Below are 54749 nucleotides of genomic sequence, written 5' to 3' on the forward strand. Positions count from 1 at the left end.
TTGCCACTCTTCAGTTTCCTTCTGCCTGTTAGGTGGACAACTCCTGGCCAGCGACAAAGTAGCTGATTGAGTCACAGAGACCTGGTTTTATATTTTGCCACCCTTGATCCCACTCAGGATCCCACTTCTGATATATATTCCTCATCTTCTCTGAGCCTCTTTTTTTTCCTACTGGAAAATGGATACCATTGAGGTACCTGCTTAGGACTGGTGGGAGGATTTGGTGGGTGATGGTATGGGAAGTTCCTGGTGCCTGGCAGGTGTGATGGGAACTCTCCTTCCTTGGCTACATTTCTAGTAGATTCCCTGGGGCGGGGGGGGGGGGGGGGGAGGGTAAGGGTAGGTATTTTTAGAAGCCTCAAGTAACGCATGTGCAGGGCCAGGTGGCACGGCTTCCAATTGCTTGCAGTACCTGACACACCTGGCATCGTACCCAGAGAGTGTATTTGTTCACTGGGAAGGGCTGACTGGAACTGTCAGGTAAAACTTCACGGTGGAAAGGAAATGCAGTCTACAGACAGCTGGTGGGAGCCATGGCCTTAGGAACTGGTAAGAGACAGGGTCCAATCCGTGAAGCCAACTGTCTTCTCCACTGAAGTACAGCTATGGGCTCTCAGGAGAAGAGGGCAGAGCATCAGTTTCTGATCAGCCATTGGAGGAGCTTGGTTGGGAAAGGAAAGATCCTGGAGATAGTAGGGAGTGAAGGTGATTTTAAGAAAAGATGGCAGAAGTCAGTGCTCCAGAAATGACCAGTCTTAACTCAGCACATGACATTTTATAAGGGTTGATTTTTTTTTGAGATGGTTTGGGGTTTGTTTGTTTTTTGAAACCATGAAAAATGCAACATACAGAAAGTACACAACCCAAACATGTATGACTAACCAAATACAAGAATGTGAAGCTTCCCCAGTCTAGCCACCACCAAGGACTCAGCTGCCCCACCCCTTGACACGGGACAGTTTATTTTAGAAATATTTAAGTACAGTAAAATTTGGGGGAAAGTTTCCCGTGGTAATACAGTCCTGTGTGCACAGTAAAGCCTGAGTTACGATTACATTGAAACTCTTCTCAAAACACACGCCACTTCTTCCATAAAGATAGTTTCTATAAATAGACTACAGGTTTCATCTTAAGGGCTTGCAGGAGGATCTGGTGTGGTCTTGGTCATAAACATAGTGCAGAGGTCACCTGTCACCTAGGCTATTATATTAACTCTGGTCCTGCTTGTAGGAGCTTTGGGGGGGGGGGAAGGATCCAGGCGTAGCCCTGACCTTACAGATAGCACAGAGATCACCTAGGATATTAGTCAACCCTATTCCCAGTCTTCTGAGTGGAAAACAGGTTGTCCCTATCTCCCGCTGAAGAGACAACTCTGCAGGTCTACCATTCCTGACTTCCCTAGTGGTTATATGTAAGCACAGGGATTTTTGTGTTCCAAACTGTTGAGACCTGCTCCTTTTAACATACTTGCAGCCATTTTGTATTCAGTCTCAGTCTCCATTTTGCTCATAAAGTGCAATGAGTTCAGGGTCTCAGACTTTACTTCATTTAATTATCCATAGCTGATATATATTTACTTCACCCAAGACCAATGGACTTTTAAAGGGTGGCTGACAATACTTGTCTAGTTAGTCAAAAGTATTGTACCACTTCATTGCTTCCCTTTGAACTTTTTTGTTTTGTTTTGTTTTGTTTTTTGTTTTTTTTTTATTTTGGCTTTTTCGAGACAGGGTTTCTCTATATAGCCCTGGCTGTCCTAGAACTCACTCTGTAGACCAGGCCTCAACTCAGAAATCCACCTGCCTCTGCCTCCCAGAGTGCTGGGACTACAGGCATGTGCCACCACCTCCCGGCTCACCCTTCAAACTTTTGAACCTGGGTTTTCATATAAGAAGACTGCCCTGAGGACAGACTGGTGCCACAGTTAGGGTTTTCCTTCTTGTGGACCTGGATGTCCAGTGTTATGGTGTGCCTTCAAGAAACTCTTCTCGCTTGACTGAGATTGGTGTGTGTATGGTTTGTGTGTATGGTGTGTATATGGCTTGTGTGTATGGTGTGTGTATGGTTTGTGTGGCGACTCCTAGGCCACAACACAAACATTTTCTGATGCAAGTAAGGGTGATGCCCTGCTTCCTCCTGCCACTGAAGACTGTGTTCATGTAAGAATTCAATGGAGCAACAGCAAAAAGACCCTTACCGCTGTCCACGGATGCTGATAATTAGGATAAAAAGAAACCCATGAGGATGTTTAAGGAGGAGTTTGCCTGCACTGCTACTGTATTGAGAATCCACAACATGGAGGAGTGATTCCACTACAAGGTGACCAGAGAGAGCATGGGCCTATGCCAGCTCGGACAGAGCTTGGACGGGCCAGGATAATCAGCTGGAAACTCACAGGTTTTAAGTGCTTGTGGCTCTCTGAAGTTTTAGTAAGGATTTCCTGGCAGAGCAGAATTTCCTTCTGTTCTTTGTGACAAGTTTTTAAAAAGTCACAGTTTGTTTAATGGAATTATTTGGGGTTCACTTTTAATTTGGACTAGTGTAATTCCTTCATGCAATAAACTGAAAAGACACCCTTCCCCCACCACCACTGCCGCCAAATACACAAAAGACTGTGTGTTATGTTTCTGTAACTTTGGGTTCTATCAAATGCAGATCAGAAATATTCAAAGTGGAAAATCCTGTGTCTGGCAAAGCCAATCAGAATGAAGGGGTTCCCATGGTCTTTCTGGATCCTTTTCATTTCTGCCTTTTCATAAGCAGTATGGACCGCCTGAGAAATATTTATATAGAAACAGAGCATTAATTAAAGGACACTGTGACAGAAGTTACACGTGCTTGGAGTTCCATCTGCCCAGTTCCCACACTTCCCTAGGTAAAGTTTGTCTCAGTCTTGTATGCACCTTTCCAAAACTACAGAAACATATTTGGGTTGCACAGATGAGTCAGAGGCCTTCTGCAGGGCCTAGGGACCTGAGTTCAATCCCCAGGACCCACATGTCTGGAGGAGAGACACCTCCCCTCCTCCACACCCCTAAGTTGTCTTTTAACCCCCATACACATGCCATGGTTTGCTCCCAGGAAGAAATAACATATTTTTTAAAAGTAAAGTAAAAACACATATCCGTGCAAGTCAGACCTCAGACTATCTCATCTCTCCCCGTGGGTTTGTGTATTTCGTGTGATCTTATATCACAGGTGCTACACCTCAAACTTTCCTTAACTCAGTAGAGAGGGAAGGTGGCTCAATATCTTGCTTTCAATGGACCATGTTCCCTTATCTTCCTATCCTTTCTTTGAGGGGAGTTCCTCCCTTGTGGCTGAGAACACAGAACTATACCCTCGGCCACAGGAGCACCATGTGACTAGTCCTGCTGTCCTATCTCCTTGTACACAGTGGTGTCCAATGTGGCCTAAGGCAAATGGGGCTTGTTACAGGCTGAACTGTTGGCATTCCTGTCTGCAGTGTGCCCTAACTGGAGACAGTTGTTCGCAGAGGTGTCAGTCAGGTTGAAGTAGGTGTCTGGGTGGGCTCTGGCCCCACATGGTAAGTACCCTTATAAAGAAAAGGAATCCAGACAGACATAGGGGTATGGGCAGACGGATGGGGTAAGGATTCAAAGTAAGCATAACCTTCCACGAGCCCAGGAGAAGCCGAGGAAGGAGCCAGCTTGCTGCCCTTTGACCTTGGACCTCTAGTCTCCAGAACTGTAATGAAGGGAGGGAGCATCTGTAACCCAGGATGCCTGACCTATTTGCTGGGTGGCTGACTTTGTAATTTGACACAGAGGTCCTTTTTTGGAGCTGGCGAATGGACACTGCAAAGAGGACTTGTCCTCATGACATATGCACTAAGTTGGGATGATGTGCATCCAGGTGTCGTAAGAGACAGCATGCTCAGAGAGACTGGACAGAGAGAGGTAGGTGAAGACGGTGGAGAGGAGAGGCTTTCTCTGTCTATTCCTGACCTCCCCCTGATTCTTGGGAACCCCAGATCCTCCAAGAACTCTAAGCAGGCTGGAGTTTGGAAAATAGGAAGCATGAGGTACTGTCTCTTACTCATCCATCACCAACTTCATGACTGACACCCGAATTAGAAATGGCGGGCAAACAAGAGAAAAGCTTAATGAACTGACTAACCAAAGGTTTACAGAGCACAAGAGCACTTAGAAATGAAGACAGGAAGATCTGGATAGAGTGGTCCGCTTTTATGTTACATCTGTTGATGGCAGGTGTGGGTCTATCTGGTATCAGGTATCTGAGCTCAGGTCCTCAAAGGAACTTGTAAAGTAAGAATTTTCCAGCAGACTTCTCAGTTGCTAGACAGAGGCAAACAGGTACACAGTTGACCAAAAGGTTTCAGAGAGAGAGAGAGAGAGAGAGAAGAGAGAGAGAGAGAGAGAGAGAGAGAGAGAGAGAGAGAGAGAGAGAATTTATAGAGTTTTAATTCTGAAAGATTACTCCCATTAGAGATTTCATGCTTGGAGAACAACTCAACTTATTTGCTAAATAAATAGCAAATTCTGACAAAGATGCCAAGGAAACTGGATAAGTGCACACACAAATATATTTCATGTTTTTCCAGCAGAGGGCGCCTTAGGCTCTACTAACTGCAGTGGGTGGCAGGCCAGCAGTCTGAAAGCCATTTGATGACCAACTTGTTTTTTTAGACCTTCTCTGCTGTGGGTTAAGCAAAGAGCATATGGAGATGGGATGCCAGAGGGTAGAACTTAGGAAAGAAGCCAGGAGACTCCAGCTCATCACTGGCTCTGCCACTGGCTGACTGTTAAGGAGTCAGTAGTGTTGGTTTTCAATCCAGTACCAGGAAAGAGTTACGCCCCAGCTACTTTATAGCCCACTGGTGCTGACAGCACACATTGCTATAATAGCTGTGTCCCAGCAAATCAGTGGATAAAGCCATGGTTTTTCATGCTGTACCTCCAAGGCCCAGGGAAATTCACCACCTTCTAGAAATAAAAGTGATTGTCATCGTTTACATGGAAACTTCTTTTGCTTAAAAGAAATCAACATGTGCCTCCTGGGTGCCCTGGCACATTGTCATGGTGATAGCTTTAGCTTCTTCTTCCTGAGACTGGCAGCTGTGGAGGTCAGGATGGTTGTGATCAGGGGAGGAGTATTAAAGGTGATACTGTGAGTCCCATTAGACACCCTGAAGACCAGGGCCAGGGAGCTGGCATGCTGAGGACTAGGTTAAAAGGATGAGCAGGGGCTGATGGAAGCTGGGGTGTGGCCTCACAGGGACAACAGGTGATGGACAAGCCTCTCGGACTGGTGGAGCCCGTAGGCCTGGGGGGTCTCCTGCTAGGCAGCTGGCTCTACTCTCCTTTACTGTTTCTTGAGCCTCCAACTCAGAAGCTAAACTTTCTCAGTCCTGTTCTTAGAATTGGCCAGAACAATTATTTACAGGAAGGAGGGGAGATGGCAGAGCAGGCAGGAAAGCCTAGTGCATGGTCTGAGATTTGGAGCCAACACTGTAAGAAGGTGCACACCTTAAATCTCAGCATTCAGAAGGAATGAGAGCGGTCCAGGGTTACAGAGAGAAAGCCTGTCCTGGGAAAGATGGGGGAGGGGTGGGGAGGCTCCCTCCCTGCCTTGGATTTTCTTGTTCCTGTTCCTCAGCCTCCTCTCTTCCACATTCTTTGTCCCTTCCAACCTTTTTTTTTTCTATCTTGTGTTTTCTGGGGCTTCTTTCAGGGGCTGCTCAGTTGAGCTTAGTTCTGAGCCGAAGAGCAGGGACTCAGCCTTTTACTGGGAGAGTGACTGGCAGGCAGACGCCTCCCGGCCTCCCGCTGTGGTCAAATAGAATGTGCCTGGGCCATCTCCCAGAAGGGCAGCAACCTTGGCTCCTGTCCCATCTAGCACAACCAAGGAGCACAGCAGGCACAATCCAGCACCACGTCTGCAGACAAAAGCTGGCCTCCTGCTTGCTTGATTTTGTGTACTTCAGCCAAAAGGTTTGCGGTCCTCCCGACTTATCTATCATATAATGAATCTCTGTACCCCATGTCACACACATTTAAATTTCATGGAAGACGTTAACAACACCAGCAGAAGTTGTGATCTTTTCTTCTCACACCAACCACATTGTCCTGCCGTCTGCTAGAGACTGACTTGGCACATGTCCTTTGGCTAAAGAGTCCTCGTGGCAAAAAAGAGTCCTTGTGACTGATGGAAGAAGATTCTGGGACTGCTCTAGGGCTGAGGGTCCATCCTTAACTACTTGGCTGCTACCGGTCACAGGCTTGGTGACCTTGTACTTCCCTCAGAGGTCGTGTTGGTCCTTAGGACTTGTTCTGGCCCCAATACACCTGAGAAGTGACCCAGCTTACTTCCAGGTGGATAGCTAAAGGGCGTGGAGTGGGAGGGAAGAAGAGAGGCCAGAGAGGAGAAACAGATGGACTACTTTGGTTGATCTGGTGTTCTAGTGTCGTTTGTGTGGCTCTGATGAGCACAGGGAACCCAGAGGAGGAATGGCCCCTCTGTCTTACAGCTCCAGATCCCAGCCTGTCATTTTGTGGGAGTCAAGGCAGGAACCCAAGCAACTGACCACATCATATCACAGTCACAAGCAGAGAGGAGTGAGCACACCTGTGCTGTCTGCTTGCTTTGCTAACTTTCTATTGTCTAGTAGTTCAGGACCCCACACCTCTCACAATGAGCTGGGTCCTCCTACATTAATCAACAAGCAAGACAATCCTCCTACAGATGTGCCAATAGACCAACCTGGGAAAAAAAGTTACTTAATGAGGCTATCAGGTGAGTCAGGTTGAGAGTTAAAGCTAACCATCACAGCTGCTATCACAAGTCCTGCAGAGTGGGTGGCTCAAACAGTAACCCCTATTGTCATGATTCTGAAAACCAGAAGTCTGAGTGTGGGCAGGGCTGGCCCCTCCTGAGGCCTCTCTTCCTGGTTTTCAATGGCCATCTGAGCCTGTGTCCTCACATGGCCTCCCTCTGTGTGTCTGTGTCCTAGTCACAAATAAAGATACCAGCTACGCTTATGACCTCATCTTAACCTGCCTCCCCCACACAGACCTCATTTCCAGATACATCTATTCTGAGGTCCCCGGTGCTTCAGCATCTGAACTTGGGAGAATGAAGTCCAGCCTCTAACGCCTCGAACAGCCATTGTTTCCCAGTGGCCACAGTAGGCCCAGGACAGACATAAGCAATGGCTCCCAAAAAATTCAGCTACCCAGTGGGAGCCTCTCCCCCCAAGCCTGCGAGTTCCACTGGCCAGAGAAGCTTACTCATCACTGTTGTCCCTGTGAGGTAACACCTCAGTGAGAAGAGTTCTAGGAATCACTTCCACTGGCGGCTGGTCTTCCCCGACTTCCCCGCTCAGATCTTCCTGTGGTTCCAGAAGCTCTCAGTCTTCCTTACCCCTCTCCCTTCCTGGAAGTCTCAGAGTAGTTTCCCTTCTCCCAACCTAGTCCTTGATCCATCTAGGTGGGCAAGTGGAGAAGTCTGTGTCCCAGCACTAGCTTCTTGTAATCCTTCCAAGCAGGCTTGAGAGTGTAGGCTTGGCCAGGCATGACTTTGTAAGACTCTCAGGCCCAGCCAGAGTCCACGGAAAGGAGAGCCTACTGCTGGGAGAGGGAACCTGGCTTGGCATTTGTGCTCATGTCCTCTGGAGACTTATCACCTTCTTCAGCAAGTCTTTCTACCTGAGTGCCTCTTCATCCCCGAAGCCGGTGAGAAGCAGGCATTGTGGGACCATTCTGTCTAACAGATGGCTTAGGAACATCTCCAGAAGCCAAGTCTCTGGAGTCTCGCCGCCATCCGTGACTGGTTGAAATCACTGGTGGAAGGACTCCCCTCCTTGTGGCAAGTGGGGCGACCACTTCTAGTGGTTTTATGCTCTTCTGAGGTTTCCCTTCCTCCAGGATCTCCCCTTAGGCTGGGCTCTGTGGCCAATTGTTTTGTGCCTAGGAACGGGGTGTTTAATAATGGCCACATCTGTAGCCTTCTGTTGGATCAGCTCCAGTCAGATAGGGCCTGCGTATCATTTCCCTCAGGGTAGCAGCAGCTCAGCCTTCCCCCAAGCCAACACAATCACAGAGAGCAGGGTTCTGATGCAGACAGTGAATGGGAGGGGAATCCTGTGTGTTCACTGAGAAGCAGGAAAGGCTGTGGAATCAACTCTGGTTCCCAGGCATCCAGATGGGCAGTGAGATTCGGGGTCTGGAATGTGGAAGCTATAGGTTGGGCTGTTGACAAAGTTCCCAGAGCACACTGCGGCAGTTGGCCCAGCATAATGAAGCTGCAGCTGGCCTTCTGAACAAAGGGCTGTGTCACTTCTGAGAGATGACATCCATGTTCCTCAGTCTGGTCTGCACCTAGGAGCATCTCTGTTTCTCCACTTCCCTGTGTAGACATTTCCAGAGATGGGGGCTGGCGGAGGTATTAAACCCCACCCTAAATGTGAGCAACACTTTCTAATAAATGGGCAGAGGAAACAGTGCCTACCTGCCACCCCCCCGCCTTGTCCTGAGCAGCCTGTATACTGCTACCGTGGCCCTCCTTCACTGACATCAGACTCCTTTGACCTTGGAATGTGGATTCAATCCCAGAGGCTCTTCATGGAGTTTCCAGGCCTTCAGCATCTGATAGGACTGCTGAGGCTTCCAGCTTCTCAGACTGAGAAGCTACTGGATTTAAACACACAGATTACTATTACTGGACTTCCTGAGTCTATCTTGTAAGCTGGTGTAACAAGTGCCCATTTACAATAGATACACATTCTATCAATGCTTTCTAGAGAACCCTGCCCAGTACAACATCCAAATGGTTACCTTGTTCCAATGGCTGGCTTGAAGAAGTGGACACACATCCTAGGCTTTGCTGTGAGAGAATCTGTGTGGCCTCTGCGTGGTGGTAGATTTTTCTCTTCTCTCTTCTTTCCTTTCTTCTCTCTCCTCTCTCTCTCTCTCTCTCTCTCTCTCTCTCTCTCTCTCTCTCTCTCTCTCTCTCTCTCTCCCTTTTTTCTTTTGGAGGTAGGGTCTCACTATGTAGCACTAGTGCACTGGCTGCACTGGAATTCACTAAATAGACCGACTGTCTCAAACTCACAAAGATCCACCTGCCCCTGCCTCCTGGGTTCTAGGATTAAGGTGTGAGCCAACAAGCCCAACTTAGGTGGTACCTGCACTCGCTCACCTTGTGTCCACAGGTTACATGCTATGTGCTCTTTGAGAGAGCCTAGTCACACCTGCTTAATCTCAGTGGAGTTGCTGATAGGTGTTCCACAAAATGGAATTTGTGACCCACCTTGAACTCTGACATGGCCTTCCTAGGGTTATGAAGACACAACTATTTCAAGACCCTGCCTCTTATGGTACCCTTGTTCTCTGTAGAAGAGCAAGTCCCAGATCTGCTCTGGAAGTGCACAGCCAGAGTCCATGTCTCCAGGACATCTCCACAGCTCTCTTGTACTGATTTCACATCTAAGAGTGAATGGCTGAAGCATATGTCTCCCCAAATCACAGTGATAGCACCACTTATTAGAATCACTATGGAAAGGCCATTATAGATTGCAAAGGCCATTATAGGCTGGAAAGGGTCATCCCTGCTTTGGCTTTGGTTAAATGCAGGCATAATGGTGGGTACATGAGGTGTGCTCATATGGCCTATGGAATGGGACTCCATGGTAACCACCTCCAAATGACCCTTCTTAGAGAAAGGTGCTGGAGAATCTCCCTTTCTTCCATATCTTCATCTAATTGTCAAATCATCCATCCACCCATTCATGCATCCATATATCCATCCATCCATGCATCCATGCATGCATCCATCCATCCATCCACGCATACATACATTTAGGTAGCATCCACCTATGCATGCATCCATTCATACATCCACCCATACATATATACATACATTTATGCATGCATGCATGCATCCATGCATACATCTATCCATCCATCCATCCATCCATCCATGCATCCATTCATCTATGCATCCATCCATCCATCCATCCATGCATCCATCCATGCATCCATTTAATTATGGTCCTGGTCCTGTGCATGCTATCACAAGTAAAAAGGTAATAAATGTCTCTATTTGTATACCTCCTTTTGAAATATTTTTATTTCACTTTTTCTAACAGTAATATAGAAACAAATAATCATAAAAATAAAACTGTAAATTGTCCATTGATTATGTAATAGCACTTGGTATTGCTACAGGGGTAGATGTTAGATGAGGCCAGGCTACGGCCAGGCCTGGCCAGGCCCTCTAAGCCTCTGTGATTGCTACTGAGACCACGGAGGCATTGGGCATGACCTTATGGCAGCACAGTGGACAGCTCCTGTCTCACCTGGGAGACGGGGTAGAGATGGTGAATGAGGAAAGACCAAACAGGACAGTGAACATACAGTAAGGCAGGAAGCTGGCTGAGGAAGGCAGCTAATGTTGCCACTGACCTACAGACATCTCTGCGGGGATTCTACAACCAGAGTAAACAGTTGATGGTTTGAGCTCACCACGGAAGGCAACGAGCTAACACAGACACTAGACTGCAGGTAAGAAGACAAAACGGCTTTCCCCTCCTTCAATCCCCCCTCCAACCCCACTCCTTATCCCAGAATAAGATTCTCTTGGGGTGAACAGCTTAAGCTGAGACATCTAATCTATTGAAACCCATGCCTAGGACACAGTTTCCTCAGAGAACAAAAGCAGCAAGATGTGCTGGGTGCTTGCCCAGCTGAGCACAGACTGCTCAGTCACGTATGTAGCTGCTGACCACATACAACAAGTCGATCACTCTGCTTTGCTTTAAGCTAAGGGAGTCAGTTACTATAATGACTGGTGACTTTTATAACCATAAAAGTCTCATATAGCCCAGGATGCCTTGGAGAACTTACTATGTATCATAGGCTAGTCTCAAACTTCTGATCTTCCTCCCTCCACCTCCTGAGTGCTGGGATTAAAAGACATGCACTACCATACCTGGCTAATGATTTATTACAATCAGTTTGGCATTGTGTTTAGAATATGGGATGGTCCTTCTCTCATACGTTCTATGTGATGTGGTGACTGTAACCCAGGGGTCGGGGGTTGGGGGGGGGTGATCAGAGGCAGGAGGCGATAGGAAATAAAGGCCTCTTGGGACTTGGCAGTATTTTGTGTAGTCTCAAAGGAAGGGACTAGGGTCAAGGCCCCTGGACTTCAGGGCTCTTAAAACATCTTGACTACCTTGTTTTACCTTTAAAAAAAGAAACACAAACCCTCTGGCTCTTTGAAATCACAAGGAAGAGACCATTCAGTATTATCTTTCCATTCCAGTCTGGGTGTGTTGTGGCGTGTGTGGACACAGCTCATGGGGATTACCAGGAGGAAGAAATGCTATATACAGAGAACAGTCAGTGTAGACTACAGAACTAATACAAGTGGTTTAAATGCTAAAGATCCGCCATCTGGGTGTTATGTTAACCCCAACCCTAATACTAGTGATTGTTAGGCCAGAGAAGAATGAGTAGGGGCTGAGAGGGAGGGAGAGAGAAGCTGGCAACTTGTGGGTTTGGCGGAGCATCAGTACCATCTTTTGGAGTTCAAGTTCACTGGCAGAAGATCTAGGCCTGACTCACAGTAATTTCACACATTAATAGTCTATAGTCACAGAGCGGCCAGGTAACTGGAGGGAAGGCATTCTCTTTCTGGCTTCACTTTGCCCTTCTGCTCATGAGCAGGCCTCACCAGACACACCCAGAGTCTGAGAAACTTGTGTTAACAGGATTGTGGCAAGGTGTGCTGTACCAGGTCTTCCCTGAATTGAAGAGCTTAACCTTTTACTGATCTTAAGCTTGCTGCTAAGGGAAAATTCTCAAAACTAAAGTCCAAACTCTGTTTGGCTTACTCAACTAGTTTTCCATTTGGACAAGACTCAGACAGGTATTAATGAGTTAGCAATGCATTAGTTAACAGTCATGTCCAATTGAAACCCATTGCCAAGATCAGGCACAGTCTTGGGAGAGGCTCAGGATGGACTTTGGGGATCTCTGGGATCTTTGGTGCTGAGGTTAAGGTGATGCAGGTGACAATATCACGTCCCACCAGGAGGCCTCTGTCATGCCCCCTCCTGTAGAATTCACTTGTGGGAAATCTATCTCCTATCTTGCCTGGTTTAGCCACCAGTGACCAGTGGCCTGTTAGGTGTTCTCCTGGGGTTGTGGGTGGCAGTGAGGTAACTGAAGTGGTTGTGATAGAAGACAGCAAGGCGCCTGGGTTTCTCTACCAAAGCTATACAAGGTACGTGTGTCATATGTCATGGAGCAAGCTGGAAATAGCATGGCCTGTGGCATCAAGGCTCAAGTTCAAAGCAGCTGGGCAGAGCTCCTTCCCAGGGATGCTGGCGGCCACCAAAGAGATGCCTGTATTCCCATGTGTCACCCTGTTATTCCTTAAGTTTTCCTGTCCTACCACATCCCTGCACAGGTTGCTGAGTCTCCTACAGAGGGGCAATTAGAGCTAGCACTAAGAGGGTGGTAACAGTCCATGAGAGACGGGCATACTTTACACAATCTGATCTTCTCAGCTTCCCTAAACTAGAGCTTTCTATCAGAACAAGCTTTGGTGGGGGTGTGGGAGGGGTGTCCCCTTTGGGATTCATCATCATAGCACCAGTGATTCTAGGACACAGGAAAGTTGACCACAGAGGGGAAGGCCACAGGGATCCTGCTGAGAGCCCTGTCTTACATAGTGTCTGCAGACTCTTTGGGCCTTGAACATGAAGACCCAAGTATGCAGAGCTGAAGCCCCTGGTATCCTAGCACCAGGTCCTGGTGCCTTTCAATCCCAAGCATGGCCTCAGAGAGACTCACTCTGGGCGACTTGGTCCGAGCCCTCTCTCTCACCCTTGACCCTGGTCCCCCTTCCATCCCAAGGCTCTCAGCAGAGAGAGAACCTTCTGGAGTTGATGTTCATTTTGGTGACGCCAATGAGCTTGAGTGGTGTGGAAAGACTGAAAGAGGATGCCAGGGGGGAGTCGCAAAAGAGGTCGGACAGCTCATCCCGCTCTTCCAGCTCAAAGGCAGCGTCGTTGAGCATCCTCCGGTGCAGGCGGCAGGTCTGCTCGATCTTCAGTTTGTTGATGTCTCCTCGGAGGCGCATGAGCTGCCTGGCCAGCTGCTGGTCCTGGAGCCGCATCTCTGCCTGGAAAGAGAGAGGCCAGACTTGAGTCAGCAGGATGCGCGGTGGTCGCAGCTCTAAAAACTCTGCTGAGGACACTCGTTAATAGGAATCCTAACTGATGTCATGGATCATTGGCAGATCCATCTGGCAGCAGGCACACTTCCTGGCCCCAAGAGGTGAAAAGACTGCAGTGGAATGGGAAGTTTTATTGCCTGATGAAGCTTTGTACCAGGCTAGCAACTATGTCTAAGTCTTTCTCTGTGCCAGTCCTGGCTTAAAGTTGCTTTTCTCCTCAACAGTAATAGAGCTTCTGGAGGAATCAGTATCCCCAACCTCAAGCAGTACTACAGAGCAATTATGTTAAAAACTGCATGGTATTGGTACAGTGACAGGCAAGTAGATCAATGGAATAGAAATTATGGTCACTGGATCTTTGACAAAGGAGCTACAACCATCCAGTGGAAAAAAGATAGCCTTTTCAACAAATGGTGCTGGTTCAACTGGAGGTCAGCATGCAAAAGAATGCAAATTGACCCATTCTTATCTCCTTGTACTAAGCTCAAGTCCAAGTGAATCAAGAACCTCCACATAAAACCAGACACACTAAAACTAATAGAAAAGACACTGGGGAAGACCCTTGAGGACATGGGTACAGGGGAAAATCTCCTCAACAGAACACCAATAGCTTATGCTCTAAGATCAAGAATTAACAAATGGGACCTCATAAAACTACAGTTTCTGTAAGGCAAAGGACATTGTCAAACGGACAAAACGGCAATCAACAAATTGGGAAAAGATCTTTACCAACACTACATCCGACAGAGGGCTTATATCCAAGATATACAAAGAACTCAAGAAGGTAGACTCCAGAGAGCCTAATATCCCCCTTAAAAATGGGGTACAGAGCTAAACAAAGAATTTTCACCTGAGGAATATCAAATGGCTGAGAAGCATCTAAAGAAATGTTCAGCATCCTTAGTCATCAGGGAAATGCAAATCAAAACAACCCTGAGATTTCACCTCACACTAGTCAGAATGGCTAAGATCAAAAACTTAGGAGAGAACAGATGCTGGCGAGGATGTGGAAAAAGAGGAACACTCCTCCACTGCTGGTGGGGTTGCAAGCTGGTAATCAGTCTGGCAGTTCCTCTGGAAATCAGTCTGGCAGTTCCTCAGACAACTGGGAATAATACTTCCAGAGGACCCCGCTATACCACTCCTGGGCATATAACCAGAGGATTCCCCAGCATGTAATAAGGATACATGCTCCACTATGTTCATAGCAGCCCTATTTATAATAGCTAGAAGCTGGAAAGAACCTAGATGTCCCTCAATGGAGGAATGGATACTGAAAATGTGGTATATATACACAATGGAGTACTATTCAGCCATTAGAAACAATGAATTCATGAAATTCTTAGACAAATGGATGGAACTGGAGAACATCATCCTAAGTGAGGTAACCCAGTCTCAAAAGAACACTCATGGTATGCACTCACTGATAAGTGGATATTAGCCTAGAATCTTGGAATACCCAAAACACAATTCACATAGCAAATGATGCCCAAGAAGAAGGAAGGAGTGGCTCCTGGTCCTAGAAAGACTCAGTGCAGCAGTGTAGGGGAATACCAGGACAGAGAAGTGGGAAAGGGTGGATTGGGAACAGGGGGAGGGAAGAGGGCTTATGGGACTTTTGGGGAGGGGGGATTCAGGAAAGGGAAAAATCACTTGAAATGTAAATAAAGAATAAAAAGAAAAAAATAAAGTTGCTTTTCATCCATTCCCATCCTTTGGTGTTTAAGGGGGATGTTCAGGTGGAGGGAGACTGGGAGGGCAGTAGATACCGGACTCGGTGACACAGCTTCTGGGTGGGAAGGGGGATGGGATGGCCTGGACAGTGGGGCTTTCTACTGTGACAGTCCCGGCTAGATCATGTATGTGGGCTGCCATAACACGCTCTATTTATTATTTGAACGTTTATACATTTTACAATATATTTTGATCATATCCATTTACCTTCCTCCAGCTTACCCACCCACTCCTACAAATCCACATCGTTAAAAACAAAAACAAAAACAGCAATCCTGACTTCAGTTAGTGCTACCCGCTACCCGTATACACATGGGTTTGCGCCATCTACTAGAGCATGGGATAGTACCAGTGGCCACATTCTTCTTAAAGAGGTGAGGCTCTCCCTCCCTCTGCAGCCAGCTATTTTTTCTTTCATCAGATGTCTTACAATTACTCACTGATACATTTTAAAATAAAGGTTCCTAAGAACCAATTATAAAAATGAGCTGATATTCATAAGCTCTTTTACTATGAACCAGGCAGAGCTAACACACTAGAGCTAACCTTCATGACAGCCTATGGAGTAAGAGTCTGACTATGTCACAAATCACAGATGGGGAAGTTAAAGTCAACTGTCAAAAGGCCCTCGGTGGTAGAGCTGGGATGGGAGCTCAGACTGTGGTACCATGACAACCCAGTTCTGCCTCTTAGGAAGAGGGAGTCTAAGGAGAGAGAGCTGATCAAGGCTCAGGGACCCTGCGGAGGGTCTCTGATATTTTCAGCATCTCTATTTTCTATCAAGAAAGGGATGAACTGAGAACAGCTCTCAGCAGTACTTTTCAAAACCCATCTGGACACCAAATCCTGTGGAGCCTCACAGCCTCACCAGGGTACCTGCTGTCAAAGTCTATATTTTGCAAGTCAGGATACTGGAGCTCAGAAGGCTTCAAGGTGTCCATCAGCCTGTCACACAGCTGTGACTCAGCAGAGAAGGAATGTAACTATGGTCTCTCTAGGCTCTGTGGGCAGCCAGTTTCCCATTAACAAAAGCTTTGTCACTAAGACAGGCCACCAGCTGTTCCTACTTGACCTGAGACCCAATTCCATCCTGCCATTTACTCTGCCCCGCCTGCAAGTGGCTATTGTTTCAGTACCTCAAACTCATCTCTGTGGCCTACCAGGTGCCTGGAGCCAAAAGGGCCCTGAGACCCGGGAGGACTCCCCGTGTTTATGCAAATGAATGTAGATGTTCTCATTCCCCATTGGGTTCCGAATACAAAGCGATTGCCTTGGAGAAAATTAGTGAGCATTCAGTGTGCTCTCTCTCTCTCTCTCTAACACACACGCACACGCACGCACACATACACACACACACACTTTTTTCCCCTTAAATGTGAAGGGCTAAGACTCCCAAATTTAAAACCAAAATGAAAAGTCTTCACAACAAAACGTTTATCATCTTGGTCATTTTGAAGCACAGGTTCACGTTAGCAGTGCTAACGACATGTGTCGCTGTTCGACCGCAGCCACCACCCAACTCCAGGAATTTTCCATATTTCTCAACTAAAACATGTGCTCATTAAACCAAAAGACAATTCCCCATCCCTTCTCTCTGGCCCCTGACAAGCCCATCCCACTGCCTGTCTCTATGAAGTAGATGACTCTAGAGATCTTCCTGCCTCCCCTCCCCCACACCCTGGGCAGGATCCGTTTTGTGTAACTGGCTTATTTCATTTCCCATCATGCTCTCCGGGTTCACATGGCTAAGAGGATTTTTATACTAAATTTCTTTAGCAGTGCCTAAAGGACGCAGGTCACTGTAGATAATAACATGGATGACAAGACCCCCCTCCCTCCCTGCACATGACCTGCACAGTTTCCCTGTCTTTTCCCCAACCCCAGGCCAGAGGCATCACATTTACTGTGTCTTACAGATGAGGAAACTAACTCAGGCCCGGCTCTCCTGGGGAATGGGGCTGGACCTTCGGATACCCCGAGACAAACAGTGGTTCTTCCAGGGCCCAGAGGCAGCAGACTTCTTGGGGAGACCCTGTTGCAAGTGGGGCTCCTCTCCTACTACCTAAACTAGTCAGTAATGTTTCCTGAGCCTCTACCCCCACTTCTCCAAGGAGAGGCTGGCGACGTTTCCAGACCAGACAAGAAGCTGTATGTACCCAGAAGCCATACTGGCTGAATGCTGGGCCAGTAGCTATCAGTGGCCAAGTGTTTCTCTCTAAGCCAGGCCAGGACCCACGGGAACACCTAGGCTGGGACACTGGTCCTAGACTCAGGGCTAAGGAACTCAGCTCAGCATGGGTTTAATACAGCCAGTTTCCCATTAACAAAAGCTTTGTCACTAAGACAGGCCACCAGCTGTTCCTACTTGACCTGAGACCCAGTTCCATCCTGCCATTTACTCTGCCCCCCCCCCAAGTGGCCATTGTTTTAGTACCTTAAACTCATCTCTGTACTGGTAGAGTGTACTACTTATTTTCCACCCCTCCCCCAGGGTGGCTTGCCCTGCCCCTGGGGAGACAGGCACCGGCTAGATTCAAAGGTGTGGTCTATTCTTCCTGTAATCCCATAATCAGGGCACAGTGCCTGCTGAACGGGGGCTGATGCCACTGGTCAGGGTTAGGATTAACGTTTAGAAGGATGATAGATAGGGAGAGGGTCTCCAGGGACCCGAGGTGGTAGAGGCAGCCTTTCCGAGAGAGCCAGTGCTGTTGTTCCGACTTCTGCTGCCTGTGGACACTGGTGGTTTTGAGACAAATGAGAAGATTCTTAGGAGAATCAGCTTGTTTCTTCAGGTAGCCGGCAAACCCCCAAGGGTAGGATTATCTAATTAAAGAGTAATTACAGGGCTCTGAAAGAGAAGGGAGAGGTTTCCTGGCTTCAGAGCTCTATGCAGAGTGAGGAGAGGTGATAGAGATGCTGAGGGAAGATGAAGGAAGAGAGCTAGAGAGGAGAGGAGAATCCGGAACAGAAAGTTCTCAGGTGACTGTGCCCTGCTTACTGGAGAAAGATCACACCCGGTGCTTTCCTGAGGATAACCGTAAAGCTCACGCCTACTCCGCACTGGGGGCAATGACAAGGAAGGCTGTAGACATCCTTCAGATGTCCTAAGAACTCAGCGGTTACCATATGACCAGGGGTTTCACCCACATCACCTGGAGGCAAGGACTCCTAGAGACCTGTGACCCATGTTCACAGTGACACACTCCAACTGCAACATAGATGAACAGTCTATCCACGCTCTGGGTGCTGTCCAGGCTTAGGAAGGAGGAGACTGGAGACCAGGTCACAACATAAATGAACCTTGGGGCCATTATGCTAAGTGATATTAGCCAGGACAAATATGTGACCCGTGTGTGTGTGTGTGTGTGTGTGTGTGTGTGTGTGTGTGTGTGTATAGCAGCCAGATTGCATTCCAAGACAGACAACAGAAAGGTTTTGCAAGGGTGTAGAGATTGGGAATCTGTGTTTAACGGTCAGCACAGATAGAAAGAGAATACCAAGATGAAGGATTGTCTAGTCCCTAATTCTGGGACTGCTTTGGATGCCATCTCAGTCTGAGAGACTCTGTTTGTCTCTGACAGAAGCTGGGAAGAATTGGTGTGAGGGCCGGGAACTTTAGCACGTGTGAAGGGCAGAGCAAAGAGTTCCATTTCCACATGGTTGGGCAACAGAGACCTAATTCTTGAGGATTGCAAACAGTCTTTGTATTCTGCTAGGGTGTTTGTCTAGCTTCACCTAAAGGTCAGCCATTGTTATAATAAGACATGTATAATGTCAGACATTGTTATAATCAGCATTGTGTTGGAATCTGTGTAGAACCAGGACAATGCAGCTACTTTAACCTTAGTTTGACCCCTGGGAATCCTAGGTCGACAGGAGTGGAAGGAGGCAGGTGGTACGGGTAAGGTGTCTGGCTCAGTGGAAACTTGAGTTTCTGGGAACCTGCAGAAGGAAAAACTCAAAGGTTCCCAGAAGCAGCTCCACATTGTGAATTGGTTTCCAGGGGAGTTGCAGACTCAGGTGAAGGTGGGAGAGGCTGTCTCTGCTAGGAGGTACTGGCCCACAGAGACAGGAGTAGCCTCTCCTGACAATGGGGGGAGCCGTGATCTGTAGCCCTTGGCTGTGGGCTGTGGGCTCATGAGCTGGCACCTTGCCTCCAGTCCCCTGGGCCGGTTCAGTGAGGAGGAGGGAGCCCGTTACATTGCTTCCCATCTGGACTTGGTCTCCTTCCTGGGCCTGTACTGATCAGGAAGGCCAGACCAGAGACCAGGGCTAGGAAGAGAGCTCTGGGCCCTTCAAGCCCTCCTGGAGCACTCCTGACTTTACACAAATGTGAAGCTCTAAAGATGTGTTAAGGTTTGCAATTTTTCATACTTGAAAAGTCCCCAGACAAACTGTTACCTTCTTTATGAGAGGGTGGACTTTCAGAGCTACCAGGGGCTCCCTAAACAACCCATTATTAGGTGAACATCCCTGGGCAGGTGGGAGCCCCTTGTGGAAAAGTGCTCCCCTCCCCTCCCCCTGCTTCTTCAGTACCTGGCTTATGATCACTGAGGTGTGCTTGCTTGGAAAGGGCATACAGGAGAGTGAGCAGAGGACGGGTGGGGACCCTGAGCTGACCCTTCTCAGAAGTCAATACAGTCGCATAGCAGGCAAATTCAGAAAAGATGTCCAGCACCCCGGATCACTGGGGGAGATGCAAATCAGAAGTACAACAAAGCTGGGCGTGAGGCCATACACCGTGATTTTAACCCATGGGAGGCTGAGACACACAGAACACCAGTTCAAGGCTGGCCTGGACTGTGTTATAAGTTGGTTCTAGGCTAGTTTGAGAGGTAGTCAGACCCTGTTTTAAACAAACAAACAAACAAACAAACAAACAAACAAAAACCCATAGCAAGAAACCACCTCACACCAGGTAAAAAGACTACTGTCAAAAAGACAGGAAATAGAAATGCTGGTAAAGGTATAAAGCAGAGAGAGAGAGACAGAGAGAGACAGAGAGACAGAGAGACAGGGAGAGAGAGATGAGGGAGAGGGGAAAGAGAGGGGGAGAGAGAGAGAAGGAGAGGAAAGAGAAGAGAGGAGAGAGGGAAGAGGGGAGAGGGGGGAGGGGAGAGGGGAGAGGGGGGAGGGGAGGGGGGAGAGGGGAGAGGGGAGAGGGGAGAGGACTATCTATCTTGACTACCTGAGAACTTAATGTCCTCCCATATTTCCTGCAGGACTATCCACTATAGCCAAGACATGTAATTGACCAAGATGTCCACCAAGGGGTGAATGACTTTTGCAATGTAATTTATTATCCCACCTTAAACCTGTGAGACCTTCATGTTTGCCCCGATTATGTTAAGTGAAAAAAGCCAGCAACTTTCCACACAGAGCTGAACACGAGGGCGAGGCTGGGAAGGGATGAGGAGATAGAGGCAGACTTGGTAATGGGGAGCGAAACAGGAGCCATTCGTTCTGGTACTCTCCTGGTAGTCCTGGAGATTGAACCAATGGCCTCATGAATGGGAGCCAAGTACTATACCACTGCACTACAGTCCTAGCCCAGCTCTAACTATCCAGATAACTAGTCTACAACAGTTTAGTATATATTTCAGAACAACTCAAGAAGTTGAGTGTTCCTACCACAGAACGGGTAGTACATGAAAAAGTGGAAATGCTAATCTTGATTTGGCCACCACATACTGTATCTAATTGTACTACTATACTCCACAAGCAGTGTGTATGTATGTGTATACACACACACACTTCATAAAGGGGCTGTCTGTCCTACAGACATGCTGAAACTGAAGTAGCTCTTTTGATACCTGAGACTACCATGACTGGGTTCTATGTTAGCATCAGACACCTCCTCATATGGAACGAAAGAATCACTTGGAAAGAGAACAAAATGGGGTTGACTTTTGGAGAACAGCGTGGCAAAATGCCAGGAGTTGAGAGGCTGTGCTGACCAAGCAGAAGGCACCATCATGCTTGCTGACAGAAGGAGCAGTGGATACAGAAGCCATTTGGAGTGTGGGCTCTGAGTCTGGGCAGATATGAGTTCAAATCCCCATGTGTTGATAATCAGTTCTCTCTGTAAAATGGGAGTGGTAATCCTGTCCTAGCGCCTGCCTCAGAAGGAAGCTGTGAGCATCAAGTGTTTTGACAGAAGGAAACACAGCACTGATCCTGGCCGTTGCTTCCTCCTCTTTATCTTCTTTTTTCAACCACCTGACAGGTATCTGTCACCCCTAATTTACAGTGTGCCCCTATTTTACACATGTGGCACATGATATGAACATGATAGATCTCTGAAACAAGAAAGAATCCTGGCCTCTGAGTCAAGTGGGTGCCATTCTATCAGGCTTAGCCACCTCCTTGGCTGTCACGTAACCCCTCTGACCTAAGACAGAATCTGAATGAATTCAGAATCTGAATCTGTTGTCTTTCTTCTCCTTTGTAAAGTGGGAAGAGCAAATAGTCTCAAGCTTCTGGGAGCGTCCCATGAAAGTGCTCTGGGGGCCGGAGAGATGGCTCAGCGGTTGGGAGCACTGACTGCTCTTCCAAAGGGCCTGAGTTTAATTTCCAGCAACAACATGGTGGCTCACAACCATCTGTAATGGGTTCTGATGCCCTCTTCTGGTATGTCTAAAAACAGCTACAGTGTACTCATATAAATATAATAAATAAATCTTTAAAGAAAGAAAGAAAGAAAGAAAGAAAGAAAGAAAGAAAGAAAGAAAGAAAGAAAGAAAGAAGAAGAAGAAGAAGAAGAAGAAGAAGAAGAAGAAGAAGAAGAAAGAGAGAGAGAGAGAGAGAGAGCGTTCTGGGAGCACCAGAGTGCTCTCCCCAGCATCGTCACTCACCTCCACCCCACACAGTGAGCCTGACCTGTCATCTGGCCGAGTGTCCAGCAGATAGGATAATTCAAGCCAGTGTTATATGTGCCAGAGCTGCGTGCTTGCCAAGATTCACCACTAAGAACTCCGGCTAGTGATCAAGCTGAGGCCACAGGGCGCCACCAGGCCCCAGGTCTCCAGCTCTGACACACAGGCCCTGCCTGGTTAGTACCTGTCAGCTTCCTTTTTCTGTTTTCTAACGACTATAAACACCTTCTGCCTGCAGGGATCCAACACCTGCAGGAAGCTAACACAGTGTCGGTGCTGTGCATTCCCAGGTTCTCACCACAGAGAGTAAAGCTTTTGCTTTTGTCTGCCTCTCACAGAGCAGGAGGTGTTCTGGCCTCTGTTTCTTATCTCCTTGTCTGTTAAGAGCACTTCTGAGCAAGACCACAGAGCCAAGATGGAAGGTGGGCGATTGACTGAGACACTGATGGTCAGTTGGTGGGTGGCTCAGTTGCAGGACCAGACCTAGTTCCCTGACCAGGGCAACTGGAATTCCACATTCAGTTGCAAGGAGCTGACAGACTCCTGCTGCCCAGGGCCATGCCCTTCCAACACTATAGGCTACCCTCAGCGAGGACCAAAACTTCTATCAAGACCAGGTCCTGATGGCAGTAGATCAAATCTACTTCTGAAGCAGAGGCAGGAGGATATCAAGTTTAAGACCTGCCTGGGCTGTAGAGTGAGTGCAAGGTTGGTCTGGGCAACTTAGCAAGACAAGTATGCTTGTCTCAAAAAGCATACTAAAGATGAACATAAGAAAGTTCTCTAAATCCAATTTGCCGGACTACAGGCAACCTTGTGTTGAATTGGGCGTTTTGGCAGTGTTGAGGGGAAAAGCCCACATACTGACTTCGGGATTATAAAGCCTCACTCAGTCTGCTTCCTTGGACATGTGGGAGAAAGTATAAATTTGCACAGGAGTCTGACAAATGAGCGAAGAGGGTAGGAGTGCCCAGGGACAGAGAAAGCTTGATTCCGAATTTAAATAAATACGGCATAATAAAGGTTATGCAAACTACTTTCGCTGGGGCCTCAAAACTAGGTGGATTTCAGAGGCACCTTGATGTTGAACAATGGATAAATTAGAAAAATAGCACGAAGCTTCAGTTAACGGAAACTTTCTAACAGGGCTGCTTGAAGGGAGGTATTTTAAGAGCTGCCTTTGCTGGTGTCTGACCTCTGGACAGGGTGGAATTGGGCATGGAAGTTCTGAACTCAGCACTGGAGCTGCTGCTAGCCTTTGGGAGAGCATTGTTAAACAGGTGGGCTTTCTTGCACCACTGGGCTGGGGATGCTTAGGTAGGAGTGTTTCACTAAGATCCTTTGCTGTCTGAGGTGGACTTTGTGGGGCTGTTAAGTCAGAGACAGGGTGTGGAGCTCAAGCATGGGGAGTCCACAATCTGTCCTCTGAAGTCTCTTCACAGCCCCCTGGGCCTCCTTTCACTCCTTGGTACTCTAGATATGGTATGGCATATGACATTTAGAGTCCCTTGGGACATTTTGGAAATTCTAAATCCCAGATCCTCATCCCAGACCCACAGAGCACAATGTTCATCCTTAAAATAGACTCAGGGGGCTCTGGGTGCACACTGGCGATCCAATGGTTTTTCCAGCATGATCAGCTGGGGCCTTCCCCTCTTGGGTGACCTGAGCCCTGGCTTTGTCACTTCCTGGTCAGGTTCACTGACTCCCAGGAGCTTCATGGAGCTCATCTGTGTGGTGGGAACAATGACACAAGTGCCCAGGACCTTTGCAAGACTGAGTGGAATGTAGTGATTCTCATTCAACTGTGTCCCTCTCTCTGCCTCCAGCCCATACTCTGTTGTCTGCTGACATCCCTGGGAGCTCGGTTTTAGGGGAACTGGCTGCCTATGGAGGATTCTGTATTCTGTGGCAGCAGCTAAGACCAGCTAGCATTGGCAAAGTGATCCTGTGTCCCAGGGTTCAAATGCCAGCTTCTTCATCCCCTCCTGCGTTCCTCTCTGAGTCTTTTGTCATCTTGAAAATGAGAGTTTGGGAAGGGGAGGTCACATGGCAATGAGACGTGAGTGACCTGGCATACAGAGTGAAGTACCTAGCACTCTGTGACACATCTGTCATCCTCCTTCTCATCACACACCTATGGTCAGCCAGGAGAACAGAAAATGTTATACAGGAATAAGGCCTATTACTCATACACACATTTCTTGTACCCACATCAGACAGCCTTTGGCAGACAAATTAGTCCTGACTAGGACTGTCTTGCCCTGGGATCCTACAGCCTGAGTTACCTGAATATGGCTGGCCTCCTCTTCTTAGCCAGCACACTGTGGGTGGAGTACCATGCCATGCTTGGTTTGATGTGCCCTGGCAATAGGTGTGAGTATGCCCCATAGATTTCAGACAATATTCCCAGCCTAGGCTGTGTGCTGCCTTAACCACCCCTTAATGACTCCTGGTGTTCAGCGTCACGTCCTAGGTGTTCATCATCTCCCGAGGCACTGGGATCTGTCCAAAGCTCCCCCAGTACCTTTCTATCTAAGGGATGCTGGGAGGTGTCCAGAAAGCTTGAAGGAAGCCTGTACTGTTTCCCGTTCACTCAGAGGAAAATTTTCTCTGCTCCCCACTCCAAAGGAGTGCCCACAAGGAATGTGAACTTATTTAAACAGTAAACAGCTCTGCTCCTAGAAGCAATAAACTCTCGAATGAGCCCTGAACCAACAAACTGCATCCTTGGCTAATGGGAATATATATATATATATATATATATATATATATATATATATATATATATATATATATATATATATATAGTTCCTCTGTGAAGAACAGATCAAAGCAGTTTCGCCTCAGGAATTCAGGGTGCAACTTTCAGGGTCTGTCTCAGGCCTACCTCAGCATCTCTCATGCTCCTGTGAGCACGCTGTAGTCACAAAGCAAGACTCCACGGGAGCCCTGCCTTCTGCAAAGGCCAATAGCAAGCACTAACAGCATACATAATGGAACAGTGCATTCTGAGCAGTCTCAATATCAGCTAAAGAGGTTCCCAATTACCTGATGTCCAGTCTCCTGAGCTGCCACCACTCTGAACTCCAATGCTTTCTTTCAGCTCACAAGAAATGTCAAGGCCCCAGTGGAGAGATGTTTTGCAGGACTCACCAAAACAAACCAATCAGGCCTCTGCTTTCTGGAGAGTTACCACCAGCTCTGGGGGTGCAGCTGGCCCTTGACTGCTGGCTCTGTGGAGTCAGATAGCCCTGGAGGTGACTCAGGGAGGCAGCTAAAGCTTGTGGGGAGGCTTTGGTTCAGGTCTGGGTTTGCTGAGAAGCCACTGTTATGGGGAATACCGAGTGGTTTTCCTGGGTGTACTGGCTGGTTTTGAGTGTCAACTTGACACAGGCTGGAGTTATCACAGAGAAAGGAGTTTCAGTTGGGGAAGTGCCTCCATGAGATCCAACTGTGAGGCATTTTCTCAATTAGTGATCAAGGGGGAGGGCCCCTTGTGGGTGGTACCATCTCTGGGCTGTATTCTTGGGTTCTATAAGAGAGCAGGCTGAGCAAGCCAGGGGAAGCAAGCCAGTAAGAAACATCCCTCCATGGCCTCTGCATCAGCTCCTGCTTCCTGACCTGCTTGAGTTCCAGTCCTGACTTCCTTTAGTGATGAACTGCAACGTGGAAGTGTAAGCTGAATAAACCCTTTCCTCCCCAACTTGCTTCTTGGTCATGATGTTTGTGCAGGAATAGAAACCCTGACTAAGACACCTGGGGCAGGATGGGACAATGCTCCGTCTCCTTTCCTAGGATGTCCGTGGTGGGGACAGCTCCTGATGGGAGTCTGTTTTGCCCTTGGGCAGTAAAAGGATCCAGCTGCTGCCCCACTCAGCGTCTTCTGCCCTTGCTCACTCCTTCCGGCTGGAATGCCTGACCCACCCTGACTTCTGAGCAGATTCTTACTCAATGTCCTTTGCCAAAGCCTTCACCCCAGGCATGATCAGTCATGTGCCCTCTTCTGGAAGTTCTGTACACCTTGAATTATTAAACAGCACTTTCCATGCTAAACCCTAGCACTTACAGCTATGAACCCCAAACTGAGAGCCCTTCCCCAAGTTGGCCACCCAGAGAGCCCCACCATCCAGCTAGTGTCAATTCCCAGCCCAGAAAAAGAGGCCACTCGATTGCTGAGTGAGTGGTGGCCCCCAATCCTGTAGGTAACTGGGAGGGATGGGGAGAAGTTCAGGCAAACTCTGGGGCTCCCTTAGCTGTCCAGGAATAAGAGTAGGCGACTCCGTTGCTGGTGAGGAGAGGTTGAGAACACATGTGGGCTAATTCTTGCTTCCTCTAGATCTTTGATTAGGGGTCAGCTGACCCGGGCCCCATGTATCCACTGAGAAATGAGATCTACCCTTGACCTAACAGGAAGCCAGATGTGCAAGTGGGAAACAGGCAGAGATAGGAGGACAAACATGATGTGGAAAGGCAAAGTCAGACAGAAAGATGGGGGCATGTATGGCACATACATGGGCCTCTTGGCAGGCAGCCACTCACCAGTTCCTTTCGGAGCCAGGCTATAGCTTCATCGATACTCTGGAAGCCTTCCAGCTTGCCCGTGGTCAGTGGCCTGTCACCCCTGCTAGCACTCCTGGCAGGTGGGAGAGGCTCTCTGGGCTCCCCTAGAGGCATCGAAGGCTCTCCGCCCCCACATGCTCCCTGCTCCAGACTTGCCTCTTGCTGGGCAGCTGGCCTCGGGAAAGGCCACGTCTGCTCCTCCAGCCTGGCCTGCCATTCCAGGTAGGAAGGTCTTCGGGTCTCCAGCCTCAGCTTCTCAGTGAGGGCCTTCAGGCTGAGGAGGTGATCATCGGGAGGTACGGCTGCCCCCAATGATCTGTCTTTCTCACCCACTTCTTCCACTTGGATCCGAGGCACAGACATTCTCTAGTCTGCCTTGGTAGCCAGACATGGGAGGTGGTGGGGGCCACGCGGGAGGCTTGCTGGGTAGCAAGGTCAATGCTCTGTAATGGTCTCATACGGCTGTGGCCATGGCTCCTGCAGGCATTGTTTGGATGGGAGTGAGTCTCAAGGCTTGGCAGCACCTGGAGCCAAGCAAGGCTGGAGAGTGTGCCTCTCAGAGCAGCTGTGCCGCTCAGGGTCTATGATTTGTCCCATAATCCTGTGGCGGCCATGCTTCACAGAAGGCAGGATCAGACAAGCGTCAGCAGGAAATCTCTGGGACAGCCTCCTCCAAGATCTCTCTATGCTTGCTGGAAGTGTGCAAGTCAAAGCAGAAGGGACTGCAGGAAGTAGGTCTGTAGGAAGGAAAATCATCATATCAGCCCGGGTCTCAACTCCCCAAGATGGGAAACTGAGGCTCAGCCATGGGACTTCTATGGGCCAATTCTTGGCAAGGCATGAGGTCATTTCACAGCCTCCATGCAGAGCAACTGATAAAACTGGTCAGAGCTTTACTGTCTGTATAAACCATTCTACTTCTCTGAGCCCCTGGAAGACCTTGCAGCAGGTGCAGGTTTGTTTTAACATCCATTCACAAAGCAGGAACCCAAGTCTCCAAGAAGCCAAGTGACTCACCAAGATAGATCCTTCAGCAAGAAACGGGGAAAGGCCAGCTGGTCTGGATCTCAGGACACAGGTTTCTCCTCTGGGCAGGTCCTCAGAGCCAGCTGACCGGCTCCGCACAGACTCAGGACAGGTGTCTACTGCCCCTAGCCACCCTCATACCCACCACAGCCCCACCCTTCATCCACACTCAGCTTCCGGCTCCAACAACAACACCTGACCTCACCTCATCAGAGGAAGCAAATAAACCTGCAGTCGCTGCAGGAGAGGAGCTGCCGACTGGAGCCAGACTGGGAAACTGAACAGACTCATGACTCACTCTTGTGGGAAGATGTTTCTCCCATTCACCTAGACTGCCCACGGGGGCAGCGCCACCTTGCTGTGCTCTGAGCTGATCAGCTTGGCTCTAGTGAAGGGAGTCAGCCAAGACTCTTAGCCCATCATATCAAGGCATAGATGAGTTAGAAGCAGACCTGAACGCCCAGCTTTAGTATTTCGAGTCTGGGGAGATCTGGGCAAGGGCAGATCACAGTAGGAGGCACATGACTTGAACTTGGGTTTGAAACATACCGCTTTTGAGCTTTAATCAGGAATGAACTGATGTGGAAAAACATCCAAGATAAGGCCCAGATGAAAAGCTATAGCTTAGCCTCTTGGAGCATATGTTGTCCTTGTGTAGAAAAAGAAGAAATGGAGATGTTTATGGACTTGTTTTAGCCCCTGGCTTCATGGTGACACAGACTGGTTATGCTGCCTTTACACAGGCACAATCTCTACCCTGATGATGATTTTCTTTCTTTCTGAGACTGTTTCATCATTACAATGTACAAGCCCAGCCTTCTTCTGGTTAGTGGAGTGCACTTGAGATGTGGCTGTATTTCTTAGGGAATGTATGGAAAACAATTTGTTGTTCTACCTATTGAAATGCATGAAATTGTTCCTGCATTTTAGTGATTGTGAATCAAATCAGTATTAAAAAAAAAAAGTAAAAAATCCCTAATTCAAAGAAGAATTAATTCAGGGAATACCTTATCACAGTGGAAGGCACTAGGGATGGAGAAAGCTAAGACGGGGATGGGGCATGTTGAGTGCGCGCGCGCGCGCGCGCGCGCGCGCGTGTGTGTGTGTGTGTGTGTGTGTGTGTGTGTGTGTATGTGTGTGTGCAGGGGGGGGGAGGTATGGGAACAACTGGGGGCCGTTGAGGGGGGACGTAGGGTTCCTCTTGGCAGGCACACAGATAGGAAGGTGAGAGCAGAGCTTTCTGCCCAGGACCACTCCTATAAGCCTGGACTGTGAGGAAACCAGACCAGAGCCCTGGGTGCTGCCCTCCCTAGGGTCTGAGCCTGCCCACACTAGGACATCATTAGAAAATAAGAGGAACATTCCAACCCACAGATAGCAGAGAAACCCAGTTTCATTTCTTGCCTTCTCTGGGATCCTTGATCATTCCAAGGGATTCTGAGCCCATGATGAGCCCTAAGGCTCCCCCAGCAGCAGCCTCGGTTTCCAGAAGCTCCAAGCACATAGCTAGAAAACCTTCTTTTGAGATGCCGAGCTTGGGATCTTACCCTAGATCTGGGCTGTCAGGCTAGCGGATCCTCAGTCTGGCTTTCTGCATAAGGGGTTGAGACTATCCATCCTCTTCACATGTGCTCTCTGACGGTTCACATGCCAGGAAGGCACAGCAACTCTTGCTATTCTGCCCCGTATTTTCCCATGGTTGCCTTCCTCAGATCTCTCCAAGTATGAAAATGTGGGAGTGGCTTTCTGGGGCCCTTCCCAGGCGCCTGCGGTCTGCCTTTTGTGCTGAGGTTCCAGCCTTCATTCTGAGTACACCTGGGGCAGCTGAACCCTAGAAAGCTTCCTTCCTCTGACAAGGCAGCTCTCATTACAAGCCAGCGAGCTTTTTGGAGAAAGTCCAATTTAGACAGGCTGACGAGGAGCACCAAATCCTGGGAGAGACAACCCAGGCGGGGAGGCCTTCCTACTCCTGCATGCTTCTATGCAGGGGGTGGCAGCCTGCAGGGTTAGGTAAGGGTCTTCACTCTAGTCCCGCTGTGTGGCTTTGTTTTAATTACTGCTTCTGAATAGACTCAGAGAAGGCCTGAACAAGAGCTCAGTGAGACTTATTAGCCTGGGAGGCTTTGATTCACTACTTTCATGGGGTCTGGGAAGTACAGGGTATACTCTGGCTCTCTCCAGCTTCACCTCATCCAAAAGGTGTGAAGAGAGCGGGTACTGCCAAGTAGGGAGCACAGAGATGAGAAGGTGAGGTGCTTCTGTGAGCAGGCCATAGGCAGCTGGGACCTGGGTACACAGCACCCTCTGGTTTCAGTCAGTTTCTTTCCACTCAGCTCAAAACCAAAAGACAGCTTGTCAGGCCTGTGGCTTCAGGCCCACTGTGTGCCTCTCCATCCTCCTCAGAGATGGTGGATACAGTCAGAGTGTGCACACTCTGCAGACTGGCCTCTCAAAATGCAAACACTGGGTCCTTGGTTTAAAACAGAAAAAAAAAAGTTCCAAAGGATTCCAGGATGGTGTCTGCCTCTGTTCAGGACGCAGATGACTGAGGGCATTTGAGGCTGTCAGCTCTGCACTCAACATGCGGGAGGCCTAGGTAAAATTACATTTTAAAAGGTTGTTAAGTGGATGTAACCTATGGATGATGCCACACTCCAGTCCGGTCATCTTACCACTGCTCTGGGCTGTCATTTGTGGGGCCTTGACCTTTTAGGTGACCTGAGTTGTCTCTGCTCTTTTGCGTCTTTCTTTGGAAACCGAATGATCCTGGTATCTGAAGAGGCCCAGAGTGTTTCTTTCTTCCTCTATAACTGGGTGTAGGAGTTGGCCTGGAATGTTACCCACACAGGCCTGGAGGGGTGCCAGAAGAAAGGTTTGTCATCCAATGCCCACTGAGTGGGCACTGAGTGGGCACTTAGCTAACTTTGTCCTGAGCTGGCGGTGAGATGCTGGATGGGTGACTGGGACAGGTGCTGTCTGTGGGCAGCTTATTGGGTGGGCAGAATGGCGGCAGGGCCCTTCTGTCTTTCTTGAAATATTGGGGTGCTCTGAAGCCTGGGCTCAGGAAGAGCCCTCTGACAAGCTGAGAGCAACAACACCAAGGGCTCGCCTCTCCTGGAGTCTCCTGGAACCAGTAAACTTAGAGGAAAACAGGAAGCCAGACCTGCGCCCAGGGTACCGGAAGAAAGCAGACAATCTCATAATCCCACCAGGGCTCAGGTAGGCCTCACGTGGCAGATACCCCATTAGTAGCAGGGACAAGCCTTGCAGGTGTGCCAGTGTCTCGGAAGAAATGGTGTGTGGGCCCGAGGACCCACTCTGAACACATGGTGCTGTTCAAACACGCTCCAGGCTTCCAGGATAGCACAGGAGGCTTTGCCAGCTGTGAGCTAATCCCTGGGCTGCTGGAAGAGGTGGGTGGGTCCATCCATCAGCCAACACCTTGTCTCCTTATGAGCTAATGTGTTCATCTGGAAAGCCTTCAAGCCCACTACCCCCCAATTGGTTCCTGGGCAGAGGCTCCTGGGGTCTGTTGACTATGCTTCCCTAGACTCTGCTGGAACCCAGCATTTCCTCTTCAGGAGATACAATCTAACATATACACTGCCACTCCAGCCCCCTTAAGTCCCATGACTTTGTACAGGCTGTTTCTACCCCCTCCTTTCTCCACCTCAGTTCTCAGGGATTTGAGGCCCTTCTCCTTCCGGAAGATTTCTTTAATCTTCACTGGCTGGGTGGTGTGCTCTCTCTGGTCATGACAGAACACAGGAAAGCAATGATGTCACCACAAGATTAGCTAACACTTACTCAGAACAACCACACTAGGAGTCATTCTAAAAACTAAACCAACTCTAATGCAGAGATACACATAGAAGCCTATGATGCACAACTTACTGTCCCCATTGTACAGGTGGGGAGACTGAGGCCCAGATAGGTGTGGTCTCTTGCCTGAGGTCACAGAGCTCGTCAGTGGTGAAGTTGGGACTTGAGCCCTTGGTGTCTGTGTTTAGGCTATCTCTTAGCAGGTGGGCTTCTTGCCCCTCTTATACCACCACCACATGTCTACCAGGATCTTCTTTTTATAAGATTTATTGTATTTTATGTATATTTTGTCTGCATGTATGTCTGGGCACCTCATGTGTGTAATGTCTGAGGAAATAGTCATATCTCCAAGAAGTGGAGTTAGAGATAGATGGTTGTGAGCACCATGCAGTTGTTGAGAGTTCAACTTGGGTCCTCTGGAAGAGTAACCAGTGATCTTAACAACCGAGCTCTCTCCAGCCCCTAACAAGGCCTCCATGATGGTCCTCTACCACACTGTGACATCACTTCATCATGTGAACCAGTATTTTGATCCGGGATCCAGAACTTAGCATGGCGCTGCTCCTCTGTAATCGAGCCGGAATGAGTGGGCACGCAGAGCCTGTGCTTGCTCATGTGTGTGTCAGAGGAGCCGAGGTGTGGCTTTAGGGCTTCCTGTGGACATCCCCTCTATCTATCCCCAGGAGCTGCCACGCCTACTCCTTCCCTGCCCTGCCTGGGAAGTGTCTGAACAAGAATGTGTCTGTAACCCATGTGACTGGATGCAGGGGTAAAGCCTCCTCTTCCCTTCACACAAACCAAGCACAGACTCGACTTGGGCCATGTTCTGAGTCTTTGAACTGAAGCAGAGAGGACTCCCTCGGTGCCCAACATTGGATAAGGTCATTTCCACATGACGCCTTCTCTTGCCCTCTTCCTCCAGAGAGACCATTCCACCTTGCTTTGAGGGACCCTAGACCACTGACATCTCCTCTCACCTCAAGTGACTTAACTGAACTAACAAGAGCACTCTTTACCCCAAGCTGGCCTTACTCCCAGGAGTCACTGGGGTTGCTAGGAGCCACTTATGATCACAGGGAGAAACATTTACTAGTGTAGAACACTAAGCACACAAGACAGTTTGAGGCCCCCAATTAGACCCTGTTAGAAGCCTGGCTGTTGTGGAGCACTGTTCTCTGGGCATGACAAGACTGTTGCCCTTTGAACCCTCAGCGGCTGCTATTGCCCACAGATGAGCCATACAAGACTGGCTCATGGTCATCATGGGAGGAAGGAGCTCAGGACGCCCCACCTTTCCTCAGGCATATAAGCAATTAACGACGATTGCTAGAGGGAGCATTTTCTTTAGTGGTGTGGAAGGAGCCCACGTTCCCTCAGGGAACTCCAACTGTTCCCTAACCCCACTGCCTCGCCAAGCTATCTTGGGTTCATCAGTTCTTTGGTCTGTCACTGGCTCCCCACCTGGGGTGAACAGACATGTATTCAGTTCCCCACAGCCTACAACCTAGGCTTTGAGGACACGGCCCTTCAGATTCTCCTCTGAGACCTAAGCTACTTCCGGCTGGATCCCCGACAGTTAGAACTGGCTACCAGAAACACATGGTAAGGAAAGGAAGGAAAAGAACACGGTGAATGCTTGCAGAGAGCTGGCTTTTGTTCGTTTCTATGCCACAGCTAACCGCCTCCTTTGCTGTCTGTAGGGAACTCCCGTGTTGTGTGGAACCAGAGTCAGGCCTGATACCCATTGTGTTGGTCCCCTGGGACCACAGGACCTGCCCCTAGCCCCTTCTTCTGCTAAGGCCCTGTCTACTATATTTAAGCATATGACTTGAGCTTGACCAATCAGAGGCTCAAGCCTGGACACTGAATTTGGAGTGCATGAGGTTCAGATGAAGAGCCAGTAAGAATTCACATGTGGCCACTTTGATGCCAGTCCCAAGACAGTTGTGAAATGCAGAGGTCTCTGAGACAATGGTCTCTACTGAAAAACCAGGGCCTGGTTCTGACTTCCGGTTCTGCCCTGTATCAGCCTGTTTTCTTCCTTGGCCCTCGCCCCCTCTTACTTCCCATGGCTGCCCAGTATTGCTACCACCTTGCTGCTTTCTGTTGCCTACACTCAGGAGCCCTGGCTAGAGTCAGGGCCGCACACCTCCTTTACATGGGCAAAAAATGTAACTGACAGCCAAGCAATGTCATGGAATGCCACAACACCCCAAAGACCCCATGTTTCCCTATGTCCCTTAGAGAGGGATACCATCTGTGGTTGAGAACTAACAGGATAAGAAGGCACCCGCTTCTTAGTGAATTTCTGCTGAGTCTGTCTGCATTCATGGTTGTTTGCTACTTCACAGTGGACAGCAGGTGGCACCTGTGAGGACAGGGTGACAGTTTAGCATCTGGGGTTCTTTATACCTCCTCTGCTCTTCGAGCAGAAAATGTCACCCATTTGAGGAAGAAAACATGCTCTGCACCTTCCCTGACAGGCTAGTGCAGGACATCCAAACTGGGGCAAGCATTTGTCTGTCTGGCCAGGCTGGCCAGCTGTTTGGACATGTGCTCCTCTTTGGTTATCTCAGCAAGATGACACTTCCCACAGCAAGAGCTGCCCAGGAGTGGTCTACTGCTGCAGTTCAGTTCACCTCCTATAGCTGGTCTACACGGATCTGAGCCTCTCATAGCCATGCACTAGTAGGATATTCTCAAAATTAATTTCCGATGTCACCTGGAGACATTCTAAGCTGCCTGAGAGAGGTACAGGAACTTCAGTGTTTTGGGTTGACTTTACAAGTTGGAAACAAAAGGCCCATGTCACAAAACCCCAGCCCAGGAACACCACCAAGAGGCTGTGATCTTCATCCAGGAAAAGAGGCACATTATTTAGAATGTAGGTAAAGATGGGTGCCCTAGGCTCAGCACAGGCAGAACACCAATGATAATACTTCCCAGGGGCCCTTAACAGAGTTGAGCCTCAATTGTTTTGACTCTACAAGGTCCCTGCAAGGCTGAATAGCCTGGTTCTTGGGAACAGGGTCCTGCTGGGGAGAGCTGAGCATTCTCTATCTTCTGCCCACCATACCCCAACATTCCTCACCCACTGATACCTACCATCTCCCCAACTCCTCACCACTGATGCCCCCAATCATCACCCAAGACCAGGCATGCATGCTACAGTATACCAGGTATGCCGTCTCCTTCTAAGTGGCCCCTTCCTTTATGCCCTTGGATGTTTCTCTGGGGCTCCACTAGTGGTGACCCTTTATCTTCTATAGTACATCTTGGATGCCGCCCAAGCAACCGTGCTTCTAGGTATTATTAATAAGACTACCAAGCTTCTAATACCCATCAAGCCAGACACTCTTCAAAAAGAGCATTTCACAAGCTTGAGGACCTGCGACTGCATACTCATTATATGTGGAAACTGAGTCACAGAAATGAGAAAGAACTTGGAGGACAAGGGTTGGAACTGGATGGGCGTGACTAGGATGATGTCAGCAGGGTTGAGCTTTTGGCTAAGGGATAAGCTCTCTCCCTTCTTATATATCTCAACAGGACAGGGCTCATCTGTCCTCTGGGTAGACAACTGTCCTGGAGATAGACGGCCCTGTCCCAGCTCTTGCAGTCCAGTGATACTGTTCCCACCTCGGTGGTCACCTTGACTGTGATTACAGGCTACATACATACAACAAGGAAGGCCAGGGTCAGGTCTTCTAGACTACCGGTTGGGCAAAGTGAGTTGGGGACTGAGTGGCCAGCCTAAGGCTTAGGTTACCTTGATGACAGCCCCCTACAGCCCCCCCCATCACATTCCTTGGGGCTGCCATACTGTTTTCTAGAGCACACCATCTGGACATGGCTGGCTACTTCCTTTCTGAGTCCTACCCATGTAGAAACTTTCCATCGGTCGGTGTGACTTAATCATTTAGAGAAGATTCTGGAGTGAAGAACTGGCCACACACCGTGGGTCAAGCCCCCTCAGGATCTGACTTTTCTTAGTAAGACAGGTACAAGGAATGACTATCGACTCCAGCAAGTCTGGCTTTCACACTCCAACACTGTCTGGTTGTCCAATCCTGTACAGTTGAGCCGGGGCCAGGCCTGATCAGTGGACAGAGACTCACCCGAATACAAGGAAGTCTGTGTTACTCTGCTGAGTGCGTTTTTGCATGTCACCAAGCAGCAAACTCCATCAGAAAGTTGTGACCCAACTAAGGGCAATGTCATTGGCTTCCCAATCAACCTGCTAGGACAGGCAGCCCCCACAGTCCCCTCTACTTCCACCCACAGCACAGGCTCTGAGTGGTCTGCAAGGCTGTAGAGTGGCAGCAAAGTGAGCTGAGTTCACAGCCTGTAAGCACCTTGTCTCTTACTTGGGTCTGGGCCTCTTCTCTGAAGAGGAGGCTGTCATAGAGCCATGGGGTGGGGGGACCCCAATGAGGAGGGGGAAAACACTACTGGGTTCTACAGTTTTTTCAGGTGGTAGAAGATTTAAATATCTGGGCTTCCTGAGCCAGGCAGGCTTATCTGTTCAGGTTTAATGATAAACCTGATGCTTATCTTGCATGGGGTGGGGCGCTCCTATCCAACTCACCTGCACTGGAAGGTGTGCTCTGTAATATGACCATTCATGCTTGGCAGACATGCTTCAGTACTGACTAGCTGGGGTGAGAGGCGGGGACACAGCCCCGCCCCCACCCCGCCTCAAGCTACTGACACAAGCTGGGCACTGCCCAGAGCCCTTTTCCTCCTCTTTGGAGTTGCCATGGTGACTGAAGCAGGAGGGACACCCGCTGATCTGGCCCTCTGCCAGTCATCTTTCCCCTTCCCAGGCCCATCTTTATGTCAGCTCCTAGTCAGTGTTGTTGGGAGGATCTGAAATGGGGTGTCCCTGGCTGCAGTTGGGGCAGGGAGGGGGCTAATTGTGCTGGTGTGTGTATGTGTGTGTGTGTGTGTGTGTGTGTGTTTTATCGGCTGTGAAATGGCTGTTCTCTCTCTCTCTCTCTCTCCTCTGTGTGTGTGTGTGTGTGTATGTGTGTGTGTGTGCATGATGTATGTAGTATGGTGGTTGATGGTTGTCTTGCTAGATGTGTATGAACTTGAATGAACAAGCTGTCTACCCTGGACAATGATGAAGCCATATAGTTGCTGCCTGGATAGTTCTTTCCTGCAAGGGAGCATCATGAAAATCCATTCCTTCCTTCCAAAAAAGCTGGTGTGTCTCTGGGCTGGAAGTCCTCCTCTGTAAATAGGCTTTGCTGTGGGAACACCTGAGCGAAAGGAAGGACGTGACTCCTGAAACTTGTATGGTGTAGTAACGGACTTCTGCCTGTGTGTAGGGAGCTGGCTCGTTCCTGGACTGACTGAGAGACAGGCAGTCCTGATGCTAGGCCCCAGGGCTCCAGTGTGGACGGACAAGCAGATGGCACAGGGTCCAATATAAGTGTCGGGGGTTCTGGGGCTGCAGGAGCAGCATCCGGCTTGGGCAGCCTCAGGTATTCTTCCCTTGGGATCCTAGCATTTCTGAGGGAGATGGAAGTAAAAACTCAGCCTGGGGATGGGGAGAAAGACATCAGCCCCAAGCCCACCTTCCTGGAGAGACATGACTAGAGAGCTGCTTCTGAGTTCTCTGTTTCTTTCTGGGACAGCTTCTCAGATCATAGCAACCAGTGGGCTGGCAACCATATTTTGGAGACACAGACAATGGAACCCACTTACCTGCATTCTCCCAGGGACCTTCACCCAGAAAGGCTTGGTTTGCAGAGTCCTGTGCGAGTGGCTGCCCCTCCCTTTGGGATCCAATGCTTCTAGCTGTATACCTGAAATAAGATTATCTATAAACATTTTCAAACCGCACTGCCATTTATAAACTTTTTTATGTGACCTCTGTAATAGAGAACTTCTCAAAAGTTAGGCCCCATAGAAATCCCAAACCAGAGAGAGACATCATGAGACTGGCCCAGGCTCCCGTGGCTCCATTAGTAGGGCTAACAAGACTTGAACCTGAATCTTTAGACTCTAAGCAGAGTCCTGCTTTCATTGTCTAAGAAACAGGAAGCCTTGTTTCACCACGCTGAGACACTATGAGGGAAGAATGTATATAAAAAAATACTTATAAAGACCTTTGCAAATGCAAAGTGCTAGGTCTGTGCTGAATAATTGATAGGCTTGGCTCCACAGGCCTCCTGCAAGACGCCTGTGAGTTTGCTTTCATTTTGCCCCATGAAAAAAGTTGCTAAGAAAACTGGCCAAGAAAGATGTGTGTGTCCCTATGGATCTGGGAGGGGTCATGACTCCCAGGATGCATAGAGCTAATTTACATCATCACTGAAAGGAGGGCAGAAAGCATGGGGCTGCTGCAAGGAGGAGAGCTAGTCTCCTCATCTCGTCCCCCTCCCAGCTCCCCCCCCAGCACCCCCCCCCCCGGGCTAGGGCTTCTGAGAGGCAGAATAAGAGGGTAGAAAGGAGCCTTGAGAAATGAAGAGAAGAAGGAAGGGGGTCCTCCTGGAAAGGCAGTCAGTATGTCACTGTCTCAGCAACCACCCCATGTGAGCACAGAATTCTCTCCAAAGACCACAGAGGCTCCTAGGAATCAGACACAGACTGGCCTTTGGAGCAGTTTGTAGCTATTAAAGCAGAAGGCAGCTGAAGCGTGTATCCTAGCTACAAGAGCAGTACATGCTTCCCAGGAAACTCAGGTACCACTTCACAGTTAAGGACACAGTGGCCCACTGGAAAGCGTCCCAAGTGGCATTTGTCCCTGGTCCCCAAACAAGGCAGTTAGGCCTATTCAAATCTATGATAATAGGCTCCAACTTCAAATAAGCAAAATCAACAAAGTCTGGTTCAAGTGAGAATCTGTTCTGTTTGTTTTCTATTTCATTCTGGGAGCTCTGAAGGCCCAACTGTTTTTGCAAGGATTTCTTAAGAGGATTCTTGGTGCACAGTGTGTCTGCCTGAGTACCATACCTCCACATATTACCTGAGTATGCTGACTGCTCAGAGACTGGAAGGTCTAAGGGCAGGTTTTTGAGTTTGGGTGGGACACAGTAGAGGGGACAGTTGGGTTTCAGTTGGTCTAAGCTGAGACAGGAATGTTCAAGGTGACCGGCAACAGGAGCATGCTATGGCCACAGTGAGGTATGGAGAGGTTCGATGTTCTAAATGCATGAAGACAGAAGAGAAATAACCCTGATCTCCATCCTGGCAGCAGAAGCTGCACCCGGTGGGACATATCAGGAGGGGAGCTGGTGCTTCAGAGAGATACAAGATCGGGATGGGACAGAAGGAGATGTTGGAGTCTGGCCACTAACTACCTCTGTCATATTGAATGTCATAAACCTAATGTCTCAGGTTTTAATGTCCTCACCCATAAAATCACAGTGGAACCAACCTGATGGTCTAGGAGGATCAAATGAGATAAAGCATGTGTGGCACTAGCGATACCTCTGGTTGGACTGCCACCTCCTGCCCTCAACTGTGCCTGGATGGTGTTCGCCTTGGCCTGTCCCCTGGGGAAAGCAGCTTCCCAACCATTGCATTCAGCAACACAAGTCTGTGCATTCTAAGATGGGCAGAACACCAATTCAGTGTCTCCTCTGGCCAGATTCTTTGTTCCTTGAGGGTACGACTGCCCGATGCTCGTCTGGATCCTAAACAGCTTTGGAGGTAAAGAGAAGTGCTCTGGGTGGTTTTTACCAGGCTTGCTATCCCCAGCTGCAACGGAGACTCCCTCTTTCCATGGATCGCTGGGTGGGAAATCCCCACTCCTTCCCGAAGCAGCAGTGCAGGTGTGTTCTCTCTGGCAGCAGAAGCATTCAGCAATCAGCAAAGCAAACATGTTCTCTCTCTCTCTTTTTGCTTTTTCTGATTTTTTTTAAGACAGAGGTATTCCAGAGGGGTGGGTTGATGCATGAATTTGAAAGGACAGATGGACTTGCAAACTAAAAGCATCTAGGGAGTACTCCAAGGAGGAGCTAGATGGTCAGAGTACCAAGAGGCAGATGGCCGGGATGTTAGAAAGCCCCCCAGGGCAGGCCCACCGGATCTGCTGGAGCTTTGGAAGCAAACATATCAAAAGATGCCTATGTGTGGGCAGAACTTGTCCCCCTCTTTGGCTCTCGCTCAAACTTGTTAACAGGCTTGCAGCCCGCCATGTTTTCAGCAGCTGCTACCAACCGATCACCAAGACAGATGAGGCAGCTCTGGGCCTGGAGCAGCTGTCTCTCTGACTGCTTGGTTTGGTCAGGCCCGGGGCTGTCTTGTGTCTCCTTGGCTCCACACCTGTGCATGCTCAAAGGCCAGGTATCTGATGTCACTTCTGACTTGATGATAAATAGGGGAAAACCACCCCCTCCCTGTGGCCTCCTGATCATACAGGTCCTCATCCAAACCTGTTCAAGATTTTTACCCCCAGGCCTTCTAGCTGCCATCCGTCTGTCTGTCGCCAGGTACTGCTCAGAAGCTCTGCTGGCTTCTTGGAATGAGGAAATACAGACCAGCCTTTAAAAGTTGGCGCAGTAGCCACTGCATAGGCTGATACCTGGACTCATGCAAATTTGCCCTTCAATATGAACAATGAGATTTGACGCAGGTTTGCCTTACAGGTCTCATGTAACACATCCTGGGATCCACTACTAACCAGCTCTCCCATTTGATCCAGAGTATCCTAGAAAGAATTTTTAGCCTCAGTGAGGAAGGAGGGCTCAGTCGACCACTCTGAGGTGAGATACTGAAGCCTGTCCCATTGGGTGGTACTCTGTAAATGGTTCCAGAAAGGTAGTTACCATATGCCAGGGGACTCTTGGAGAGGCTGAGGATTCAGGGAGAGAATCTTAGGCTGTAGAGAACAAAACCCTGCCCTGATGCCCATGAGACTCAGGGTGACTGTCCACAGAGCTGCTCCTGAGGTGATCTGGCATGGTGGCTTGGTAGAGGGGAGAGGGTGGGGTGCTCAGGAGGACAGGTGGGTATAGGAAGGGTGGGGTGAGGGTAAGACAACCTCTGACCCCTGGTGTCCTCTTCCCTCTCCTTTCCTTTGCTCTCTACTCAAGAGATAAGTGGTAACTGTTACTGGGGAGGGAATTGGTTCTTAAAGGGCAGGACCCCTGGCCCAGGTCCCCAGATCCTGTCAATCTAGTCTTTATGGAAACTCAGAGGCTATAGGTGACTGTCGATTAGCAAGGCTTAACCGCTACTTCCTGTTAAATGTTGGTCCCCTAGCCTATCCTTGTTTCCCATGAGCTGAGTCAATCTCATCCCTCTAGATCTCCTTCCTCCTCACTGGCCCAGAGTGCACTTGATATGAGAATCTGGTTGCTTCTTTTTCTTCTTCTGTTTTGTTCTGAGATGAGGTTTCATGGAGCCCAAGCTGACCTTAAACTTACTAGGTAGTCAAGGATGATCTTGAACTTCCGATGCTTTTGTCTCCAAGTCTCAAGTGCTGGGATTACAGGCACGTGCTAGCATGCCCAATTTATGCAGTCTGGGTAACAAAGTCGGGGCTTTATGTATGCAGGGGATTTTCTTAGGCCACGAGACAAGCCCCTCGTGACTGTGATTTCATGTGGGTGTGAATAGTTTCTTCCTGTCTCTGAGCCATGGTGGATTCCCTGGCCTCCTGAGGCAATCTTTCTTTAAGAGCATTTCTGGAACGAAGAGGTGAGGCACATGGATTTCTCTGTGTTTTCCAAAGCCACACAAACTGCTCCAAGTTTCTTTGCTTCCCAAGTCTACAGAGATTCACACTGCCTCCTCAAAGGGTAATCGTAAGGTTCAGTGACCAAGGATACATGGGTTCTCAGGGTAAGACCAGTAGAGGCACTCTGGAGAGAAGCACCTTCACTTTTTATTGCTTGAAGAACAGCATGTAGTTGCTTTGCCAAGCTCTTGAAAACCCACTCTGGCAGGATCCTCCATCTCAAGGTTGGGGACAGGCTAACAGGTCCCTTGGTCACCTTGGCTTTGCCAGGACTCTGAGTCCCAAGCCTGGTGGGAAAGGAGAGATAGGAGAGGGAGGGAGGGAAGGAGAGAGGAAAGAGGAAAGGGAATAGGAGAGAAGAGAAAGAGAGGGAGGAGAGAGGAGAGGACTCTGGTGTATGGAGGGGAAGCTACTTTGGAGTCACATCTACTGGACACTCGGTATAGGACTTGGTCTCATCCAAGGTTTTCCGGGGATGGATGGCTTGGTGTTGGTGAGACAGTACTTGCTGGTGAGTGTATGAATCTGGGGACACCAACCTGGAGTCAACTCATCTCCCAGATGTCCCCAGGAGGGCTTACCCACAACAGAACCCACACATGCAGAAACCACTTGTTCTTTCTGGTCATTCAGATACCCAGCTCCATGGCTGACAATGCTCACTCCCTGCACACCGTTTGGGGGTACAGTCCCTCTGGTATCCCTGGCATCACTCTTGGGGTGCCAAAAGTCACTTCAGAGTTAGGGATTGAACCAAGAATTCTCATCTCCCTTAGGTGTGTAGGTGTGGGGGTCACCAGCCTAGATGAGTTGATCTAGATCAGAGTCCCAAGAGATTCCCCGATCTCCTATTACAGAATCACCTTGAGTCATACATAGCCCTGAAAGGGTCAACGAGGAACTGGGACCCGAGGCATGGAGTCCACACCTGGTCCCCCACGCCTTCCAGAGAGGCCTGAAACCTCAGGAGCAAATAAGAGGGAACCACGCTATCCTATGGTAATGTCTCCCCGCCCCTCCAGGACTGTGGGATCCAGGGCCCCCCACTGCCCACCCTGAAGACCTGGGCATCCGAGCGACTCAGCCAAGCCTCACCGCCGCGAACCCACCTTCTAGAGCTCCAGTCGTGTCGTCGGAGCTGTCGCGGTCCCCGCTGCCAGCCTGTGCCCGCCCTCGGAGCTCGGCTCCCGCCTCCCGAGCTCCCGAGCTCCCGAGCTCCGGAGCGCTGCGAATTCTCCGCACCGTTCTTTTTTGAAGGGACGTTCTTTTGCGTTGCGTCAGGGCGGTTGCCTGGCGACCGCAGAGCTATTCCGCCGCCAGCCTCCCGGCGCCGCCGCCCGCCTCCCATTCAAGCCGCGGCAGGTCGGCCTCCCGGCACCGCTGGTCCGAGTGAGCCCGGGTCCTAAAGACCACCTATTCTCCCTCCCCGTGCATGGCCAAGCCCAGCCAGGAACTTTCAGCAAGTCCCAGACGAAATCAAACCCAAACTTTTTTTTCCCCATTAAGACCAAAGCGAAGAGAGTTGTGTCAGGTCCCGTTTAACCCCCTCCCGTCTCCCCCGCCCCCCAAGCATGGCAACGTGGCTTTGCCACTGTCAGCAGTTCGCTGAGGGAGTGGGCAGGGAAAGCAGGCTGCATTCCACCCACGAAAGGCTTGGGTTCCTGATCCCAGCAGCAGCTACCAAGTCAGACCAACTGGCACTGGCCTGCGCGGGCCACAACGCTGCAGAACTCCATCTGGGTGGGCATTTGTGGGCAGCTCTGGCTTAGTTTTCAAGTGGGTAAACTGAGATGTTAAGAGGAAAGATCTTGGGTAGTGCTGGTGGGCCTGATCCGAGCCTGTAGCTCCCTTAACCACCTGCACCTCATTCTTGGGAACTGCATTTGTCTTAATACTCAGGGTCAGGCCAAAGTAAGGTCCATCCCTGCTCCATGGGCACCAGGAGCTGTTAGTGCCTAGGGCCCACAGAGAACAGAAGCTGAACTGACATGCTTGTAGACTCTTAGGACCATTCTGATTGCAGGCTGAGGCAAGGGGTCCACGCGAGACCAGCTTCCCCAAGAACCGAAGGCCTTGGGGTGATGTCAGAAGGTGATTTCATTGTCTCAGATCAGCTCCCTAAGCCCCTGAGTGTGTAAGGATCTTTCCAAGAGAATAAGTCACTTTCATCTCCTCTTGTCCAAAGGCACCATCTGTCTCTTGAGTCATGTTGCTATGGTTTTAAAGATGATCCTTGACCCTTCCTGCTGGCTAGAGAAACACTTGAGGTGTGACACCGGCCACCAGGAGAGTGTTCCTTATAGGTCAGCCAATGTGGTAGCAGAAAGATGTTAGGGAACTTGCTTGAGCTCAGTGTTAGCTGAGAACCTCAGGGAAGGAAGTGGTTCAACAGTAGACTGCAGCATGTGCCAGGGTGTGTGTGTGTGTGTGTGTGTGTGTGTGGATGAAGGGATGCTGCACACACAGAGACAAGGAAGATAAAAGCCACCTCTCTTGAGGCGTAAACCTGGGACTAAAAGCCAAGGCCTTGGTTGACCCTGTCACTTCTCATCACAGATCACTTGTGCCGTTCTGGAAGGTCACTGGGGCTCCTCTGCTCGCCTGGAAGAAGCCAGAAACCTCTGTGGCTTGCATATGACCCTGGGGTAGAAATAGGGCCCCTCACACAAAACCCAGCAGGACCTGGAAAGGTGGAAGGAAGATCCGGAGCCCTAACTCCCCATGGCCTACCCGGAGGTGTCCCTCTCAGACTGGTCATTTGCAGCTGTATTGAGACAAGCAGGACAGAATCCACCCTCTGCTTTTGAGGTTTTAAAATTGAAACACAAAATACCCATCTTTCTCTGTTTTCCTGGATTGGCTCTTCGCCCATCCAATAAAGACTAATTATCTTGTAATTATCAATCAGTCCCTGCTTTGGGCTTGTGAGGACCACCTTACATAAAAAGACCTTGACCTTGTCAGGCTACCACGGTAGGTGCTGGCACCCCTCTCTCTCCAGAGAACAGTGAGGATGTCAGGTCCTGGGCCAGAGTCTATCAGCTTCCATCAGTTGCTCCTGGAAGACATTTTCCCCACCAAACGATAATACTGTGACTTTCAAGAGGAACTGGGAACTGGTTGCCATTAGTGTATTTCTCTCTCTGTCAGAGAGGTTCATTCAGCAACCGAGGGTAGGCTCTTGTCCTGCAGGGAACCCATTAGATCCACTTAGGGGCCAATCTCCCAAGGTACTTGTTACTAGGAAGATAATTAACCAACCATTCATGTTGTTGCTGGGGTCAGAAAAGGGCAGATGCCTGCCCAGCCCAGGTAAGGAGCTGGGTGAATGTGGGCTAGGAGAGGCTTCCAGGAGTGCTGGGAGTGGGTGGGAGAACTGGAGAGGAAGAGAAGGAACTAATTACAGAGGACAGCGAGTTTGAAGTCAGAAATATAGGTGCCACAGACTGAGCTGTGTTGTGTGACACAGTCCCCAGGGCAGTGGGATTAAGGAAAGAGGTCACAGCTTACCTGTTTTAGGAAAGCTAGCTTAGAAGTGAGACAGGAAGCCTGTGATCAGGTGATTCTCCCTTCACTGGAGGCAAGAAGCAAAGGACACACAGATTCTGATTGGGCAGAGGCGGGGAGAGCATCAGCTTTGTATTACCTAGGGGAGGATGCCAGTGGGGACAGCAGAGAGGAGGGACTCGGCAGGGATACAGGAGGTAGAAGGACCTGGGGTCAAGCCTTGGCCCTGATGGTGCTTGGTGAAAGTGAGGCAGTCACTGTGGTCTTTGCCATGCAGTGACTTTGTGGATGAATGGAAATGATTTCCTGGGTAAGAGGACTCCCAGGACACATGTGGTAGCTGAATTGCTGGGCCTGTTCCAAATCAAGTAGCTGCAGACTCAAGATGTGTCCCTCCCAGTCTCCCCCCCCCCCCCCCCCCCCCCCCGCTTCCTTTTTGCTCTACGGTCTGGATAGCAGAACCCAGGAAGTTCCTGGAGAAATAGCTGTATTTGAGGCTAGGGAGATGTAAAGTGTTCGCCTTGGAAGAAGGAACTCCTAGGTTCAATCCCCGGAACCTGTAAGAACACCATGTGTGATCATATGTATACAGGCACATGCATGCACACACATGCATATATATACATACACACATATATACATGCAGGTACATGCATACACATACACAAACACACAAGCATACATACACAAATGCACACATGCACACACATACACATACAGACATGCAAGCACATACATATACATACACACAAATACACATGCACATGTAGAAACACACACACGCACACACACACACACACATACCACACCATGTTTGGCTATTCCCTTATGTGCCTGTGGTCTCTTCTCTGGTATATAAAGACCCAGATGGAGGCTGGACTACTAGACTAAGGAGTTCCTTTGTCCAATCTAAGTGCTCAGGGTGAGAAAAGAGAAAAGAGAGAGAGTGCCTCATTTCCTCTGCCCCTCTGAATTCCATAGTCCAAGGCTAGAAGGACCCCCATAAGATATGAAATCAGAGCCTGGCCTTTGAGGTTCTTATAAATGTCTATTTGTCAAGGCAGGAAGGAAGAACAAACCTTATTTCGAAGTTTTTTAGTTTGATTTATAATGTTCAAATATTTAGACACATGGCGCGTGGGCCTCTTTGGTTGCATTTGCTTTGGGCCTCTCAAATGTCAGGGGTAGGCGTGATTGCAGCCTGTGTTTCTGGTTTGTTTAAGGAACAGATGACATGGCACCCTGGGCAGAAGCCCCAGGCTGTCACTAGCCTCCCTTCCATCTTCACTGTGGCCTCTTGGAACTTGGTCTTTTCTTCTTTGAACACTTGTAAGATCCAAAATTGAGAAACTGTTTCCAGGTCTGGTACTGGCAACTGCCTAGAGGTCTCCTCAACACATGTGGCATTAGAAGGAGACAGCAGTCACTGCTTCCAGTGGTGGAGTGCAGCCTTGACGATCAGGGAGAACCTATGGATGCTGTGCACCATCCTTCAAGGAGATTTAATGGATGAGAGAATCCTGAGAAGGAACCAAGTGATCCAGATTCTAGACTTACTAATTAGGTTTGCATTTGGTACAGCTGATTTCAGCTCTGGTCTCCTCTGACCCCAGTTTTGTGATACTCAACACCCACTACCTAGGATCCATTACCTTGGCAATGGCAGGAGGTGGTTCTGAAAACCCACACAGCAGCACAGTTCTGGACAGTGCAAATCTGGATCAGCAAGAGGTCAAGGAAGTCTGGTGAGAAACAGTTCAGTGAGGCCCACGAGCGCTTTTGCTTTGAGACACTACTGAGTAAAGTAGGGCTTAGGGGTGGGCTCCATATCAGAGGAAAGTCTAGTTATAGTTGGTACTGTTTCCACCTTGGTGAACAAATCCCAAAAGAAGTAACCTAAGGGAAGAAGGGTTTATTTGGACTCGTAGTTCAGAAGATTACGGTCCATCATGGTGCAAAAGGCATGGGGTCTAGAGTGGGCTGGTCAGCTTGTGGTAGCAGGAGCTTATAGCAGTGACTTCTGGCTTGGTAGAGACAAGGAAGACAAGAGCTTAGGCCTGAAATGGAGCTGGGTTATTATATATACTCAACACCTGTTCATAGTTGCCTAGTTCCAAAAGCCACCCACGTATCCAATGTCCCCAGACAGGGCCACTAGCTGGGGGCCGTGTTTAAACACGTGCTCCCATGCTGGACAATTCACATTCAAACCCTAACATTGCTGGTCCAGTCCTGAGCTTTAAACTCACAGTAAGATGACCCTACATAAGCAGGCAGGACGAAGTCCACAGCCCACCACCAAAGCCAGGGAGACCCAACGGCTTCTCAGCTCCACAGCCTTCCTCATACAGAGCCAGCAGCTAATCAGTGCTGTCAGACACAGGCCTGATGAGTTGATTTTATTCCCATCAGCCCGTCCCTAATAATGGATTTGAGGTGGGCCAGGGGAGAAATTGTTGCCTAATATGATGGATCAACGTAATCATTCTGTCACCAAGAAAACCTAGACATCAGCAGGGAATTCAGAGCTGGGAGGAGACCAGATAGTAAGAAATGTTCAAGTGTTTGCCTATATTGTATAAAGAACAGGAGTGTCTGGGTTTCTTCATTCCCAACCCTGAGGTTTGGGAAGGGTGTCCTGGTGATTCTAGCACTGCATGTGAGTTAGATGGCCTTGCTCTGCCTCCATCTCTTACTAATGGGCTGCTTTGGGCAAACCTGTCAGACTTAAAGCCTCAGTTTCCCTATCTAAACACCAAGGCTGCCTGTCTTCTGTGGAGCATGGTTGTAAGGGTTAGAAATCAATGCTTATAAATACCTGATGCATTGGTTGGCTGGGTGCAGGCAAATACTAATGGTGTTCCTTATCTTGTCTGCCATGGAGGCCACCTGAGAAAGGGTGTGGGTTCTCTTCCAGTCTAGGTTAATGGCTAACCAGCAAGTCCTCCCTAGTTGGCAGAGTTGAGAGTGTCTTAACCGCCTTCTTTGGCCAGGCCTTTTCAGAATCTGACACCAGAGAAAGCAGAGCAGTACAGAATGAGGTGCTAACGGACATGCCACAGTTTTGGGGTACATGGATGGCATGGTGCTCTTCCTGGCTAAGAATGTAGCAGGCCACTCTAGCAAGGGTCCGCTGCCGTTTCTCTAACTCTCAGGAACGATCCTGCCTTTGTTTCTGCTTCACAGAGAACCAGAGTCATAAAAGTGGGATTCAGAGAGCCAGACACACAGGGCTGGGCTTGCTTATCACACTGGGGAAACTGAGAAGCACGGAGAGAAGTCACGTTGTCAGGGACCATCAAGAGCTAATGTTCCGACTCGGCACACACAGCCTTCACTACAGATGGCCAACCTGGGAGGGGTTGGAGAAGATGAGGAAGAGGAGAAAAGAAAGGGAAAGGGATGGGGAAGGTCCTTTGCTACAGCATCTCCCTGTAAGTGCTCACTATTCTCTCCTATTCTGACCTCAGTTTCCCCAGCCACTTCTCCAGCCTGAAACAATGAGCATCTCCCTCACAGAACCCCAGAAGAAGAGGAGGGGTGTAGGAAACCCTAGCCTTTTGAATGCCATCGATAAAGTTCACTAAAGTCCCTCCAAGCCCTTCCACCAAAAAAAGGCATGGAGGGAAATGGACTGACCCCGTGATGCAGGAATGTTCTGGAAGAGCGTTTATGAGGTGGGTTAAGGGTGAACTGGGCCTTTTGTCTTCTACACTAGGAATGAAACGGGGTGAGAAGAGCAGCCCAGGAAGCAGTGGCAGTTTCCTGGGCTACCTTATTCACCTCTGTGGAATGGAAACTGGCTGCCTCGTCCCTAACCTGATTACAGCAAGCCAGAGATAGATGTCATCTTCTCCTCTTCTTAATGGGCCTTTGTGACCTCTCCTCTCTTCTAAAGGCTGAAAGGGAGCTGTGGATTATATTGTCTCCATTTTCTGGAGATTGGGAAGGAATAAACTATGACACAGCCAAGGCCGGATAATTGTCTCCTCTGCAGTGCTTCTGGTCTCAGCCGTGCCCTCCAGTCCCAAGTGTGCAGCAGCCCCAGTTCCTGTCAGAGCTGACTTGTCTCTCCCATGTATTCGTCCCTGGCCTTAAGCTCAGGCTCGGGCGAGAGACTAATGAGTGTGTCTGCTCTGCAGTTACGAGTCAGGAAAACGTGGCTTGCTCCCTGCTCCTCCTGGCTCAGGCCTCTAAGTGCTTTGCACCTGGCTTTTGGAACCCCGTGAGCTGAACCAGGCTGAGGAAGGAAACACAGGGCCAGTGCATTTCCTGGACCTGACATCATCCCTCCTGGGCCAGAACTTTTGCCTGAGGGAAGGAGACTTGAGGTAGTCTCTGGCTCAGAAACCCTGATTAGGCCTGAGTCATTCTCTCCATGAGCTTGTGTGGGAAACTACTTTGGGCTGAAGTATGGGTGAGGCCAGGGTTTGCAGAAAACAAATAAGGGACGGGGAGTGAGGGACCTCTAAAGACAAAGAGGGCTTCCCAGCTCCATGGAAAGCTGAATTTAAAGCAACCAAGGGCCCAAAGCCTGACAGCTTACTCTGACAAAAAAAAAAAAAAAAAAGCCCACAATGCACAAACTTGAGGCCTAGCCCTTGTGCCTCCACAGAGCCTGCTTACCAAGGCATGCAAGGAATGAAAGCTACCTCAGGAGCTCCAGAGGCTGAGCTGGCTATTCTCTCTGCCTGGGTGGGCAGGCAGGAGGTTATCCACGGCTGAGGAGAAGAATTAGCCACAGGTGGGAAGAATGATGTGGGGTGAGGCTCTCTCCTTCCCTGTGGTCCTCTCTTTCCTTCCCTGTGGTCCTCACTGAAGAGGATACCCTTAGCCATTCCTGTCTGTAACCCCTGGTCATCTCTGGATTCCTAGACCCTCCTGGAACATTTTTTTTTCCAAGAAAAGGACTCTTTACCTTACTTGATGTAACTGGGGGACTTCAGAGTACAAGTCCCACAGACCTACCCCTAACAACAATGGCTGTGATTGACACACACCAACTAATCCATACTTGGTTTGTGTTTCTCTGCTGGACATTTAGATTTTTAACTTGGAACCTTTGATTTTCTCTTTCAAAGATGTGGGAAATTTAAAAAAAAATGAAACCAAGTGCTTCTCCCCCAAAGAAATAGTCACATTCTTACTACCCATAGTAAACTGCCATTCATGTTTTGGCTCTTTGTGTATGTGTGTGTGTGTGTTGCGCACACCCATGTCTCTCCACAATGAACACTGTTTTTAAAAGCATGCTATAGGCTGGAGAGATGGTGCCATGTTTAAGAGACATTTTGTTTTTCCAGGAGACCTGAGTTCCATGGGAGCAGCTCACATCGGCCCATAATTTCAGTTGCAGGGGAGTCTAATGCCTCTGGCCTCTGGGCGTTCACGCTCATGCGCACAGACTCCTCTCTCCTCTGTCCTACATACACATAATTAAAAATGAAAATTAAATCTTTAAAAGCATGATATGGGCTGGATAAATGAGTCAGCAGTTGAGAGGCCTTGCTGCTCTTCCAGAGGAGTAGAGTTTGGTGCGGCAAGGCTCACAATTGACCACGTGAAACCATAGCTCCAGAGGATCTGATGCTCTCTTTTGGCCTACATGGCCATCTGCATTCACATGAGTGCACAGACACACAGACATGCGGACAGGGACACACACAGTGACAGAGAGAGAGAGAGACAGAGGGACAGTCAGAGACAGAGACAGAAACTGAGACAGGAGAATTTTCTCAGCAACACTTTGAGGCATGACCTGAGATCCACCAGAAAGGTACACTTGGGCTGTCGCCGAGACAATGGAGAGTCTTCCTCGATGCCCGTCTGCATTCTTTCCCTGAGCAATTTTCTAACTTTTAAATAAATTCCAAAACTGCTGCTCACTGGCTCTTCCAGATATTCTCTGCACCAAGGCTGAAGAACCAGTTTGAACCTGGTCAAAGGCTTACGGAAGGATGAACGGCAGCGTGGAGCTCCGTGCCTGCGGCCTACCTGCGGCTGGCCATACATGCTATTCCATCATGCTCCTTCCTCTGGGGCAGGAATTTGCTGCTGCTGCTGTGGGCAGATAACCTTCCCCTCCTGGTGGCCAGTCCAGGTGTTCCGGCCTCCATGCTGTGGTCCCCTCCAGCCTCCCTGTACATCTCCAGCACGGCTTCCCTCCCTTCATGGTCATAACTAACCACACACATCGGGCCAGTAGGACCCATTGCGCTGACTTGTTACCAAGCTGACTCCCCACAGAGTCTGGCTAGGAGAGGAGGACAGAGCCCCAGTGGCATTCTCATTTCCCTGGCTGCCAGTGAGGTTCAACATATAAGTCATTGTTTTTGCACAAATGTCCAGGTCCCTGAACATTCCTTCAGAGTCATTTTTCCTTTCTCTACTAGGTTAAAGTGCCAATATTTTATTTTAGTTATTTTACTTAACTTACTAGCATAAGCCTGGGTCATTCCATTGAGTTTCATCAATCTGGTTGTTTCTAAGTTAGTTGATGCCCACGTTATTTTAACTATGACATCATAGCCTATCGCCAGCCATTCGGTTTTTGAACCATGGTGGCAATTTTGTTTGCTTACTGTGTGTGTGAAAACTGAAGCTCAGGGTTAAAATGATTTGCTCACACCTTGTCTCAGCTGTTCCCAAGGCAGAAAGGATCTTTCCACAGGGCCATACCTTCTCCTGTCTCTTCTTATTTCCCCAGTTCTTGCTACCTCGCATCAGGCATTATTGTGTGCTAGGTAATAGCCAAGCTTGGTTCTCCAGCTTTGCCATTGGGATTGAAAAGGCCACGTCCATGGTGTCTTCAACCAGGATACCCACAAGGCACTTGGAGACCCACGAGGCGCTTGGAGATCCACAAGGCATTTGGAGACCCACTAAGTGCTTGGAGACCCACAAGGCACTTAGAGACCCACTAGGCGCTTGGAGACCCACTAGGCGCTTGGGAACACCGGGTGGACGACCTTCTTGTCTCAGCCGCAGGAGAATCAGGTCTCTAAGTGGCTGGTCTGCTTTTCTCTTCTAGACATTGATGGCTTACCCTGTGTGTGCTTTCTACTCTGGGCTCTAGAAGACCCAAAGGCAGAAGAGTTCCCTCAGCCAGCGGAGAAATTTTCCAGGAGGCCGTGGCCTGTTGGCCTTCTCTTCCATATTTCTTAGTCTTTTCCCTCTTATTTCCCCTTTTGACTTGTTCCCTCAACTCCGTCCTTTTGGGAAATGCGTTCTTCGGCGTGCTGCACAGGGTATTTTATTAATGCACAAGGCATCGAGGTGACCCATGGACAAGAAATGAAGGTGAAATATCCTGTCTGGCAGGTACAAAAGGCTTAAGAGCCCAAACAGGAGGTACCATTTGCTGTTGGGACATCCTGGATTCTGCTCTTAATGGGGAAGTGGCCCCTCCTCTCCTAGGGAAAATCCACCAGTGCCAATTCCTAAAGCCACCATGCGTGCCCAGCCCAGCCTAGTCCCTGATCTATCCTATTTAAGTGCTCGGTGTCCTGGTAGAGTGACCCTGGCTTAGTATTTACTCCTGCTCTGGGAAACCTCCTAGGCACTGAGGCCTGCAAGAGTTGGCAGTGACTGCACCACAGCTCACAGGGTGGACTCTGCAGCCAGGGTGTCCCCTGGGGTCTCAGGAGGGCTAGCTGAACTTTACAAGGCTGCTGACCTTTACGTTACTAAGAAAGCTTAGTTTGCGGCGAGCTTCTCAGCCTTCAGGATTGGATGCTCCTAGCTCTGCTGCCCTAAAACCGGTCATTAGTGGGATTGTGGAATGGAGATCTGGAAAGGGTTTTCCAAGAAGCAAATGTTGGAGAGAAGAGGACTGGACTGCAGATGGGAGAGCCTAGTATTTTGTCTCATGCAACTGCGTTTTAAGAAAACGCCCCTCCCTTAACCCTGCAGAATGAGAGCAATGAGACCAGGATATGATGGTTCTTTTAGCCACACGACAGTTGTGATCAGGTCCCTCAGTATGACTATCGGAGGCGACTACAGGAAGAGTGGCAGGAAAGACATCACCATACCTTCTTGTGTGTCTTAACCTTTTATTCTAGTGTATGAAGATAGGCGCTGGCATCAGCTAAACCAATCAACAGTCTCTTTACAGGTCCCTCTAGGGGCTAACAAGTGCAGTGAAGAAAAAACAGTGGTCACAGGAGAGGGGAAGGAGAGCGTGAGAACTGGTCAGAGGAGGTGACTGTCTAGGCCACCAGTGTCCTGACCTGGGGACTAGTCATGGAGATGGGCAGAGGAGGGACTGCACAGAGCTGGCTGGAAAGGGACTCCTGGGATCTGCTGCCTAGGGCAGGGAGTGGAGAGGACTCTACCCTCCAGATGCTGTGGTTGTCCCTTAGGAAATAGCTAGTCCTCCTGAATGAGGTTGAGATGGAGCCTGGGGTCTGCAGGTGTATGTAACCAAGAAAGTTCCCTGGGAAGATTTAAGGTAAGGTGGGAGCACCAAAAACAGGTTCTGGGACCTCTACTACTCAGCTGAAGTTCCAACTTTGTCCCAGAGGTGGGTTTCTGTGTGAGTACAGACAGTTGCCCCGCCCAGGAAGAGCCTCGGCTTACTGGCTATTGGTGGTTGGAAGGGAGCAGGTTGGCAGGCCTCTGCTAGAAAGCAGTGTTACCAGAGCCTGCGGTCACAAGCCAGAAGGGGCCCAGGTGAGAGTCACCTCTCACATTAAGGGCCACCATGCTAGGGACCAAAAAACCCTTAGAAGATAAATGTTAACATAATCTACATTTTTTTTTTTTTTTTAGGTTTTTCAAGACAAGTTTTTTTCTGTATAGCCCTGGCTGTCCTGGAACTCACTCTGTAGACCGGCTGGCCTCAAACTCAGAAATCCGCCTGCCTCTGCCTCTTAAGTGCTGGGATTAACAGCATTCACCACCACTACCTGGCCATAATCTACATTTTAAGAAAATGGAAATGTGCTTCAGGCAGGCTAGGCAGCTCCAAGCTATTAGCCACTAAGAAATCCATAAGGATTCATGTGTAAGGACTTGTGATATTTAAAAAGACATATCAAATATTTGAGGGCCAGCTACTTAGCAGATTCATTGTCACAAGAACCCCATGGAGAGCTGGTTTCTGTTGTCTCAATTCTAAGACAAGGAAACTGAGGTTCAGGTAGTTGGGGGATACAGTGGGACTCTCACAGTTGGCCAGTTTATTCACATCGTAGGGCCCTGAGGCCTGCTGCCTCCCTGCTGAATTCAGCCACTTCCTGGGTTTAACCAACACCTTTCCAGAGACTCCATCCTGGTGTTCTCTTTTGCTCCATGGGGATCCGAGGCTTGGGAAGTATTGAGAATTAACTCAGTTGGTCAAACTAACATTTAAGAAATGAAACAGGGATGAGATGATGTCACCTTGGGAGATCCTACCCCTTGTTTACCCACAAAAGCAATGATTTCACAATGACCACAGATGAAAATAGGTCCTGGGGAGCCAGAGAGCAGAGGATGCATTTTGGGTGCTTTGTCCTAACCCCAGGGCAGTCCAACAGTTCAGTGCCGAGAGGTTTCTCCTTGGCCATGTCTTTCTTTCCTGGGTGAGAACCGACGTGCTGGGACCCACTGAGGAGGATCCTGGCACCTTTGCTGCCGTCAGGTCATGGTCCTTCACAGCTTTTGCCTCTGAGGGCCAACACTAACCCCAAGCTGAGAAGGTTTACCCCACTGTGCTTCCTTAGAGCTAAAGCTCCTACTTTCTGTCCCTTCTGGGACTTTCCAGCACATACTTATGAATGCCAGTTTCACAGCTTGGGTGCCTGTCTAGTGGCCCTATTGCCACCAGTGCCCACCTACCAAACCTGGGGTTGCTAGCTTCCCTGAGAACACATGCCCTGGACACAGCATCCCTGACATTAGGAACCAGGCATTTCCCACACCCCACTTATCCAGTGCCCTTGAACTGACTCATAGGGAAAACTTTTTTTTTTCCTACTAAAGACAGTTCACCAGTTGGGAAGAAGTACATGTCCCTTCAAATGTGCAGATACCAACACAAGGCTATAACAAACACACCTGCAATGCATGCACTCACACACTAGCGTTCTCGCACATGCCCACCTGGCATGTGCCTATACATAAAACACGTACCACCACAGGACACAACAAACTTCCAGTCAAACAAGTTGGTATCTTCAGGTTGTCTGCCAAATAGTAATGTTCATTTTAAAGAAGCTCAGCCAAAAAAATATATACAGCTCAACAGTATTAGAAAAAAAAGTACTTAGATAAAATTCGGAGTTCAACAGAAAGATGGCATAAAACAGAAGAATTCT

General features: G+C 49.2%; 1 protein-coding gene across 1 annotated transcript; it reads right to left on the reverse strand.

Annotated features, from left to right (window-relative positions):
* Positions 1-10099: 10099 nt before the first annotated feature.
* Positions 10100-42261, reverse strand: Fam167a (family with sequence similarity 167 member A). Its single transcript, XM_052191219.1, has 4 exons — positions 42051-42261; positions 36960-37060; positions 26379-27136; positions 10100-13173 (listed from the first exon to the last, which is right to left on the reverse strand). The coding sequence occupies exons 3-4, from the start codon at positions 26760-26762 to the stop codon at positions 12910-12912; spliced, it is 648 nt and encodes a 215-aa protein (XP_052047179.1). The 5' UTR covers positions 26763-27136; positions 36960-37060; positions 42051-42261; the 3' UTR covers positions 10100-12909.
* Positions 42262-54749: the final 12488 nt, after the last annotated feature.

The sequence above is a fragment of the Apodemus sylvaticus genome, chromosome 8 (genome assembly GCF_947179515.1).
Source record: "Apodemus sylvaticus chromosome 8, mApoSyl1.1, whole genome shotgun sequence".
Classification (NCBI taxonomy): Eukaryota; Metazoa; Chordata; class Mammalia; order Rodentia; family Muridae; genus Apodemus; species Apodemus sylvaticus.

What these genes read in the sequence shown, in the direction of transcription:
- Fam167a (XM_052191219.1), bottom strand. Translation starts at nt 26,762, where the DNA reads ATGTCTGTGCCTCGGATCCAAGTGGAAGAAGTGGGTGAGAAAGACAGA. An exon ending in CCTGGCTCCGAAAGGAACTG is followed by an intron (nt 13,174 to 26,378) that starts GTGAGTGGCTGC and finishes CTCTCTTTCCAG; the next exon opens with GCAGAGATGCGGCTCCAGGA.